The sequence below is a fragment of the Blennius ocellaris genome (genome assembly GCF_963422515.1).
Source record: "Blennius ocellaris genome assembly, chromosome: 15".
NCBI classification, from domain to species: domain Eukaryota; kingdom Metazoa; phylum Chordata; class Actinopteri; order Blenniiformes; family Blenniidae; genus Blennius; species Blennius ocellaris.
Window position 1 is genome coordinate 4,313,905 of NC_137664.1, and position 70,379 is coordinate 4,384,283.

The window sequence follows — 70,379 nt, forward strand, 5'->3', positions numbered from 1 at the left end:
ACTTTGCTGTGGGCGATAGCTCCACAGCAAATCAAGGAAAACTAAAGCACCAATGCTTGAAGGGGCATTCAAGGTTGAACTTGCATGCATCTGTGCTGTTCTCTTATGGCCTACAAGGCCACTTTTGAATGGAAAATAGACTTTTCTAAGTTTTTGACCAAATCCATACCAATATATTTACTATTAACCAAAGATGCATCTCTTTTGTTCATTTGCATTTTCAATTCCATTTGTCATTGTTTGACATGCAGAGATGACATTGAAACCTCACAGCCGTCAGTCCATAATACTAAAGGGCTGTGCAGCCCGTACACGATCTCCCTTAACTTTATTTATTCCTTTATCTTAAATTATGTCTCAGGCCTGGCAGAACTGAAGACGAGCTCCGCACACCAATATGTTCTTTGACATAGCTTGTGCCATCCATTGTCAGATAAAGAAAAGCAAATGCATTTGATTCACTGTGACAGAATGAAATGCACACCAGGAGGAAGGATTAGGCTGATCCGCACCAACAAGAAAATGTAATGATCACAGGCATGGAAATCAAATACAGAGTAGAAATCCCTTTTTTGCCCCCTCAAGGCAAAAACACACATTCACACACAACTAGAACCTACCGGCTTATGGGCCGTGATACGAGTGAATCTAGAGGAATAGCACACTGTAAGGAGAAAAGAGAGAAAGAGAGAGAGAGAGAGGGAGAGAAAGAGAGAGAGAGAGGAGGCCATTTTACTGCTGCCTGTTGGTCGTCTTTGCACTTTCAGCTCATCCTCCCCCAGACACGGTAGCCTTAATAACCTCTTAGATGCTATGTAACAGCTCCTCCCTTGAGAAATGGCTGCCAGTTCGACTTGTGTGTGTGTGTGTGTGTGTGTGTGTGTGGGGGGGAGAGTGGAAAGGCCAGTGAATGTGTTCAGAGCAGTGATGCACAGTACAGCAGACTCCTCTTTTGCAGAGAATATTCAAAGTAGCATCAGAATTGAGTTACATTATTGCATTATGTGTCTATTTCTCTCACTCACAGAGCTCAATTTTGAACCCCCCCCCAAAAAAACAAAAAAAACAAAACAACAACACCCAATCGAGCCATTACAGTTTGGGATACACATAATGATAGGGCCACACCACACTCCATCTAATGCACATACTTCACCACCACTTCCGACTTCAAAAAGAGCCGCTTCACACCCCCCCTGCAAACTCTCAATAATGGACCGGGGCCCCTTAAGTGATCTCTAATGGAAGCTCTTAAGGGAGGAGACATTCATTCATATTCCATATTTCAGCCTGCAATACCACCACTGTTGCAAATGGGTCAAAGAAAATGCCATTGCAGACAGGCTTTTGCCTCTCCAGGGAATTGCCATAGCCAGAGGGGATGAGTCTGCTCGTAATCCAGATTATATTGGGAGTCCCCCCCCCTCCTTTCCTAATCTTTATAAATCCTAATCAAGCACTGTGTGTGGTTTAAGATCACATCAGGCCATATGTTATTGACGTTGACACAAGATGAGAAAATCTAAATAGTTTGGACATCTGTAAATATGTTTCAATCGTACTTCATGTTCATTCATACTCTGTCACTCTGCCAACTTGAATCCATTCATCTGGTTGACTCAAAAAAAAAAAAGCTGTGTGCAGTTTGTGTATTATGCAAATGCTTGTTTTTTGCAACCTCCACTGTAATTTCTGATGGAATTAATCAATGTGGTTAGGGTGCAGTTAAGAACACCTCATAGAGAATTATGATGCTGGAATGAAAGATGGGGTGGGGGGCATGCTTTGCTAATTAGCCACCTGCAAACAGGCACGCTGATCATTGTGTTATCGTTTGTACAACGGTGCAACTTGTTTCCTCCATTAAACAGCGAGCTCAAACCTAATGCCTCATAATAAACAAAGCCATGGCGGCCGTTAGGCCAACACGAGTGCCGTTGCCAATGTCACAGGAATACAAAATATCAGAAAGGGAGACAGAGAGCGCATCAATATTTGATGTGCTTTATGACAACATCTGCTGTATGCCGTTTATGAAATATTCAGGGATACACACAGAGAAGGAAAAGATACATGGCGGTTTGTCATGGTCCGGGCGCTCCATATTTTACAGTATATGTGCTGAGCCGTGGAACGGAGCATGAACACGGGGAAAAAGGGAAAGAGAAATTAGAGAAGGCGGTCGGGAGTGTTGAAAATCCTCTCGTGGCGCAATGACGGCTTGGTTTCAGTAGTGAGTGAGAACGGAAACAAAAGCAGTAAACTGTCAGAGGCAATTTCAACCCGAAGAGTTGGCATTTCATCTGCACATTAATGCGACTATCCATCATCAAATCCAAGCATCCATCTTTCTCTCTATCCAAGCATCCCATGATTTGACTCCACCCTTTTCCACATTTCCTCCCCTCGCCCCCGTCTTCTCTCTCTCCTCCCTTCCCCTCAGAGTGTGTTCTGGGACTGACTAATTCAAAGACTGAGCGGCACCTCATATCTGCGATCAGTCGGGTTTAACCAAACTCCCTTAGCCTGTCGACACATCCCAAGTTCAAAGAAGACAAAAGGAAAAGTGGCTGCGGGAAGAGTAGCCCCCCCCTCGCCTTCCCATCCCTTCCCTCCCCCTTCCACTCCCATAAATCTTTTAATCATGACACTGACAGAAACTATTTCTTTCCCTTCTATCTCCCTTGATATGCCAGTATTTTCTGTTCCCCTTCCCTTTCTTCTCTGTATTTAACATCTCCCCTGTTCTCTTTCGCTTCCTCTCCTCCCGGCCATCTCACCAAATAGCCAATTCTTTTTTTCTCCCTCTCCCTCTCCATTTGACAGGACTCTCCCTTCCACTCCACCACACCCTCAACCCGCTTGTATAGTCTTAATGAGTACACTGGCAAGGTCTGTAAATTATTCAATAACTGGGAGAAGAATCTCAGAATCTTCCACCCCTCCCCCTTGTTATTCCAAGAATAGATTTTCTTATGTTGGCAGTGAATCATTCACGGCTATTAGAAATTGAGACGCTCATTGTTCAGCCTTGATGGAGTCTCCAGCGCCAGGTTTGACACGGTGTTGTGCAATATGGGGACGATTATGATTCTATTACTTTGAGCTTTGTCGGCGTCACTGCGTAATAAGATAAAGAAGTCATTTTATGCAAAGGATACAGACATGTTTTAGTACAACAATACATCAAGAGCAAAGATCACACGTTTGAGTATGTTTATAATTAATAAAACTTAAGTTGACAAGACAGCTGGACAGCTTTCATAACACGTTGTTGTACTAACACAATGCAGGTTGAATAATCACGGTAATCCCACCAACAGCCGATGGTGGCAGCCAGAATTCAAATTATGATATATTTTTAAAGACAGCAGCTTCTGAAGACCATCACATCCTTTGTCTGGTCCATTTAAGCTGTTTTGCTACAGGCCAAATGTTTGAGGTTGTACCATTGTAATGGAAGAGGCATTTAAACTCCTAAAATGTAATTCCACCACCAAGGTTTTGAACAAAATCAAGCCTGAAGAGTGTAAACGTTTTAAGTGAAAACGTATCGTTTTTGCATTTTTATTTCAGAAAAGTTTCGGGTTGAGAGGTGACTCAATTATAAAGTCATGCCACTCTGGACTCCGGCATTGTTGTTATTGTCGATCTGTGTAGAAGAACTATTTACTGTACTATGCCACATTTGCATGAGCTGTGTTTTCAAGAAGTTGTGTTTTCCACTGTCACAGAGAGCGAATTGGAGCATTTTCAAAAAGTTGCGGTGCTCATATTGTCGACGTTACAGTAGAAAATGAACGAGAGATCCCTAAATTCCCAGCACCATCACTATAAGATTAAGCTCCCCCATAGCACCCGAAAAAAAATAAAATCTGGCGTCATCAACTAATGGACGGGTCACCTGTCCCCACCCTGCCTTCGCCCATGTTCAGTAGGGTTCGCCTTGTGACCACAAGTTGGATGCAGTAAAGTGGGATAGAAGATGGATGGATGCTGCAAGTCTCTACACACCTTTTCCTTTTCCAGAGCTGAATTGCAGCAGTCCCTCTTTAAGAAGATTGAATTTCAGCTCACACGGGCATGCACATAACCTTGTTTGTAGCCAGGGCAACACTTGCTTTTATCCTCATTGGTAAACATATGAAACTGCAATCTTACTCAGTAATTATATGAACGCAATCATTTTAATTGGAATGATTTCAGCTTTAAAAATTTTGCTATTTACAATATTTATATCTTAAAGCTTATTCTGTACATTGCCCATTCCCGTGTGTTATGATCTCAGTTGAAAGCTTTGCAATGTCAGCTGAGCTATTCACTGCTCTGAAACTAATCAATATTGTCATCTAAACCCCATTTGAAATCCTTGGCAACGCATTAAGAGTGCAAGATATCCGACCTCTTTGTTTAATTAAAAAGCTAGCTGCAGAAACATTTGCGAGGAGTTCAATCATTTATCACTCAGGAAATGCTTCTTGTGCTTTAATTTGCAGGTACTGTCATGAAACCAAACACTGCTTCATACAAATTGAAATAAATTGCACCCACTATACTTGTAACTGACGTGCATAATGTGAAAGCAAAACCAAGCACAAGAGAACGAAGCAAGAGGTCAAAGCAAAAAGCTTCCTCTCCTCAGTTTGAAGATTACAAGCAAACACGAGGAACAGGCATAATTGCAAGGTCAGGGAACTAAGTTAAAAATAACATTGCAAAAATTAAAGTGCTATAAGGCTGGAATGTAATATACACTTTTGGATAAAATGAAGACATTCTAGTGGAGTAAAAAGGCAAAAGCTGGGGCTTGTTACTAATTACTGAAAGTGGATCGCGTTGGTGAGAACCAACAACTAGAACTTTCTAAGAACACTCTGGAATGCTGTGACTGTCCATGCGTAGTAAATAGTTCTTCTGCACATGTGCAAGTAGATGGACAACAATGTTTGCCTTCAGAGTGTCATGACTCGCTGTCCATATTCTCATTCTCTTTCAGTTTTAAGTTTTAAGTTCAAGTTTCACCCAGAATCGCAATCCAACTCTCTTGATTGTCCATACAAATGTCAGCGTCCTCACCATTGTTAAGGTTTGTACGGTAATGTTCTTTGTGCGCATGTGTGTGCGGTTCCTTTAGACACAGCCAACAGCACCACCCAGTGGCCTGGCATGCGAGCAATATCGTGTTCAGCATTTCTGTGTAAATTGACATTGTTTCCCATGTAAACACAAATTTGAAACAGCTTGTATGAAGGGAGCCTAAATTCAATTGGTCTGACAGCCACTCCATTTGGTTAAAGAGTGTGTGAAGCTTTGCGTCCAATTTAATGTCCCCGAACCAATTATTTTAGAGCCGGGAAAAAAAGTGTTGCCTCCTCAAACTTCAGTATTTTCTTTAGGATTTTGGTTAATCCTGCAGACGCTCACAACTATTCAACTGCTTTTCAATGCAAATTAGCTGAATGCATGATTAGCTGCCGATGCATTTTGGCAAGCGAATCATCTGAAAGGATGAAGATATGGAATTGTCTGAAAGGGAGAAAATATCCTGCAAGCTGCTCTTTTCAGGTCGGATTAGACTAACCAGATTGGTTTGAGATAATAAATAACCTTTAAATTAGATCCAACACGTGTCTTCTGCACAACAATGGGTGAGACTCAAAATGTTGCTTGATGAGTCTCAATATCTGCTGTGATTGCCGAACACACCAGTTCCGGTTGGCTGGAGCACATTTCTACTGAGTATAACGTCTGGCCACATTCATTTATGACCTGTATATGCATTTTCAGTTGCTGCTTTTAGCAAGACACACCATGCCACAAAGTTTGAATAATCTCAGGATTACAGTCTTAACATGAACATGGTGGTTGCATTCATTGGATTTCAACTGTAAAGAGCATGTTTTGAAAGTGTTGATTTGTGGATATGCTTTAAAAACACATCTGCAGTGATATCATCTTCACAGTTTGAATCTCTGATCCTTTGTTTGAAAAATGTGTCAGCTGCGCAGGCAGCTCTGTGGAAAAATGGGGAATCACTTGCTGGAAAATGCATCTAATGTTGTAGCCGTTGAAGTTTGAGTGAAGTAAATGAATTTGTAAGACAAAAAAAGCTATTAAAAGAAAATAACTAGGTGTTGTGCTGTAGTCTGTATTGCTAAAAACAGTAAGCTCAGAAGGTACTTCCTGTCTGTCCAGTCTGGTAAATCAGCAAATAGTCTGTCATCATAGAAACATAGCAGATTGAGTCGCAAACACGAGAAGGGCTGGAGATGCACATTTTAATGCACATTTTAATATCTGACAAAAGATCTCCTTGGCTCTGACAAAACTAGGGCAGTACGATAGATTATGTATTCAGCATCCGTGCGCAACCAGAATAGCTATAATCAGTAAAGATATATGAATTATTGTTAAGGAAAAAAATGAACTATTGCTTTTGATCTTGCAGGTTCAGTGCCAGCTTCACTGAAACTTTATGGGTGTACCGACAGTTAGTTGGACACCGCAGTTACCCAAACAATCTGGCATTTTCGGGTTGCAGACATGTCAGTAAATCAACTAAGAGGCTGGATTACATTAACATGTATGCTATAATGCTGCAGCTGTCCACTTGAAGGACCAATCCTTGACTGTGCAGCACGAATACATCAGTCAACGTCTCCAACTGAAATGCAACCTGCAGCCTGGGCTCTGATAATTGGCCTGAATCATTTTGAAAATTCGTGTATCAGAGTTTGGATTGTAAGATGCCACCCACTTTGCTAATTGCTTATTCAAATTATATATTTTTGCACTGTTTATATAAATGTATCCTGTTTTTAATTTTCTGTAATGACATCTCCTTAATTGCCAACTCCATGGATGAATTGTGATTTATTTTCAATGCATAAGAAAGGCTTTTTGAATATGTGCATAAGGTGTTCATGCATTAGACTACAGTATTTTAAAATATATATTATCCCTGCTGAAGTAACAGCAAGACTGCACAGTTCTGAAGAGAGCAAACAGTTGTTGAGTAATCCCTTTAATACAAAATAGAGAGGAGCTTCTTTTATGTCTATTTATAGCAGAGAAAAAAAACATTTTTTTTTGCCAGCTAGATCTTGTTTTGTAGATGAGTCGTATCACAACCCTTGACATGAGGTCATGACAAAGCTCCGAGGCAAAGCATTATTGACTTCAAATAATTTAACAAACATACTAATTTAACACAAAAAGCACATGGAGTGTTAAGATTATTAAAATGGGTGGGCTGGACGACGTGAGCGAGGGTGGTGATAGTGTGTCGGAGGAAAACAGGCTCATATAACCTTCTATACAGGTGAGGCCAATGTCGTGATCGAATAGGAGGAACCAAACAATCAGTGGGCAGAATGAGCCTGAAGCACATTTCCAATGAGAGGCAGAAAGAGACTGCAAGTAACCGCAAAAACAAACAGAAAACAAGCACATTACACATTCCCAAAAATAAATCCAAGAAACTGGTTGGTTGCCAACACTACGTCCAGTGATTTATTTTATTTTTTTAAAGAAAGTGTTTTCGACAATAAAATATACCTAATTTTCACTACAGTTTGCAGGTTTGTTGCATGTTTGTTTAAACATGATCAGTAACTCCGATGGAGCCATTAGGAAGTGAAAAGACAGTTGATGACATTTATACAGTGTTACTGAGGAAATCTTAATAAATGCGTGTCTATAAGCAACATATGTTGTAATTTTAAGAGTCACAAGGACTTGTGATTGCATTTTTGAAATACAAAAAAAAATGTTTGCATGTTCTTTGCTTGTTTTCGTATTGTTTTCCCAAGTTACTGTTTCTATTGCTTACAGTCCAAAGACATGCTTAGTGAGATTATTTTGTGACTTAGTCACAGATGTGAAAGAGAGTAGATGATGGTGTCTGTATGCAATAATAATAACAATAATAATAAGAATAATGAAACTGGTAGCATAATCACTCTGGAAAATAATAAAGTTGGTTTTAAGGCTCCGTTTACTCAACATTTTTAAGTGAAAATGCAAAACTTTACATGCACGACAATAATAACAATAGCAGCCTGTGTCATGACTCCCAGTCCATATTTTTTGGGGGGTGATAGTTTTATATTGCGTGTGGTTTCATTACAAAACAGAAAACATTAACGCACATTATTTTCTGTTTCCTGCCATTTCCATGTAAACAGACATCGTTTTCGAAATGTCATGCAAACATGACATTTTTCTGAAACAGATGCAAAAAAAATACTTTTTCAATTGAGACACTTGTGTCAACGGAGCTTTATGAAGGTCCAATTTCCCAGTTTGAATCGTCAACCTAACATAAGCAAATAAGCAACATGGCTGCCGCTGGCAGCGGCTCTTCATCGCTGTATAAGTGCACAGAAAAAAAGATAAACAAGCTTGTCAACAAGAAGGGAGATGACATAATGGAAGATATGTTACAATGTGTTTTCACACTACATCTAACATTTTTTGTACAGTGATTCATTTGTTTTGCTAACCCTGACAAAAAGATGTATGCCCATTTCTTAACATCACTACATTTTGCAATTGAAAGATTCTAGTTTTAACTCATTCACAGGTATTTTCTCTACTTTTCATCCCCCACTTGTGAATTAATTGCATTAAATTACCTTTTTTGTTCTAAAAGTAAAGTGCACTGTATTGCTCTGTGAAATTGACATCAGAGTTACTGTACAATAGTAAAATGTGAACAGTACCCTGCTGGTAAGAAGCTAAAGGTCATCACCATCAATGTGCTATTGTAAAAAGTCTTCTAAATGCAGCATGGGAACATGTATCTCAATTTGGTTTTAGGCAAAATGTTCTGTCATGGTTCCAAATCTAATATAGTCGTCACATTGTATGTATTCTACACTTCTTCCAATGGAAGTCTTCAGGGTTTTTTTTGTGTATGAAACAAACCATCACACTGTAAGGAAAAAAGAAATGCCTTCCAGAAATTCACGGCATTAAAGATCACTGAGAGAATTGACATTTGTAGTGGCTCAGCATTATCGTCCCAACCATCCAGTGGTTATTGTACGTACGTACATACACACACGTCGACAGAACAACCTCTCCCTGAACAAAACACTCCATCATACAAGGTGTCGGAGGAAGATCAAGAGATGATGAAACAGCTCTGTGTGCGGTATGAGACACTCTGCTTTGGAACAGATCGAATCCCCCACCCCCAACCCCGTCTCTCTCTCCCGCTGCTTCTCTCCTCTTTCTCAGTTGATATGGGGAGGAAATATGTGCTTCCCTGTAAATGAAATGGAACAAACAAATGAGACTGGGTGTGTTGACCTCACTTTGTAATCCACCCATGAAATATGACTTCTAATGCTGGTGGAGTGTTAAAATAGATCCACGCTGTGCACACAGAGTACTCTTTCTCACAGTTTATAAGAGAAGCAGTACCACTGCAGTCGGGGGGAAAGAGAGAAATTCATTATTCCGATTCATAAACCTGATTAATTAGTAGATATAGTTGAGAGCCCAGAGAAAGGAGATGGATATGTAAAAGTTCTAAAAGGAGCCAGTATGTGATCGTGAAGATTAATAAGGCTTGGATCCATGCATATGGTGAAACAGTACAGATCCTTTGTACATTTTACATGTATATTTGCACACCACAATGAAATATTACCCACTTCATCAAAGCAGCATGATCATTTACTTCCTAAATTGCATTTCCTCCCGTGTTACGGTGGATGATGCTTGTTGTTTCTCAAACAAAGGCTCTAAGAAGTTAGTCAACAAGGTGTTGTTGGTTTTGAGGATCTACTGATTTGTCAAAGACATTTTCAGTTTGAACAGTACTCAGCAGACTTATTTCGAGGTTGTAATCCAGAACAAAATGAGGCCATTTTTTTGTTTTTTTTATTACTACATCCACCTACCTATCAAGTTTTATTTCAACTGAGGTTTTGGAAAGCAGGTGCAGTAAATGCTCTAATGAGGTTTGTATAAACCCTCGAGCTTAAATCACATATACACACTATTTTCTATACAAATGAAAAGATACAGTACATTAAAATAAAGAACACAAGCCAGCTATAGCTTTGTTATGCAGTGAATAGACTACATTGTACAGCCCTTTGAGAACAAGGACTTCAAAACAATGTAAAGTTGCGTAAAATATTTCTATTGTGATGCGCGATCTATTCCAGCATCCATTTATTGCACACAATGGGTCCCTGAAAGGCTTGAAAACACAGTAAATCAGGCAGACGTCCAACTAAATATACAGCCATAACAGGTTTTGGACTGACATTAATCTCCACCTTCCTCATCAAAACATTAAATGTGGCAAAATATCATGTACAAAGGTTGTGTTCATCTGCCCATTACTTCAATGAAGCTCATTTGGCAGTGCATTGTGGTCCATCGCTTTACTGTGGTAATCTGACACCAGTCATCAGAAGCAGGAAAGGGATTATAGTGTGTTATATTTATCCATCTCTTATACCGGCTTCATCCACACTCAAGTTCACAAGGAGGTCATGGGTCAATCACAGGGCTAACGCAGAGAGACGGAAAATACACGCATTCACACCAAGAGTCACCAATTTTTTTAAGTACTTCACTAGTTCATGGAGAGCGTGCGAACACCTCACAGAAATGCTAAATGGACTTTAATTATACAGTACATTTTAGCGCTTGAGAAGCCTCGATGTTCTTTATAAATAATTTCACATTTATCCGTTTGCTCACACAGTTATGGGAGAAACTTCCCCAAGGACAGTCTTTAATGGCGGATCAAACTACCAACCCAGGGACTGGTTGACCTGGTTTAACATCTGAGCCACAGAGGCCCACACAATCATTGTCATCAAGCAAGTTTTGAATGGACCACATTTTCACCACTGCAGTCTCATTGAGCTTTAAACTGTAGAGTTTCCATGTAAGGTGCTTAGCAAGTCACTTTTCGTTTCAGGATACTCTGACATAAGGACAAAGTGAAATGGGGGATCGAACACACAGCCAGTCTAACCACTTTTCAGTCTTCATTCACTAAAAAAACTAATTTTGGATTAATTTTCCAATGCATTGTGTTTCATTGTGTCAAATGATGAATACATGTCTTCATAAATCTTAAAAAATCATCTAAACAATTAAACCCAAAACAAGACTCATAACCCCTTATAGTCAATCCATTAAGTCACTTTTGACAATATGAATATAAACTCTTTTTTTTAAATAACATTTCAGATCATTTACATGTATGGAATCTGCTTTAAAGGCTAAAAAGGAGCAAAAGCAGGCACATTTCAAAATTTAAAGAGGCAAAATCCTTAAATACCAACAATCTACTGTTTTATTTGGAAAAAAAATATACTCACCCTCTTATTGTTTAGTTTGGCTCCAGAGAGAACAAGTCAGAACAGAAGCTCATATGCATTTCCAATAAGCAAAAACCAAAGTTCCAAGAATCTAAATCCACAAGATCACAGGGGAAACACGAAGATATGCTGGTAAGTTGGAAAAAAATTAAATAAAAGGAGCTTAAGCACTATAGTCACACCAAAACACAAACAAAGCAGCAACCAGAGCACACAGACAAAGCCCAATATAATGCAAAGCCACCAGGTGAGGACAATCACACATTCAGGCACAGGTGAAAGACATCAGAACAGAAATCAAAATAACACAGGAAACTAAACATGAACTATGAGACTTATTCTCACGAGAGAAACAATGATATATTTTGCAATTGTATTGAATTCTTTGACACTTCAAGCGATACTCAATAAAAGCAAATGGGAAAAACAACAGTTTGTATGTGATTGCAAGAAATCTCAAGTGAACGTTTGCACTATTGAAGCTTCGACTGCCTCAAATTACTATACGTATCATGTATTCAAAATATTACTTTTAGTTCTGAAGAATTGTAAAGAAATATGATCAACTGGTTAAATATCAAATTTGAAACATTTGTTTACACTGAATGCCCCCCCGCCCCCCTGAACAAAAAAAGTCTCATAATTTACAGATCACATCTGTGTGATGGTCCAATTAAATCTGATGAGGCACATGGGGTTTTAGCTTGTGTTTAAGGCCACCATTAATAAGATTTGATCAAATCACACTTGAGTGGTTCCGATGAAGCACGCCAGCCGTATTTTTGATTAATATTTGACATCACGCATACATCTTTTAAAACCTTGCCACATATCTAACCATGAATGTTTAATATAATTGAGGGGGTAAAAAAACTCCTCAGACTACTTAAAGAGTGCTTTGATGAATAATTCCTCAGAATGTTTTTATTTTTGTTTATTAATTTTTTTTATCATTTAAATATCTTCTTAGACATTAGAATTCCTTTTGACATTTTAAAAATGGATTCCATTCATTTCCGGGGCTTTAAGGTCAAATGAGTGGAAATTGATGAAATCAACAAAAGACAAAAGTTTCTGTCTGTCAGTTCAAATAAATAACTTCTGTGGTATTTTCATTTTATTTTATCATCCTCTTTAATCGGCTTCACTCTGCACTGAAACAAAAAAAAATAAATAAAAAATTCTGACATTTATAACTTGCCAGGCTTTGATGAATTCCCCAGTAAAAAAATGTATTTTACATCCAAAGCTGTGTTTCACACTGCTGTGTCCCGGATGAGACGGGCAAATCAGTGTAACCGGTCATGTCCGGGTATTCCTTTTCTCTGTGCAAAGAAACAGAGACATTCCATTTTCAAACAGAAAACACGACCTTGTCTCGCCATCACTCGCTATTTGTCAGCTGCCTTGTGTATATATATATCATTATGCTGTTCGAGGTCCCTGCGTCACAAACCCCTGCTCTGATGTTGGAAGTGACAAGCATATGACTCCGCAGAGTAGAAGGCTCGATTTCTGCTACGGTGAGGATTCACCGTGACTCGTTGTAGGATATCAAAGCATTTCTTTCCACTCTGAAAGTGGGACGGAGTTTGAAACTGGATTCCAATCTGCTCCTCTCTTTCAGCTCCGAGAAATCTCACAATAAAAAGGCCAATTTAGATTATTCTCCTTATTAAGAATTTGCATACCGGAGCAAAGCTGATGTCTATTAATGGGAAGATGAAATGTTGATTTGGGGATTTATGAGCTGCTGATAAAAGCGGAGAGAATGAAAAGAGAGAAATGAAGCAAAGGCAGGAGAAACGGTGATTGTTCTACTTTGTGCGGATCCCCGATTGAGGCGAAAAAGAAAAGAGACTTTTCTTCATGATCTCATTGTTAGCCTGTGAATGTGATAAAAGAAACAGATCTTACAAGAGGGATGTTTTCATACCTGAGGATTCAAGTCAGGAAATATGCATGCGTCTGTGTTGTTCAAAGCTTACAACCCAACAGAAGGCATGGAAAATTAAATTAAAAAAATATAAATAAATAAAATAAAAAATGCAATTTCTTTACTTAAATAAAAAGTAAAACAGCAACAGTTAAGGTTCTTAAATGCACTCAAGTGCAAAAGTGAATGCATTTTTAAAGAAATACTCAACTATTTAATGCCATTGGGCTGATGCCAGCCCTCCATGTAATCTGATTGAAATTGATGCCAATACAAAGGCCAAACTGTTATTGAACTTTGAGGGTATTTATGCATGTTTTTTTTTTTTTTTCTTGATGAACCCGTTTCATGTCCTTCCTGGTCTTACACAGACAAAGACAGACGTAAAGTTTCCATACCTATCCTTATGTGTATTCCATCTATTTTCATTTTGTTTCACCTTCATTGTGAGTATGTTTTCAGAAGATCAGCTCCTCACAATTGGGATAGCGAGTCCTCTGTGTGGTACTCCTCTCTCTCAATTCTACAACACATCGGTCTTAACTTCATCTGCAATAAAAAAAATAAATAAAATAAAATAAAATATTTTGACTTTCTGTGCATCTAAATGTAAAAATAGCACACAGCAAACTCTCTTGCATGAAAGTGAACACATATAGGCAAGGCAAAATTGGAATGTTGAACCACCAACTTTTGCAAGTTTTTCACCCAATCAAGCCAAAGCCGACGCAACATTTTTATGTTTATTGAATTAGTTTTTTAAATGGATTCATGGATACATCTAAAAATACTGTTGAATACCAGAAAATGTAAAATAATAAACACATGCACACAAAATACACATTTAGTATTGCGTGGCTTTTTAAATCACTTGTTAGGAATATGTGTTCTCTTGATATGGATGAAACCAAAACACACCTCACAGCTTAAGGCTGTGGAAGTTGCCAATATCTATTAAAAACAGGAGATACAAAGTGTGCTTTTTTTTCCGGACCAAAAGTGTGTGTATATGGAAGCTTTAAAAAAGAAAAAGAAAAAAAGAAAGTGTTAGTGATCAAGTCTCACAGTAATTAGGCACTGTAGCAACGCACTGAGGAGACTCCGAGAGAGCAACGGTTAGTTGTTAGCAAGATGTCAAGCTGTGTCATGCAAAGTAGTCCCCTAAAGGGCAATTTGTTATTTCAGAATATGTAACAGGTTTCTTTAAATAATGAACTGTTTATACCAGGAGAAGAGGGTTATTAAAGCAGAAAAGGGGGCCTTTTATCACCAGGTGTTTGACTGAATGATGTGAGGTAAGAATCTAGTCCTGCATTCCAAGCAAATCATGCAGCAACATGGAGAATTTGTGAAAACATGCATAATGCAACAGCTATAGTAGACATTTTTAGGACGTTTCACCATATTTTGCCACAGAAGTTTTCATTAAAATTGGCTTTGAGTTGTGATTGTAATCATTTTCAGTAGTGACAGTTTGTTTTTGTGAAAATATAGTAATTTTCATCATATATACTCTGAGATGTAACAACGAAAAACTTTGAAGTTTATATATAAAGGTTATTATGGCAGTGTTTTACCAGTTTGGCTCACACGAGAGAAAATTGTGCTGCACGTAGAACCTAAACTAAAATGTGCTTGATACCCCTGATCGAGAGGGTGAGATATATGTGCAGTAAGTGAACAAGTGAAAAATACACATATAATTTGAGCATTTTTGATTAGGTTAAAATATCAACGGGGAGATTGTTGATTCAGAGCAGCTTTGTCGGATGTTTCCAGTCTTGTGTAATCCTTCATTTATTTTCTAATGTATAGCGTTTTCCAGTTCAGGGTGGCAGGGTGCTGAAATAAAAGCAGGTTTCACTCTGAATAAGTCGTTATTCCATCACAGGCCAAACACAGCGAAATAGACAGACACACTCACATTTATGCCTACGGGCATTTTTTTTTTTTTTTTTTTGCTTGGAGAGTGCCAACTACTATGGTGCTATGCTGCTGCCGTGTTCATTCTCTGTCAGAAGTAGTACCAGCAAAAAAAAAAAATACAAATAATACTGTTATTATACCATTCATTGAAAATATTTGATGTATTTAAAAAGAAAGTCAGCTTTCTTATGTTGGTAATTTTTTAGAATCAATACGGCAAGTGATGCTTATTGATTGTACATGGTAAGCGACAGCTGGTTTGATCTTCAAATCCAATGAAGAAATGCTCAGATTGCTGCAGAGGTCAGTGCTGCTTTTCATATAAAAGCATCAGAATACACATTTATTACATAATGGCCTCCACAACAATAATGAGGAAGTATTAATATGAAGGCTATGTATATATTTTGTAAAACTATAGCAAAGAAACAAAAGGAATCTTGGCGCTAACATAGTAATTAAAAGTAACCTCATACCACTCTTGCCATCCTTTTTCTTCTTTAAACAGAAAGGTCATGGCAGTGACAGCTCTCAGGGAACATTAGCGCCATCCCTCAACTTCCCATTAATTAAATCAGAATTAAAATGCAACGGCTGAGCGGGAGAGCAGAACAGGAAAGGAGGACATATGTTTTCATTTAACCAAGTATATAACAAAACCTCATTGTCATCCATTGAGGTCTGTTTCCTATCATGTAAAAAAAGTGGAAAATGACATTTTTGTGACAACATGCCGTGCGGGTGTCACTGTAGGTCTGTTGTGATATAGTGTTTGTATAGCGGGTGGCATCTGAATTTGCTCATTCCATGGAGAACATAAGCAATCAGATGGCGAGGGAGCTGGAAATCCTCCCCTCATAATCTGAAGCCAAGAACCAAAGCTGAAATCATTTCAGACCAATAGGACAATTGGGATTAACTAAACACAAAGGACGTTTTCTTTTCTTTTTTTTTCTCCTCTTCCACTGTCTTCCAGCCATATTTGGTGCGTGTGTGCCAACTCACGGGCTGTGTGCCAGATGAGTCTGCTCAGGCCAACGCAGGCACAACTCAGCAGTTTGCCCCAGTGCTTTTTTTGGGGCATGGCGAGTCCCTCCCGGTGGTTTCTGGGAGTTCTGCCTCACTAAAGTGAATTCCTAGCAAGCCGCGGATGATGACGTTTGTAGTTCCTCAGCAGCTATAAGACTTACCCTGCCTTTTATTGGTAGCTGCATTTACAGTGTATTACCCTATTACATTTTTACATTTGTCTTTTTTTTTTTTTTAGCTTCAGAGTGTGATCAAGTTTGGCTTAATTTTCTCTCTCTCTCTTTTTTTTTTTAATGTGGCCATATTTACAAACCTCCACAGAACAGATGGAGTCAAGGTTAATTTACAGGACAGTTTTTATAGAAATAGCCTCTCTCCCTTCCATTTGGCTGCTTTCATCGTTATCTCCTTGGGACAGTGAGGAAGTGACTATTAAAGCACGCTCAATCATTCAGGAAATTAATTAAAGGCAAATCCTTGTCTCTCCGGATTTGTACCTGGCACTCAACTGAAGACCAGCGCACAATCGCGACTATTGGAGAAACAAAAGGGGCCAGCTTCATTTGGTGTAACACACGGCCGGATGAAGCTGTGGGTCCTCCCTTTCGCTGTAATGCATACGTCGAATTACAGAACCTGACAATCACAATGAACAAGAGATTGGGGAGGGAGGAATCAAAATATGTAAATAGTTAAATATCCATGGATAAATGCAGCTTGTGAGAGGTGGATGATACATCATGTTGACTCGCCGTCATTGTGCCGTCAAATGAATTGACAAATGAGACAAGATTAAAGAGTTTTGGCAAAGACTTGTAGTAAACAGCTTTTACAAAGACCATAACGAAAGATTTTATTAATTGAAAGTTGGTAAATCCATTATATTAAGGTGACTTTGTCATTAGAGGAGTTATGATGGTTGCTTGCATCAGTCTATAAGATAATACATTTTGACTGGGGTCATCCATCTCCAGCTCAACTCGGGTCTCGCGGAGAGAGAACAAAAATGGAAAAGTTGCTTCCTTCTGTCATCATCGTTACAGTCCTTATCGGTTACAAGACTCACACAACTGAAAAGAAGTCATTATAAACTGAAAATCATCTATGCCCACAGTGGCAGTTGTCCTTGTTTTTGATGTCTATTTTGGCATGAAATTAGGGGATAATCCTTCAGAATATTACAGTGTATACTCAAGGAAGCTAAAGTGAATGGCTTTCCTTGAAAGGGTAAAGAGTTTTGCATTTCTCAAATTTCGTTCTTCGAAAGAGTGCTCCCTTCAGTTCGGTGGCCAATCAAGCCCCTGCTTGCATCCCCACATTCTGTTATTTAATTTGGAAAAGCTGATCATTCCGATCGGTCTAATTTCTCTGAACCTTTTTTTTTCTTTTTCGGATTATTTCTTTGATTACTTACAATAATTGACTCTTTATTTTCTGCTTTGGAACCGCTTCTGGAAAACAGCGTCAATGATTTTAAATGAGCCTTTAAAGAACATATTGCGTAGCAAAACATATAATAACGTGCAGCTGATAAAGCTGCTGATGGAATTTAAGTCTTTATTTACCGTTCTTTGTAAAAACACAATCCCTAATAAGCATTTCTGTCTAACAGAGTGCTATAGTTTTTAATAAATCGAGGGAAATATTGCTGGTAAATGTTAAATCGGTACCAATAAATGATTATTCAAATATTCACCATAGATCTGTGTTGGTCTGTAAGATATTCTTATTTTCTACTTGATTTATTTATTTATTTATTTATTTTGCCAAAACCAGAAGGAATGACTAACACTTCCAGGCGGTGGTTCAAGCTTGCTCAGCGTTTCCGACACAATATTGAACCTAATGTAATTGGCAGAACTTACATTGGATGCTGTGTCCTCTGGAGCGTGGCCTCGGTGGTCTCGTCACCGACACAGGCTGGAGAATTGAAAGCAACGGGAGAACGGTGGAGGGTTTTCATACACAGGCCCATCATTTGAGGAATAACAATGCATGGGCAATTGTCATTTTCAAAGAGCTTTCCGTTCTCCTGAGGCGGTGATTTACATTGATCATGATTACAGCGATGGATTTAGCACAAAAAAGAAAAGGAAAAAAAAAGAAAGAAATCATAGCAATTTAGAAACAGTTGGATTTCTGCAAGCATTAGATAAAAGGAGGATTTTCACTACAAGCCAGAGACTTCATTTTCACTGGCCGAGTGTCTTTGCTGGCAGACTTTATCAGTTTTTCTAAGCTGTTAGCCGCATGCACTCGTTTAGCTTAGACACTTGTTTGTTATAATCAAACATTGAAGTATGTTTTTTTTTTTGCAACAAGATTGAAGTATGAGGAGTAACTGATGTTATTGGCAAACGTCCTTTCAGCTGAGATGTATTGCTGCAATAATTAGCCTCCCGTTCCCTATTTGCCTTTGCAAAGCAGAGATTCATCTTTGCAATACAAAGTTGCGCACTCATGCTGAAAGTACTGACTTCCACTGACCCGCAGGGCCTCTCTCTTTTTTCCAGTAAACTTTTGCACGTCAGACATTCATGAGCTTTGGCAATATGAGCCAGCCATGACAGACCAGAAGGTGCAGTTGTGTCAGGAATTTATGAGTTTGATAGTGGCTTTCTCACAGAGGAAATGAAAGGGATGGTTGACATGGGAGGGTTTAGGGAGGCTGATGTCAAGTTAAGACAGCAGTTCTGGATGAAATGCGAGTGGCGACACAGAGTGCCAAGCCAGCGAGGAGTTATAGACCTGCACAGAGAGCCATTCTAAGTTACAGTATGGCTGCACATTGCTCTGCATTCAGACAGATAACCCCTTCATGCAAATGTATTATGCAAATCTGCAGTCACCAAGGATAGTGCAGGTATTATTGCTTAATTTTTGAAGCCATAAAAAATGGCTGTAAAGTGAAGAAAATTGAAATCGGGGACGAAAAGATAGGACTTATATCAAGACCTTTGCAAGTTCTTTGTATGAAATTGTTTTCCTAAACCAGGTGTCCTTTTAGATGATGTTATTACTGGACTTTAACAGTACTTTCAGAGCACTCCAATAAGATATTCGGTTGCTATAAATCATAAAAAGCGAATGTCCTTTAAAGGGTAACAGGTCGCCTTATTAGCTGCCTGGGAATTGTACTGCAGAATTAAAATGAAGGACACCATGACGAGTTGGGCACAGGGGCCACAGAGGAGCATGGGGAGCGGCGGTGGGGTGAAGGTGTTCCGGGGGGCAAAGTGGGGCAGATGAAGACGTAGACATTGAAAAGGATGACGGTGGAAAGAAAGGCGATAATACGTGTAAATATGTGTGGGGGTAAAAAAACTAAAAAAAAGTTGGAATCAGTGGATGAGAGAACAGGTGAGAGAGATGGCGAAGAAGCGAGAGACAGTGTGTGGGATGGATAGAGAGAGCCATCCTGGAGTAAACGATTGGAGCTGCGCTCCCCTGTTGTATGCAGCAGATGGTGTTCATTGATTATTCATTGCATGCGATGGATGTCACTGTCACCGCACACGGTTCTGCTCCATTCTGCTCTCTGCCTCAGTGCACCTGGGGGCAGAAATGGGTGGGAGGGTGGGTGGGGGGGGCTGGTGAGAGCTGTATAGGGCTGCAATAGGTAGTGTGTGCATGTTGCAGGGGTTAGGTTATGAAAATGCTTCAGAGATTTTTTATAAATGCAGCACAGACACACACACAATATCAGACAATCACGTGGAGACCCAAATCTTTGCATATGCATCCGCACAAATCTATGCACAGGGATCAGCAGGATTTAGACTTTAATGTGATATTGGCTTAAGATTATTTCGTGGTCAATACTGATTGCTGCGAAGGCATCACTGCAGGAACTATATGTACCATTCCCTGTGAGTAATTTCACATTTGTTCACTGTGCATAATGTACACTTTCAGGATGTCGGGATAAGGATTGATGGATTTATCATGGTTCAAAAGTAAAGCTGAGATTTAAACTCTACGTTTGGAGAGATTTAAAAGATGACGCCTGTCGTCTAACATGTGCACGAAATGTCACACGACCAACAGATGCCAAGGAGTTCGCTAACACTTGGGTGACTCCCTCGTAGGTCCTCAGCCAAGCTGCTCCGTTTTATCTCCCTGTGATGGAATTCGCGATTGCTCTGTCACTCCCAGTTTGCATGCTTGATGACTGAGGCACAGTCGGTGACAGATAAAATGTGGCAGGGAGTCGGGCATCTGAGACAAGTAACGTGATTACGAGCATCAGATAGATGACGAAGAACAGTGTGAGGAATTCGTACGCCCGGTGTAACCTTTTGAGGCGCTGGTCAGGGAACGTACATGGATGTAAGAGTCAAGCGCGTGATTATGGATTGACAATGCAGAGTGGCAAATTGCCTGGAGGTATTGATCTGGTTACATCTAATGCTGTTTTGACTGCTTTTGTTGAGACGTAAAGTGTCAGGTGAGAGCGAATAATCAGGCTGCGTCGACAGGACTCCTGCAGAGCTGCTGCCGAGTAAAATAGATGAACACCGGGCCAAATTAGTTTCCAAATTGAACAAATTTGACAATAGCTCAGACTGCCATGTAAGGAAGCCCCTCACGGCATTGAAGTAATTGTGATATTGACATCTTCTGGTGGAGTAGCACTCACAAAGCAAGAAATAAGAGGAAAACCCTCCCCTGCTGTAATGAGTCTCTTCACAGGTGAGACATCTCTGTGGCTCCATTTCAAGTCCCTTATCAGAAACAAGCGGTGATTGAAAAACTATGCGAGTCTGTGATAAGCCCTGAAACCTGCAAGGAAGGGAGAGTGTTCTCTGTCAATGCCACTCTTAAATTTCAATCACCCACATCATTCTGATTTCGTCCCTTGGTTTCATTCCAGGTGAACAGCTGATACTGAATAATTCATTGTTCTGAAACAGGCTGTCCTTCGAATCATTCTCGAAGCAAGGATTAGAAATGCCTGTAGTGAATCAGGAACCGTGAGTCACCGCTCGCTGGCTAATTTGAGGGCTCGTACCTCATCAGAGGCCTCGTCTAATGTCATCGGATATCCTGGTGACAAAATCGCAGTCACTGCTCATACTTGTCCATCATCAAAAGAAAAATATCAATGCGAGTTGCAGGCTTTACTTTCCCCTTCTTACACACAATAGCAGCGTTCTTTTGTTGAATTGGATACACTAAACAAACAAACTTTTATTCAACATGATTTATTTTTAAGTTTGGAAATGATCAATATTTCCAACAGACTTCGAAAAAAAATCTATCTATCTATCTATCTATCTATCTATCTATCTATCTATCTATCTATCTATCTATCTATCTATCTATCTATCTATATCTATATCTATATCTATATCTATATTTGAAAACCACTGTGCTGAACATGTGACTGACTAAACAGGCTGGAGCTTGTTGCTCTTTGCATCCCTGTGATGATTGGCCAGAGTCCCTGATGAGAATACTGGCGCAGCTCAAACACGAACAAGAGTGTGAAATCTCCCGTGTGCACAGATGGCACACATTTTGTCACCACAGCTTGTTAGTAATGCGTACCCTCATGCAACAAAAAAAAAATAAGACACACAGAACTACACATCGACACGCACGCATGCATAAGGCTTGACCCTTGGCAAAGGACCAGGCCGTACTGCGTACGGGCAAAATGCTACATGCAGCACTGCCACTGTAGGAAACGATGCTGCATGCTTTGTGAAGCGAGATTACCGTTAGGTACACATCTGAGGACACGAGCTCGGAGACTACATTTGCATATAGATATGTATATGCACACAAATCATGAACTCATAAATACACAAACATTTAGCTGTAAGCATTTTTGAAAAGTGCTTGGCTCAGTGGTCCTCAGATAAGGTATCAAGGTTATCAAGGGTTGAAGCAGATTGCATGTTCGATTTGTGTTGAGCGTGTTTAATGTTAACATTACGCACTGACCTACCAGTAATTCTTTCAATTTCAGGTCACGGGGGTGGGCTGGGGCCCATCAAATATGAGCCAAAACACCCTGCACAGGCCTAGAACATCACGGGGAAATCAGAGAAAATAATTGTGGCTCAAAACAGTAGAAAACCCACACATGCAGGGGGAACATGCAGAGTGTACAGAAAGCTCCCTCACATGGAAGGACTATATATATATATACTTATACATAAAAGGACTTATTTTAGCCAATGAAGCAAAAACTTGTAAACGAAGGATGTGTAATCTTGCTTCTTTGCACTGTGCAGGATTCCTGATGCTGTCTAAAAAGAAGGTATTGGTAGTCTTCTAAACATTTATACACCTTTTCCAAAGCTGCTTTATCATTTCACACAAGCACACACATTGAAAGTTAGAACTTTTTCTCCACCTCATTTACAGGCTCCACAGCAAAATAGCCACAGTTATATCATATTAAACTGGGTCTATTACCTGGTCTGAGGTCTTTGTTGAAGTGATGGTTGGAATACAATAACAGTTCGTGGGTTTAAAGGGTCTCGCTTGGCTTCGCAGCTCACCTGCAACTATTGACCCCACTCATTTCATGCAAACGGCAGGAAATATGTTTTTTAATGTTAAAGCTCACTTTCTCAAGTCTCCTGAGTCAAAGTCTCAACTTTGTATGCTTAAAGATTCACAGCCATCCTCCTCGCTGTGACAGTGAACATAATCTAGACAGCGTTTACGATTCCTGCAAAAAGGTTTTTGGGAAAGAATATTAAGCAGGGAACAATACTCTGATCTTGTACTCTTTAGGGAAAATTGGGCCTGGCTTTTGGTAGTGAGTGCTTATCTTCTGTACCATCGGCTCGTTGTGTACACGCAGGAATCCTTAAGAGAACATTTAATTTAAGTAAATGCTAATGAAGGACACATTTTGTTAGTGAGCAGGTGTTTGAATTGCTGACAAGGACACAATTGTCAACAAAAGCGGTGTGTGGTGAATCGCGGAAGGGGACATGTGAGCTCTTTTTAGTTTGCCTTTTTATTGCACCGTAATTAAAATGAATTGTCTTTATTGCTGTTGTTTTTCCTCTCTCACTTCTATTCTTTATGGTTCCATTGATTTATTATTGGCTGTTATTCCAATCCACGTCGGGTTTGTAATGGATTTCGTTCGGATATTTGTTCCCTGCTACTATGAAAACGTGAGACTGGGGCTGCGACGAATTGAAATGGAAAGATTTTGTGATGGAACAAAAAAAATAATAAAATGGAGTGCGTCTGGGAAGCTGTCACTGTGTCATCTAGCGTTTAATTTGAAAGGCCTCACAGTAATTGCTTGAGTGTGGGGCAAGTCTGGGGCCATGGAAATGTTATTACTGCTTTGGTTCTTATGACAGTTCAGGATTAATAAGGTTTTTATATCTTGAATGAAATCTTAACTCTTTGGTGGGTTGCAGAAGTTTAGCACACATGCAACTATTGCAGAATGATGTAATGAAACTATTTTCTTAATGCAATATTTTGACAGAAATTCAGCAATTTGCTTTTTTAATATCAAGTCAGACTGTTGACACAATCAGTATTAAGTATAAAGTAGAAGTAAAAACATTAAAAAGAAAAATTCTATACAACTTTAGACTGATTATAGAATGAATGTTTGATTAATGTAATACTAAAAGATGTCATTTATACTCAAACAGGTTGTTTGCCTGTTTTATGATGATTTAAAATCAGCTGAAGGTAAACAGTCTGATGAATGAGCCACTGAAGTCGGAGTGTGAACAAAGTGGCCGACGCCTGTCAGTCTGCTCACACAAGCTCAATTTACGAACAATCGCTCCTCTCTGTGTCACATTGTCAAGCGTCTTTTTAATATCATGTCATCGGATTTCAAAATATTTACCCGTCACACATTAACATAATTTGGCATCCCTTTGGGGATTTTTCTTTCAGCAACAGCAAAGTCATCCATTAGCAGTCTGTCAGCTCTCAAGGCTGCATAACTCATCCTTTAAATGTACTGAAATGACACCAGAGACAATTGGCTGGCGAGTACAAGGCTACATCATGTAATGTGACAACGGGGAGAATGTCTATAAACCTGTGCACCTTTTAAAATTTGGCTCAACAAAATAGGTTTGTGTTGCTCTGCAGCACTTTTGCGAGCCTCCCGTTGAGGCGGGCGCACGGTGGCTTTATATCGCTGATGAGTGGATTCGTCCTTGGGGAATGATGCACCTTACAGCTGGTCCAGGCAAGGTCAAACCTCTCACCGCGTTTGCCCTCAAACTCCCAGAAATGTTGCTGTAGTGGCAGTGGCATTCAAGAGGGCAAGGTAGGCACAATATAATTTATCCCACTTGCACCTTTTCGAGCGAGGAGTAAACAAGACGCTGGGGCGTAAAATGGAATGCAAGAGCCAATGTGTAATATGATGAAATGAAATGCAACTGTCAGGCGCATAGGCGTATTTGGTTTGGGGGGGGGGGGGGGGGGGGGGGTGACAAGAGAGTGCAACAACGTCTCTTGATGCACCAATCACTGCTTAGGCATGCAAATATATTCATCTCCTGAGTGACAGCTCGTCATGTCAAACGCTGCAAGACCTTCCACTGAGCATGTTTCTTTTCTGTCTGTCTTGGGACTTTTTTTTTTTTTTTTTTGCTTTTCTTTTTGGTCTGTCTATCTCCCAAGTCCTATCTCGAACTCTTTCTCGGGGAAAACAAAGCAGCTTGTATTGGCCAAGCACTCAGAGTGAAAATAGAAGCAATCATTTATTCATCGATTGAAACATCAGAGGTCTAAAAGGCAGTGGGGGAGCAACGATAGGTTGGCTGAGGGATGAGAAAAGAGAAGAACGATGATGGTGGGGGGGAAGTGAAGTGGTGTGGAGATCAAAGGGGGAGAACAAATATATGTCGAGTGCCCAAAAAGTGGACAGTTTTGCTTGAAAATGAGGCTTTCATATAAATAAGACACGCCAAGGGATTTTGATTTTGATTAGTTGACAGTGTCTTTAGACAGCGACGGCCTCTAAGCCTCTGAAGTATTTGATTTTTTTTTTTTAGCTTGTTGAGCTATAAAACTGTCATAGCTCCAAATCGTTGCATGGCTTTGTGTGTTCTTGTAATTTCAACATGTACCCATGAATCTTACTCCACTGCAGCTTCCGTACCATAGAGCAAAAAGATTAGCCTCTTAAAGTTAATACAATGACTATAGCATGAAAATGTTTTGCTTTAGTGTGTCTGAATTTCATCTGCCAAGGTAGGAGATCTTTGTTCAAAAGGTACAATGGCTGAGTCTACTCTTGAGAGGCGCAATGAATTAAGCAAATTGTCATGCTAATGTGGAAGAAGCGAGCTCCATTTAAGTCATGCAACATTTACAAAACAACAGCATCAAGCAAAAACGGAAAAGCTTCGTCGCGTTTTGCATGTCAGTTTACACCACAACATTTTTTAAACCAAGATGGAACTTTTTGAAAATGGTCTGACTCCTGTCTCCATGGAAATGGGAGTAAAACACACTTTTTTTTAAATGCTGCTACTCTGTACTACGGCTGTAATAAACAGTTCAGTCATCAACAAAAAATATTTCTGAAATGATGAGTTTTTACTTCAAACATTATTGTGTAATCAGAGCCTAGGTGCAACTGAAAGAAATGTAAAGCATGAAAGCCTGTTTCTTTGACCAAATCGTCTCCTCTGTTATAAAACAGAGAAATTTCATATTGTTTTTGGCTCCTTTATACATTTATTTTAAGTGTGCTTTCAGCGTGTGCTTTCAGCTGTTCAAGATATTAAAACATCCCACCACACGATATCATAAAACTTTAGAATTCTGTTTCTGCAGTTCATCTCTTTTCAACTAATGTTAAAATAAATGTCAGGGTGATTGTAATTTTTTTTTTTTTTTAAAGTCAATATTTTTTCCTGCTTCTATATAAACAGGTTAGTTAATATAAAACACAAGCTCCTCACCAGATAACAGTTCTTGTAAAAGCACTTTTCCCACAATGCAACAGTTTGCTCTGTGTAATCTTAATGGTGTATAACTCAAAAAAACAGAAAGTAAGAGCATGAGTTCTCATGAAAAAGAAAGAAAAAGAAAACTGATCTCCATAACGACTCGTCATGTGGCAACTTGTGGCTTCTGAAGGCAACAATCCGAGCATCAGATTTCTCTGTTTTATTGACACGAATCATTAACTATCTCATCTCAGATACAACACATGTCCAGCAAAGCGCAAAAAGAGTGAACAGCTTTTGTCCTCGGCAAGGGTATACATTTAAACAGCATAATCCTTCACTAGCAGTTTTGGGGGGGCACACACATGACATGAGACAGGATTTATCCTCTAAATAAAATTAAAAAAATGTCTCCCTACTAAAGACGATCTGAATTGAAGATTCGAGGACCAGATTCACGGGATATAATACTTGATACATTCTGCAGTTTTTTTTCTTTTTTTTCTTCAGAGAGATGTGCGCTCAATAGATTCCTCCCACGCAGTCCGAATAAACAAACACAGAGAGGCAAAACCGGTGCCAACAGTTACAGTGATACAAGAACATTAGAAAAGTAAAATGGTCGCAAAGAAATAGAAATGATCGAAACAAAACAGAAACTTGCAGGGAAAACGTAGACATCTTAGCAATTGCTTGAATCCAAAATGTATTCCACCTTGTTTTTCCCCCACCCTACCTCCCGCCTACTTTTTTTTGTTTTGTTTGTTTTTCCTTTTTGTATCATACAGCAAAAAGACATTCAGAAGAGCACACTGGAGTGATAGAAAACACTCATGCAAAGAAAGCCTTTTTTTACACAAAGTCACCAACACAGGAAAATCATCTCAAACAATAAGCGCTGTCAACAGTCAGTGCCTTCAGAGACCTGTACTATGGAGCTGGATTATCTCTTATCGAGGTGACTTCAAGGTTGACCCTGGGTTTTCTGTCCCACAACACGAGTTCACGTTCTACTGGGGTAAATCACCATGGTAACGTACGCTGATCGGCTCACCTTAGTATTCAAGCTCTGCCCCCTGACCAATCAGATCTCTTGGAAAATGACCTGCTCATTCTTAGAAGATCCTGATTGGTGCATGGATCGTGAGAGGACCGCTTAGAAGATAAAGTTTTCAGGGAAAGACGCAATTCTTTTGACATAATAAAAATATAACCTTGTTACTGAGCTTTTTGAAGTGTTTTGTTCTTGAATTGTTCCCAAGTTGGTTTAGCTCCACTAAGGTTGCATCTAAAATAATGACATTAATAATAAAGGTCACATATGGCTTAACTTCAGAATCATGAATTTACAAAACACACTCACACAAGAGGGGCGCCTCGATGTAAAAGAAGAACTCGATGTAAACTAGAAACTAAAGGAAGAGCACTGAAAAAGTGCTCTGCCTGTGTCGTAATAAAGTGAAATCGAGTGGTCACAGTGCTTTTTGCTTTTATTGTCTGATGAATTACGCATTAACAGTCGTCGAATTTCTGCCAGCATTCCGTCCTGGCTTCTGCTGCTGGATGATGTGTTTGAATTCTTCATATTTTCGAAGAATAAATTGCCTGCTCCCCCACCGTAAAAAGTAGGCTGCTCTGAAAAGGTTTTAATTTTTCTCCATGTTCGCTATTGGTCAGACCCTGCAAACATCACCCCTGATCAAGATTGTAAAATCCTTGCTTGATAACCAGCTTCGTAGTACCACTTATCAATTCTTTTAGTATGTTAATCCAGCTTCATAGTACAGGCCTCAGGTCTTTTAGTAGATGTTTGTTATTGTCATTTTCTGTCTCAACAGACTTTTTGATTTGCTACTTGATTAAAAACAATATGACAGACTGCATCCATTAGGCTTGCAGGTTTCCTGACGAGACTGACCTCCCACTTGTTTTATCTCTGTCCATGGGACCTGGGGATCCAAGAGTTTTTTTTTTTTTTTTAAACAACAGTCTTCATTTCAGGTTGAGGATCCCCAGTGACCAAAAAGAAAAGTTCAGCTGGGAGGAGATCTGCAGAAAATACTGGAGCCACAGGAATGAGCTTAGGTTGATATTCCGTTATATAAAAAAAAGGCGTGATGTTTCATCTTCTTTTTTTTGGCATCTGTTCTTATTGTTTTAAATCTGATATATTATTCTACTTGTACAATCATTTTCTATACAGCAAACAATTAAAGAGTTTCATTCCAAAAAAAAAAAAAAAAAGAACTTCTAACAAAATGATGGCAGCTATTAAAATAAAATCTACTGGTCGTAACTATGAAAGTAAGAAGTTTTATTTACAAAAGAGTTTTACTTTTATAACAATCATATTTTATTTGCTGATATTATTTGATAGAGCTCTTTTTTGTTTTAATAAAGATATCAAATTTTGGAATGAAACCCTTCAATTTTTAGATTATTTTTCTTATGCACATTCAATCCACGCTGCATTCAGTGCTGATGCAGTCTCTCAGAGGTTATCGGATGTCATAAATAAAATGGTCTTGCCATTATGTCTTCTCTTTCGCAAGATATATATATTTTTTCATATATAGTGAGCTTTTTCTACACAGACATTTATTATTTGATGTGTTAATCCATGTCCACGGTTACAGTTCCTCCGAGCGGATGACGTGGAACAGCGTTACGTTGTACAGGACTTGGTGGCCATTGTTCCAGGCATAGAGGGCACGGTCACGCGGGTTATAGTCCAGCATGGAGATATGCGAGTACTTATTCTGGAAAGCAATGTCAATGTACTCATAAGTAGAGGAGTTGGTTGAGTAAGCGTAATAGACCTTGGTGCCTCCTGAGTAGCCGTTAGTGACATAGAGCGTCCCGCAGATCATAAAAGACTCGCCAGCGCTCCTTTTGGGGTGATTGGTGGTCCAGCTCTTGATGATCTGCAGTGTGTTAGGGTTCAGCTTGCTGATCACAATATTCCCGGCATTCTGGTTGGTGGCATAGACCGCCCACAGGCCCCCCTCGTCCACCATCAGATCGATGTCCGAATGGCCACCCCAGGCATAGTGATACGCATTGTTGAAGCCGGCGTAGTCGAGCTGCCTGGACTTGCTGATGGAGGAGGTGCGGAAGTCAAACTTGATGATCACGTGGCTCTGGAACTTGTTGAAGTAGATGGAGCCGTTGTAAACCACCTGGCCCGTTCCTGACCACGGGTGGGGGAGCCGGTGGGACGTGAAGTTGTCCGACGTCATGAAGTCCTGCATAGACTTGTACTCCCGCACGAAACGGTTGTTGTGGTAGCCGTCCATGTACCAAACCTAAACCCGGAGATGGGAAGGAGAAAGAGAGATAAGAATACAACGCAGCGCTACTTCAAAGCTCAAAAGCCCCCCCCTATAATCATCCTTCTTCAGCGCGCCTTTGTGAATATCTGAATCTCACATGCTGATCACACGTGGAATAAATCAAATCACGGCGTCAACAAGCGTCCCAATTAAGTTAGTGCTGGGACTTCCTGGAGGTGCAGACGGAGCTGAGATCCGGCAGCTCCTGAGTACAAGCAGTCAGGATGATAGCCCCGGGGGTGGCGTGCGCCAGGCCCCGCGGGGATAATGCCCATCATTCCACATTAAAGCCCCACCTCGGCTGCTTCAACCCAGCTCCCTGCTGGATCCTGTGGTGGTGGGCAGAGAGCCTCATCGAGAGCCCAGAGGAGGCTCAAATACTTCCTCAGTCTCAGTGGGACGGATACACCTGAAGCCCTTTCCTTACCTGGATCAGTCTGTTCCTGTGATTGACTTAAAAAAAAAGAAAAAGATTCGCATAAAGGAAACCCGGTCTCTCTGGGACAAAAAAAAAACAAAAAAAACCGAAGCTAAGGAAAGCACGAGATGAAAAGAAGTGCAGCATGCCTGTCTGTTCCCATCAATTACACCCCTCCTTCTTTTCCCGCCCTTTGACAGCACAGCACATCTCTCATGTGTTCTGCTCAAACTGGATTAGCTTCAACCCTAACAAAAAAAAAAATGTGCCTTTACAGTATGCTAAGCATGATCTTAGTCAGCAGTATGCCTCACCTTCTGTGATGAGACACTTTCAATATATAAAAGATATACATCTGGTGTTGTCGGAGCGGCGAAGCCTTCAGGAGGCAAACTGTAGCTGTAAATTTACACAGCTGCTGTCCTGCATGCTGCTGATTCTCCTCAAGTTTTTTTTTTTTTTCCATCCCCTTTTTCTCCCCGCTGACATTGAGAGTTCTGTCTCTTATTAATGTATCTCATAAAGTCGGGCCAGAGAGAGCATGTTCACTCTTAGCGGACAAATAAACTTGCTTTATTTCCACCTCCCTCCGTTCCTTTTTCACTTGGCACCTCCCCATAAAAAAACCACAAAAAAAAAACGTATAGATTTATCTCTGGCATTTAATTTTAATGTGTTTCAGTAATGAAGGCAAGGCCCCCTTTGGGTGAGCCAACAGAATCGGTTGCAATCACCTGATAAAATAACAAGCAAGCAATTAACGCAGGCTCTCCCTAAAAGCAAGGTCAAACTTTAAAGTCGTGCAAATTTGTTGTGATGCAGATCGTCAGATACTCCGACTCTTTGAAGGACAATAGGAAGAGAGGGAATCAAGCATCTTTCTCCTCTAATGTGTATCATACATCAAACAGCGTGGGGTTAATTCCATCAAGCCAAGTTAGCATATTGAGATTACTATCACGACAAGAGAAGAGAACCAGGGATTTTTACATATTAAGACATAAATTACTATTGTTTAACAAACCCAGCAGTTTGAGACGGGTTAAGTAAAGCTAAGTGTGAAAGATGAAAACTCTTGTCTGACGCTTTTGGATTATTTTGACTGTGTACAGTCAGAGGCCATTACTGCAAGCCCTGACATTCACAGTATTAAACCAGCAGTGACTGACACTGCAGGCTCTTTGGAGTAGCAGTTTTCGCTCGTGGGAACAATGTGAGGGAGCCCAAAAAAAACGATAAACCCGCGGGCTGTAAAATGAAAAGAAAACAACTTCTTGAAAGACATCAAAACTCTCCGCTGAGACGAGAAGAACTGCAGAATCAGACGATTATTCTCCAATTGACCTGTTCAACACCACAAAAAAATCACTCCATCCCGTGTTAATTTGAATACTGACTACATGAGCTTTGGTACAGGGGTGGAGATTGTTTAACGTTTTCTTTTACACCAGTTTGCTCTCCCTTATTTTAATTTTCTATTCAAACAAGAAATTTCTGGATAAACTGATCTATTTGAGTAATGCATTTTGTCTTCTTGTCTGCATGAATTCCTTCCACTTGTTTGTGCTTTTTTAAGGTTTAACAATCAGGTTAAGGAGTTAAACTGTTATATTCTATTACTGATCAATGTGTCAGATAAAATTGTAGATATACATTCAGATAAAAGTAACAGCTGATCAAATTTTCTTCTGCAGCTTTAGTAAGAGTTGCAGATGTGACACATCGTCATTTTATCATACTGACTGAAATCGTATTGATTTAAACATTAGATTGCCTTGTTCAGATGAAAACTGAATAAATAGATACGATTGATGTGCAGGTTCATCAGCAGCAGGAATATCATCCAATTCAGTGAGTGGCTCAGTCCCATAATGCTTTGCACTTTGATGTTAGTCTTTTGGGACACATATGAGCCGATGTGTTGGAAACCTGCCAGTATTGGACATGGATTTCTTAACTTCACTGATCAATCTTCTTGTTTCTTTTTGCATTTCATTTGAAACTGCAAGACAGTACTTCATGTCCACTGAGCTTTTTAACTATTCCAAAGTATTTAAATAGCTGTATTTTACCGCTGTCATTTTATCTTTAAACACAAAGAGTGATGTGATGACATTACTGAACATAGATCCGAAAGTGGAAACCAATCAAATGTGCACTCGGATCATAAACAGGGCTTCACTACCTCATGCGACCTGGTGGTAATTTGGGGCTCGTCTAATCAAATAGAAATGTTTACATGATGTGCTTTTAATCGGATCAGCAATTAATCTCATTACTTGAATGGTCTGTGTAAGCACAGCTCCTGAGACTTGTCTGAAAGATCAGATCTGAAAGATCAGCCTGCTGTCTCATTGATAGCAGAGTGGCATTAGCATGAACTCCATGCTGTGATGGTGAATTTGTTAAAACATGATAAAGGCTTTTTGAGAAGTGACATGCTGGCGTCAGCGATAGATTGAAGGGGAACACTGCTGCAGGTGTGATTTCAGATCATTCAGTGAATTTGGAAAGAAACCATTAAGTGAAGATTTCATTGTATATTGCACCAGAAGATATTGTAATTGGATTCATTCTCTAAACTTGACCAAGCATGAATTTATTTATTAAATGTACACTGTACCAAACCAAAGGAAAACATTTGATGTATTTATAGGTGCTGATGCACCGATAAATCATACTGTTTGAAACCTTTCCATTAGTATACTGTAAAACCCCTGTTCTCGATCAAAGAATAGCCAAAGAGCATTAGAAATCAGATTCTTGGTGCTGTGAATACAGTGCAAAATGGTCTGACACCCTGCCTCACTCAATAATGAATATGGCGTCATATCCTCAGGAGATCCACGCCATGTGAACATGTGCAGTGTTACATACCCGCGTGTCTCCTTCGGGTGCCAGAGGGTCAGTCATCCACGAGCCAAAGCGGGACCCAGACGTCTTGATGGTGATGGGATCACTGATGCCTGTCAGCTTGCCACACGCTGCAAGGAGAGAAGTGAGATGGGAACATCGACAACGACACCGATTTGGGCATTTGAGCTGATTCAAAAATCTCTTGCAGGAGATTCACTTTACTTGAAAATCCACATAAATTGGCCTGAAGGATATCCAGCTTGCTGGTAAATTTTTGTTCAGTAATTTATTTTTTTTGTCTTTCTCTTTGCGTGATGTACTGTACAAGAGGTGCTTATTATTCACTTCACACATGCTGATGTCTTTTTTATTTTTATTTTTTTTAATTTTCTCTGTGTGGATGTGTGAGAAAATGAGAGGGAGAGAGAATAGGAAAGAAGGAGCCTGGGTGTATTCGGCTCCTGTGTGCTACATGTAAGCTGCTGCAGTGTTAATTAGTGTTGATTGAGGTGTTAATGTGAATTTGACAAAAAAAAAAAAAAAAAAAAAGAACTAACACTGGGCTCCGAATCCCTCCTGACTGAGATCTGATCAGACTAATGGACCCTTTCTAATGAGAACAGAATAGGATGAGAGACTAGATTCACCCAGAAAACAATACATGCAGCGCAACCGTTTTTGTTTGTGAAACGCGTCTTTAAAAAAAAGACAAAGGCCAATTAGATGATCTTGATGAGGTAATTTCGACACGCGAGTGCAATGAGTCATTCAGATACACCAATTTAAAGAGCCAGACTGTGACGGAGGCTCATCTTAGGTTATTAATAGCATCTTTCTTGTGAGCAAAAAGGGGGTTAATAGATGCGGCGTTTCACAAACTTCCTGTTTTCTCTTACTGTTGTGAAACATTTCAGACTTTATTTCTCATCTTCTATCCCATTTGCTTGACTTCGACAATAACACGGTTTTGCATACGTGTTGGGAGAGTTTGCTGCGTCTCTGTGCGCAGCATATGTCGTGCCTGCGAGAATGTGTGGGCATCACACCTCAGCGGCGTCGAGAGACAAACACATGGTCACATGAGCGGCATCCACTACATCTAGTCGGGGGGGTTGAGTCCCTTACGTAACCCACAGTGGGATTAGAGACAGCATTGGCCATTGATTTATTTATTTATTTTCTTTAATCATGCCTTTATCTTTAGGCAACACTACTATGGTGGTGGGGGTGGGGGGTCGGCGGCTGATGAATCTGCAGTCTGGAGATGCACTCGGGGTCTAATCCCCTTTTGCCCTGAATTTGCCTGGACTAAAGGAGGGCAGAGCAAATGGAAAACCTAATGGGGATCTGGAGCCAACAGGACAAAAATACGAGCAGTGTTTACATTATAAATTTAAAGATTTTGATCAGGGGGTGTCAAAACATGAGGATTCATGTTGCGATTGTAGTAATTTTTGGTCGTAATTGTTGGTTTTGAGAAAATATAGACATTTTCATAACGAATACTCTGCACTGCAACAAAAAAGAACTTCTAAAGTTTAAATTTGAGGTTATTATGAGTCTGAGGTTATGAATTTATTATGAGTTTGAGGTTATTTTACGAATCTGCATGTGACCCCTGAACTAAAAGTGTTTGACACCCCTGATTTAGTTCATGAACGAGCTCTGTGAGTCAGATCGATTTTTATGTTTTGCATTCAATACTTGAAGTCATTTCTATTCATCTCTAAGTTGTTCTTGCACTGGGCTCAGATGGGAAAATAAGGACTTATAATACAATTCTTCTGGTAGTCCATAGGGTTAAGTGTGGAAGATTCCAGTTCAAGTCCCGGTTGTGACAGGAATGTCATTCATCATACAAGCCTCAGGTGTAATTTACATCGACTATTTGGCTACTTCTTCGGTGGAGTCACAACAGTAAATCATTGCTCTCTGTGGTTTTAGGACCACCGGCGCAAAATTAATCTAATCAAACTTGATGCAACATTTGTTAGTGTTGCTTTATGACTGTTTGTATGCTTCCCTATTCCGATATGATGCGACATGGTGTCATCTTTTTTCTCACATATATTTCTGCAGATCACACTGCATTTCATCAGTCAGTGGGTATCAAAAGAAAAGCATCATCTAAAACCTGTTCACAAAGCGCTCAACCCTGAAGGGAGAACTATGTCTTAATGATACGACACCATCCCTCTGAGACGATCCATGGGTTACATGGATATGATGCTTTCTTTGGCTTAATACGTCATAAATGTTCAAAGTTGAAAATATTTTTTTGAAACTCACAAAATCAATCCTCCAAGGGCTTTGCAACTTATTGCTTTGTTTGTGTTGCCCCGGCTGCCTTCTTATGAGGTGTCACCACGTTCCCAGCAACTAGCATTTAGCTTGAGGGCTACAATGCAATTATTTCCTCTAGGAATTACAGCCCCAAAAATACAATACCACCCAATGTACAATAATAAACCACTTATTCTTCACATAAGATGTGGGAGAGGGAGATTTAAAGCAAAAGTAGAGGGTGAAGTTACTCATAATGAGAGAATTATTCAAAAGTTCTTCACTACAGATAAAATAAAAGGGCGGAAACAATAGAGGCAGAGCAGGTAGCAGAGAGGTTTCCCTGCCGGGGTGACCTTGCTGCTTCATTCATCAGTATTTTTGGTGTGAAAGGAGGCGGGATTTGCCTGGAGCCCTCTGTGACTCCACATTGCCGGGGCACAACACGGGGTGATTTATTTATTTGATTATCGCCCAGCAAGCTGGCATGTCCGCTTGATCGATGGCCATTGTGTCCCGGCTCCGGTCGGGGCTGTTAGTCTCCCCGGCACAAAACAGCTTGAAGGACAGGTCTGCGGGGACCCTAGTTACTCTCTTTCACTTTTCCTGCTCGCCTTCACTTTATCACTCTTTCTCCTTCCCTGATACCACCGTCTATCAGCCGCTACCACCTCTCTATCTCCAATCCTCGAATTGTTGCTGCCCTTTCTACTTTCCTTCAGTTCTTTATCTTTTTTTTTTTTAGGATGCAAATGTAGGAGGTGACCTTCACACTTCAGGGGACTTTCCTATTCTCTTATTTGATAGCGACTCAGAAAAGACTGGTATAGAAAGAGAGTAAAAAGAATGCAGCAATGCATCAAAACCGTTGGAGCATTTGCATCCATGTGGTATGCGTCCTAACCACTGAGCAATTCGGTCCCCCCCCCGCCCTGTCCTTGGAGAGTTTGATCTCAGTAGCAGGAACGTACTAGAGTGCATTTGTGTGCACTATGCATGAATGCCTTTGCGATTGTGTGAAGATGAAAGAAGTAGCCACCCTCTGTTCTGCCTGAGCCAGTCTCTCGCTGGGTTACCCTGCCTTTAGCTCCTCTGATCTTGCACACACACACACACTAAGTAACTCCCGCCGGTCCCCCCCCCCCCCCCCCCCCCCCACAACCCATGCTCGCCTATCTTGGCAGCATGACCGCTGAAATGAGGGGCGGTATATTTATTGAACTGAGAGGAAACAGTCAGAAAAACAAAACAAAAAAATCACCTGGTTCAGGTCGGGTGGGAAGAGAAGTAACCAGGAAAACAAGCAACAACAAAAAAAACCCTAACTGGCAAAAATAACAAGTGAGGTAGCATTTAGTGTCAAGATAGCCAATCTGACTGCAAGTGTGTCGACTGGCTGGCTGATGAGAACAGTGGGCATTGTAACCAAAAGCGCTCGCTCTCTCTCTCTCTCTCTCTCTCTCTCTCTCTCTCTCTCTCTCTCTCTCTCTCTCTCTCTCTCTCTCTCTCTCTCTCTCTCTCTCTCTCTCCCAATTTCTGTCATCTTGCACTGTGAATAATATGAAACAGGGACACAATATACCCGTGATGTGCTGCGTGTAAGTGTCTCTGCTCTCGTAATATATCTTAGTCACTGTGGCGTGGGTGTGCATCTATTAGCACTGTGGGCTGTGACAGAGGTGTGAAGAGACGGAGACAGGGGCTAAAAGCAAAGATAAGACTGTGATGAGAACGTGCAGGCTGCAACACGCATCACCCTCTGTGGCTCAGTTTATCTGCACGCCATCCACAGTTGCATGCTTGTGCTACATGAAACACCTCATATCTGACTACACGCTTTCCTGTGCTATATATTTCATGACATGTCCTGTTTTCAAGTGGAACGCTAATCAGATTCATTCAAGGTTTTTCATTTAACCCTAACCCAATGACTGTATTTCTAATTCCGGTTTATTGTGGATTTATAGGTCACTTTATAGGTCACAGTAACTTTGCATTTCTGGTCTAGAAACCAGGAGTTTAACTACATGCATATCAAATGCTGTATATTTATAGCTATCTATAGCTTCCCAAAATAAAGCTGATTTGGAAACGCTTTAAACACTCACACTAACGGCTGTTAGTTGTCTAAACTAAACAAGACTGACACTATACACATTAGTGGAGATTGGCTGAAATGAATTTGAACACTTGGCACATCTCAACTTTTTAAAGAGCTGTTGCATGGAAAGTAGATTTGTGGGTGAGGAATGTATTTGAACAGAATGTAATTCAACCACTTTTATGTTATTTTATCAATGATTTTAGCAAGGTGTGCATTGTTTCAGTGCAGAAAGGATGATGCAAAAGTGACCAAAGTTATTACCAGTTTTAAAGGAAGTGTGAACGCTTCACTTGAAAAATGCCTTAATTATTGTTATATTTCAATAAGGCACAGGTACCCCAATAACAAAGTCTATTAGAAATTCAAAACAAAAGAGTAAAACCATGTAGTTTGATTGTGATGGTGTATTTGGACTACTTTGCTGTGTTTTAGTATTTTCTTTTTTTATCCAAAAAAAATCCTGGTTGTTTTACCTGTTTGTTTGTAGTTTCTTTAAAATTATTTAACAATTTATTCTCAAGCTGAAATATGTGACTCTGGTAATTCTGTGTGTAATTACTAATAATGAAGTTGCTGCATCCATGCTCACAAACATAGTATGACAATAACATCAGAGACAATAGCATATGTATCCCCGTGTATGTGCATATGATCACCCACCACAAATATTAAGATTAAATATACTTTCAAATGGATTTTTGTGTCAACAAAACATTTTTACAGTACATTTCATAGTATGTGCTTTGTTACTGAATCTTACACAAAAAATCCAAACCTTCACTCGTGTCAAGAATCTGAATGTTTCCGCCAACTCTGGCTTCATTGTGTGAATGTGCCTGAGATTCTCTTTCTGTCCAGTCACAGTGTAAGTAAGTGTCAGTGTTGGTGCATGCACTGGTTTGAAGCAAAGTGTGTGCCAACAACTTTCTGTGCCTACCTAATTTTTGCATGCATGCTCGGAGTCTCTCCTCAAGATTTGACACTCTGTTGTGGAGCTCCTCGTAGTCATAGGCCCCCATCTCCTCCTGAAGTTCGCTTAGAACTGACGTCAGATTCTGGACCTCCTCCTTAAATTGCAATACCAATTTGGCATCGGCTTTGTACTCCTCCAACACTGGTATCAACGGTCTAAGCTCCTCCATTTTCGCTTTTATGGCCTGAAAGGATTAGAATAAGCTGGGTTGAGTGTCATGCGCGACAAAAGGAGACCCGCTGTCCGTTAAAGAAAAGAAAAAAGGAGGAAAACAAAAACAAAAAGGAAAAACACCTGTCTGAACCTGGCTACTCTGACTCTATCCTGCCTCTCTACTGATTTGTGTCGTGTGTTGCTGTGTGAGAAGCTGTGGAGTGTCTGTGCAGATGTGTGTAGGACAAACCCGGAGAATACTTTCCACCCGCCGGGCGACTCCATCCCGCCACTGACCGGCCGTTAAAAAGCAAGCCCTCGGTACACCGACAACAATTGGGAAAGCTCTTTATTGGTCATCATTGTTTAAAATGCAACATCGTATTAAGGGTTACATGCTTTTACATGTCACATACAACAAAGTGTCTCGAATTATTTAACGTCTAGAATTTTACGTATAGATTTGTTGAGTAACCAAATATGCATAGACAAAAGCCAAAAGGAAAATAAAATGAATAACAGCAATTAATAATAATAATAATAATAATAATAATAATAATAATAATAATAATAAATGTATTTACGTTGGAAAAAAGCTTTTAGATGGAAAACTTTGACAGTAGTAACATGCAGGAAGAGATCAGTGGTGGGTTGGTTTTGGGAGAGGGGTGGGGTTTCTTAGTCTTAATGGTGCTAAAAGGTAAAAATTAACTGTTTGACGCCCAAATGCTCTCAGTACTGTGGCCCAGTTCAGGGGAATCTGGAATTGACCTGCCTCTTCTTCCCTGTGGCTCTCTTTACATGTCTTAAAGTTAGCCCTGCAAGCAAGAAAATGACAAACTGTTGACAGGGTCTAGAACTTGCTGACCTATCTAACAGACATACAAACAAACGCACATACACTTTGTATATGTATATATATAAATATGTATATATGCACTTCAGACATGTTACAGAAGACTGGAGGCATGCAGTGGATGTGGCATCGGCAGCATGAGGTCTTGGAGCATGCGTTAAATGGCCACAAAGCACAGATGCGTGAATGCACGTTGGATGGCGTGAACACAGGGAGTGCAGGGACACTTTCTCAGACAAACAGTGTTAGACTGCGGCACATATTTGGTAATATTCAAAATTTGATCACAGAACTGACAAATTACTCAAAGTTTTCTAACTTTGTCGGTGAAAATATTTACTAATCTAATTGGATTTTTTTTTAGGATTTAAGAATTTCTTGAGGATATGTTTGTTAAATGTTGAGCTCAGACAAATAATTAGGCAAGCAATACAAACAATGGCTGTTTATTCATGCAATCAGACGTCAGAATTAAAAAAAAAAGAAAATCCAATGTTATTATTTTCTAAACCCAATATATATATATAAATATATATATATATATATATATATATATAAATGACAGAAAGGGTTCAATTTAGTTACTATACTGAAAGGAATCTGTGATTTAATAGCATAGTAAATCCTCAGGGATTATATTATCTCTGGTTTTTATTGATACTAGATGCGAGTAAGGAAATGTGTGCAATGCACCGGCACCTATGTACCAATGTACACATTCAACCATTACACAGTAATTGCATGGAACGTCCATACTTCCCTATTTGATTTAGGATGCCATCTTCATTATTTATGGCTTCACAGGACGAGAAATAGGGATACAAATGATTGCAGCTGAATTTATGTTGTCCATTTATGTTCCCTCTTTAATTATGCATGCATTATGGATTTCTTGGTGTGCAGTATGGTGGTTTAGGTCATTCTACACCCTCTCCGCAGTGAAAACACACAAACACTGAATGGGTGAGGCGTGGTTTTGTAATGAGCTACCGGAGCAGCTGTGAAAGGGATGGCGGTTGGGTCGGTGGCTCAGGAGCTGGCTCTGTACCTTGTATTGCTTGGCGATGTTCTGCTTGTGGTTCTCCTCCACCTGCCTGAACTTGGTCTCCAGTCCGCGGAGCTGAACCTCCATCTTCTCAACGTACTGCAGGTCCCTCTGGGTTCGCTGGTCCAGGACCTGGATGGATTGGGTCATGTTCTGGACCTGGGGTGCCAGAGGGTTACATTAATCCAGAGTTAGTAAATCAATTATTGTGGTATAATCATTTTAATAGATCTGGGGGAAACAATGCTACAAGCTTTCAGAATGTTGTTTTGGCTGGGTCATCTTCTTGCAGTGATTCACAAAATCTGACAACAGGCCAGAGACCTCAAACACATGGTGCAAATGTAGCATGCATACTGTTAAGACTTGCAAAGATTTGTTTTCTCCAGAACTGTTTCGGTCCAGAAACTCCACACACTTGGCTCGTCTTCTCTTTATTGGGGGGGGAGTCTGTTGATGTAGGCTCTCATACGTGACTCGAAATGTTTCATTTGTCATGAAATATGTTGCGTTGGATGTGTGGAGTACAATGGAAACTAACAGAAAGTCAGCATACGGCTGCCTCCCGTGATGCCTCAGGTTTCCAGGGAGCTCATTAGAGCATGATTTCTATTCTTGTCCAACAGGCGTGGAGGTGTTTTGGAAGACCACAAACACTGCTAAAGCGAGCGTGTGCACATGCCTCTGTGTGCCAATGAGGTACAAACGGAGTAGAGGCCGTTACTCCCGGGCCCCTGTGTGACTTTGATTGCTAAAGTGTTGCAAGGGGAGCGAACCCATGATTACCTTCTCCAACAGCTGCCTCAGTTGTTTGGTGCGGGCATCCCGCGAGCACATGGACTGCTGGGGCGCCACCACAGTGCAGACACACCTTCCCTCACTATCCTGGGCCGAACTGTACACCTGCCACGATTCTTCTGGGTTTGCTGGCAACACCTGCATCAAAACAGGAGCGGGTGAGCTGCGAGGACGGTGATGCAGGAGGAGAGGGAGACGGCGACAGAAATAAAAAAAGACCACAAAAAAGGTGACACGGTGTCTATAAAATGACAAAAGAGGGCACTTTATAGCCTTTTGCCCTTTGTGCTGGCTGGATGCTCAAGCTGTATCATATTGATCACCATCTGGACACCAAACACCATTAGGCTCCACCCATTCTGCACTATCATACTTTATACTTTAACACCACGCAAAGAAAAGAAGAAAAAAAAATCCATCCAATTGGAGGAGCTGCTGCTGTTATTCAGAAGGGAAGGGTGTAATGTGAAAGATCTGAAAATATTGTGCGATGACGTCAGGAACCCCCCCAAGAGACTAGGCTACTACCATTTACTGACATGCCGATCTGAAACTATAGAGGGAGGTGACTTTGAGGAAGATAGTGATCACTGCATCAGCTCTGAGGAAAAGTCATTGGACAGACATGCTGATGGATTCAATTAGCAAGAGAGAGAGAGAGAGAGAGAGACTGCTCCAAATCCAAAGGGAGCAAACCCGGGTACCATCAGTAAAAATGCAGATTTTGAGAAAAGAAAATGTGCTGACATAACAATGAAAATCAAAACCGGACACACACACACACACACACACACACACACACACACACACACACACACACACACACACACACACACACACACACACATATAAATGGAAAGAAGAAAAAAATCTGTCATGAATGTGTAAAACTGTTCCTAAAATGATAAGATAAATGCTGTAGAATGATTAGAAATGAGTATACATATATCATCTCACAGCAGCCATTAACTCACACACCTTCACTTCAAATTGCCCTCGGCACCTATTGTTCGCAGTTTGGTTGCTATTTTCCACTTAACAAAGCACTTAAAATATTACCCTGGCACCAAAAGTGCTCCCAATGTGCCAGGATACACTGACAGAGGAATAAAGAAAAGGCTCCACTTTGACTCTACCTTGGCTTTATCTCATGCACACATGCAGAGAATAGGAGGGACAAAAAGAGAGAGAGAATCCCGCTGTTTCAAGCAAGGGAGGGAAGATGTATGACTTATTTTCTCAGTTTTATATCAACCTTCTAATATTCCACCAAAGGCGCCTTATTTATACCACCATGAGGAGAATTAAAATAAAAGGACAAAGATAACTTTCCACTTAGTGCAAGGGTGCTTAATTCTGCAGCAGCAGCAGCAGCATATAGTGTCATCTGGAGCAGCATCAATCGCAACGTGAATCTATGATGCCTCTCCAAGTCTTTCACTTTTGTGCCTTGAGAGGATTTCTGCTCTTTAACTGAAGCGCAATCAAGGGAAGCGCATGTGTTGCTTTTTTTATTTTTTGGGGGGATGACTTTTTTATTGCAAGGTTCATTGAGAAAAAATGAAGAAAAAATGAGGGGGGAAAAGCCAACCAGTCGCAGTGGGAATGTGTAGAACTTACTCCAGTGCTCCGGTCTGGGTACCCTCCCTGCGCTGCCGTGAGCTTGGTGGTATTGAGCCCCACCAGAGAGGGGAGGGTCTGCGACATCCAGTTGGTGATCATCGCCATGGTGCTGAGCACGACGCCGATCTTCAGCAAAGGTACGGACATCTTTGCTCCTTGCTTGGACTTTTTTTTTATTTTATTTTTTTATTTTAAACTCAAGCCGTCTTCATTCTACAGACTCCGGAGAGAAAAGAGGGAGGCGCGTCATGGTGCCCAGAGCTGCTTGATGTTTCACCCGGGACTCCGGATCGGCGGCTCGTTTTTTGGACATCTCCAAAATAGAAAAGCGCTTCTTGGCGGCGACGAGCAAGTCGGACGCGGCAGGACACCGAAACGAAAAGGGTCGAGTTGGTGAGGGGAAAAAACGAGGAAAATGTAACTGCAACACTTGATCCAGTGATGAGGGAAAGATGCGTAAAAGCGCGAGCGGCTGCAGGATACGTCCTCCGGATAGCTCCTCTGCCGGCGTTGTCCCGCACACTGCTGCCTCTCCAGTTCACTGTTACTATTTCGTTCACGCCCGACGATCCGCCTCCTGCCTTGGTGCTGTGATTAAGTGCCACTGACAACACACGCAGGCGGCCCCAAATGGATGTGAGGAGGAAGGAGGAGGTACTACGGATCTATCTTTATCGCCAGACGCAATGATGTCAGCCAGCTTGAGGTTCGTTCATTTGTAATATCTTGGATTGTCCAGTCCCCCCCCCCCCCACGAAATGCTGGCTAACAATGGGGCTTGAGGGATTATTTATACATTTCTGACATTTCTTCCTCCACTTGCCCACCAGAAAGGAGAGAAGGGTTTCTGGCACAGGTGCGCACTTCTCTGGATTACGCATGGTAAAGCAAGCCCTATTTTCATTAGATTTTTTTTTTACCTGCGATCATCAGTTGCCCACATTGTCAAAAGAAGAGGAAAATAATATAAATGCCACACAACAACACACCCAGGGTGTCGCAATGCAATTGCACCGAAGTGGTTGGGCTGAGAAAATGTTTTATTGATGGGATACTGGATGCTTGCAATCCCACGGCGGGAAGAGGCTTCCATTTGTGAGGCTCTGGCGCCATCGTGTAGATGATTTTGGTATTGCTGATATCCAACGGTGAGGATTTTTGTAGTCCAAGCAGGTAAAGCGCAACCTCAGAAAATGTATTTTAAAATACACGCCCACCCCCGAAAAAAAAATCAAAGCGATTAAAAATGCATTTTAAAGTGCACTCTTTGCATAAAACATCCACCTTCTTCACAGAATGTGCTTTTTTTATGATTTAAAGCTTAATACTTGCATTTGCAGCCACAAATTAAAACACATCTCGCACACTAGACCTTGTCTTCCAGCAGTAAAGGCAGACATTAAAAATGAGAGGAAATTAACTTCCCCAAAGTCTGAGTCACGATCAACAGGCCTGTATGTATTTATGCTCCAGCCTATGAGCTAGATTGCCATACTGCATGATACATGAGGTCCCCAGAATAGCAAAGAAGGTCTCAGAGTCCACGGCTATTTCTGTAAGCTCCATAATGCATTTTTCTGGTAAACCAACAGATGGAAGGCAAGTTTGTGCTCACTGCCCCTCCATATCTCTCATATTTCCACCTTCTGTCTGTATGTATGTCTCTCTATTTTTCTCTCTGGCCTCTCTTATATCCTCCACTTCTTTGTGACCTTTGAGATGAGAGCTCGAGGGGAGGATAGCTTCACCGATTTCACTGATGTATTGGCAGGGGTCAGCGCACCACGCTGCACTGCTCTCTCCTCAAGTGCAGCCTCGTGCAATATGGTGTAATTCTGGAGAGCACAGCAGGGGTCTCTAATAGCAAAGCTTTGAAAAAGAAAGGTAACCTTTGAAGCTTCCTATATGTGCATCTTTTTATTTTATTCAAACACAGGTGACCAGATTAACTGAAAGTTCTGAAAGCTACGTTCAATCCCGAGATACATCACATCTTATTCCTCAACTAAACCAATCACTCACTTGCTTATTAGACAGGTAGACTACTTATAGAGAGATTTATACAGACTTTCGTAAGCCTGTGAGTAATAATGATAACAACAAGAATGAAAGTAATACATTTGCATAGTTACCTGATAATCCTACATAATTAAATCTGTCATGTCTAAACATTATGGCTTGTTTCATTGTTATTTTTACCTTAACATGGGAAAGAAATTCGGATTTGAGGTGAATGTGAATAAAGAAGCAGTTAGATTGTACAATAGAAGCAAATGAAAACAAAAAGAGAGTCGGAAATGACCAAGGAACATCTAAATATGGGTTATTACTTCAGTTTTTTGTTGATATTTCCCACCGGGCTGCTGCACTGTATTGCACTGAAGTAAACAGCTGATCATATTGTATGTAAACATGGGCATCAACAACACTGTCGCATTCAATGCCTAATGCGAAAAAAAGTGTTCACAAAGCAGCGAAAAATCACATTTCCAGCTTGAAAGTGCACTACAGAATGCACCGTACCTCCACCTACTCTTCTTCTGCTCTCCCTCTCCTCTCTCTCTCTCTCTCTCTCTCTCTCTATCCCTTGCTTTGTCACTCAGCCAGCCATACTGAATAATAAATAGCTTCAACCCCAGCTGCCAATCACACCACGCGTATTGCAATTCAGCTCAACTCTGTCTCAGTTTCACACATAAGACCACATTGATTTTTTTTAGGGCTTTTATATATATATAAAAAAATAATAATAAATCCTTAACTGTCTTAACAATGTTTCTTTTTAGTCTAGCAACACAGAGGTCGACATGCCGGCAAAGTTGTTTGTCTCATGCGAATTAGAAGGACCGTAACTGTTTTGACGCGAGTGCCTCCACCTTTGACATTAAAATAATTTCTCAATTAAGAACGCGTGGAAGCTCAACATGTGCAGGTGCCGTACGGTAACCTTTGAGTGACGCTATGTAGGTCGCTTGGCGTCAAAAAGGGAGGGCAATCACAGCGCCATCTGTTTCGTCAGGTGTCGGCGAGATGCTTGAGGATGTGGGCCTGCAGCCGTGGGGGAGCCACGAGGTGAAGAACAGATGCCACTCTGGGCTGCTTACTATTCTTCTCCGTGTGAACGCCAAGGCAGTCGGCGAATCTTTGGGCGGGAAGGAATAGAGGTGGATGAATGTGAGGGAGTGGGAAACGGAGGAGGAGAGGATGCCACTAATCAGTCATCTCCTTGCTCCTTCGGGCCAGATGTGAAGAAAAAAGCCACAGCTGCCCCTTGCACTCTGAAGCTGTGTGAGACTTTTGAAGCGAGATTACTAATGCGGTCATTACGAGGGCGATATTGTTCAGCCTCAGAGGTTGAGGCCATGCTGCTTGAGAAGCTTTTTTTTTTTTTTCGTGATGAGTAATCTGGCAATGAAAGTCTCTCTAAAACCTCTCACTTTTTATATATATATATATATATATAATATATATCTTCAAACAGATACGAGATGTAGGCAGGCCTGGCGTTGCTGGATTCTATTGCAAGGGCAATATAAATAGAGTCTGTCAGTGTACCTTGTCTTTCTCTTCTGGAAGGGAACAGACAGGCACGGCTGTGGACTAATATTGACTTACCTTCAAACAGACGACACACACACACACACACTCTCAGGGTCATCGCAGAAAGACTGTCACTGTTACATGGGCCCTGACCTGCCCGCCTGTAGGACTCGAACCGGCTGTCATGGAGCACAAAGCGAAAACCAGCCCGCCTGTCCACTCCCTCCCTGACTGATGGCTTCCATCAATCTGTGCAAATAGCCCCATTGTTCAAGCGTGTCAGCGTTTTCGTGCACTCTGTACATCCGATCCAGATTACAGGATCGGATGTACATTTAGAACTTGCTGCCTCCATACAAACACAGACGATAAAGTCACTCCGGTAATAACAGTGTGCAAGGCTATGGCTGCGAGAAAATTACAAATCAAACTCCACATGAATGTCAGAACAAAAGCTGTTGCTCTCCTAAATGAAATATGTTCCACTAACAGCCCAGTGACATTTCTCATAAATTTGTGGAAATCAATTGCCGGCATATTTCTGTCAAGGCAATATTACGCCAATATTGTTCTAACACATTGGTTATCAGGGCCAGGAGTGCTCGCAGCAACCTACTCCCAACACGTTATATTGAGTTTGTCACTTGGAGTATATTACTGATACTCTGGGAATGGATATTAATTTATTGATAGTATACCTCAGTGTCATGTTTGATTTTTTTTCCTCCCTCCTCTCCAATTACCAGCCACAATTGAATTCCCACAGCACACCAAATATGACTTATAGTGCTCAAGCAAGAGCAATTAAATCATCAAATTCTTTCAAGCTAGTGCTGGTGGGGGCCTGGCAGTAAATACACTCACTTCCTCCTCACTGCTCCCACCATCATGACAGCCTAATGTTTGTAATGGTTTCGAGAAGAAGAAGAAGAAGAAGAAGAAGAAAAAGAAGAAGAAGAAGGAAAAAATAGCAACCTTTTTGAATGGAACAGTAATGCAGTGAAAGACCTGGAACTGAGTCCCAGTAAACAACCACACACATGCATTTTATTGAGCTATTTTTGTTTTGGGGTTTGTTTGTTTTTTTGTTGACAACAACTGAGCTAAGTACATTGTTAGACTGAATGTCCTCTTCATACAAGCACAAGTCACACTGTGGTCATTGAGCATGCTCAAAACACCTTCTATGAGACACTGCATTTGATTGTTGGAGCCCTGATTTACACCACTAAAGAGCAGCAGCAGCAGCAGCAGCAGCAGCAGCACATCCCTCAGAAATGGCCTTTTCTCTCTTTCTTTCTTTCATTCCTTCATTTTTTTTTTGCAGAAAAGCTACAGGCAACACATTGTACCCGAGCAGCGATGCAGTTGATTAATCGGACCATTTGCTAATGAGGAAATTGACCGATCATGCAATCTTTCTGCACATATCAGCCCCGGTGGTGGGAGACAGAGTGAAAAAAAAAGGGGGTAGAAAGCTGAATCTATCCGCGCCCCTCAATCACAATGGATTCACAATCATGTAATCCCAACCGGTAATCTGTTTAAAGCGGGGGTAGAGAGGCTAATTCTCTCAACAGGATCTGAAACCAATTTAAGCTTTTCTTTAAAAAAAAAAATAAAAGTCATCATTTACAATATAAGAATGGCGTTGTTGTTGCTGGGTTTTTTTTTTTTTGTTGTTGTTGTTTTTTTTTTTTAATAAAAGAAAACCTACTTGGGTGAGTTCTGTGCCCATGAAGATGAGGAGAATCAGAGTCAGGAGCTTGCTCGCAGGCTGCATCTCTTGCCTCCGGTGTGTGTGGACCAGCGGTCTCACATGCAGATCGAGTCCCTTTGCTTTCCCCCCGCACAGCGGTCCTCTGCTCTCTCCTCCTCTCAATGCGCGCCGGCCGCCGAGTCGCTCGATTCCCTCTCCTCTTATTCTTTATTCTACAATTTAGGATGTTTGTTCCTGAGCAGCCCGCTCGCAGAAGGCGACAGAAGCGACGCGTTTCACGGAATCGTCTCTGTGCATATTCATTTCATATCGTTGGGCATCGGGGGAAGCCAATATCTCCGGCGCCTCTCCTCCCCTCCGCTTCGTGGCCGCACTTATTTATCGCTGCGACGCAACTGTGCTGGATGAACATCGGCGCGCAAAGACGCGCAAACACGTTGCGATAACGCGGCGATGCACCCGCACTCCGGTATTGCCCAAAAAAAAGTTTACCTCCCCGCCTCAAGCTGCCCGTATAAGCTTCTCGACGAGAGAGAGAAGAAGAAGGGAAAAAAATGAGAGTGACGGCGCTGTTCATGGTCCTGAAAACGGAAGTTACATCGCAGAGAGAGGGAGATTTAAATTGGCAGGCGCGCATGAAGGTAAACATCCCCTCCAAAGATGATTTAGTGCCAGGTATTACTGTGTCACCGACGAGGAACCGACGGCTTTATATTACACCAAGGGAAGCAGCGCTTATATACATTTAAAAGCCAAATTCAAACAAAAACATTAATCAAATTACATTTTATTGGGTTCATTTAAAAAAAAAATATTTTTTCATCATGGGCTTTAAATTTAAGTTTTTCTTTTTCGTGGAGCAGAGTATAATTTTTTTTAAAAAGCATGTATTTCCAAAACTAAACAATTACTTTGGAAACATAGTACAATATCAACATAAAGCCACTTTTATTAGTCGTCTGGCTCTCAATACGGTAAAATGCCCCAAAATGTTTTCCTACAGCAGTTTGCATTATGTTTTCTTTTTGTTTTCTTTTGTTTTTATAAACTCATCATGACAACATGGCTTTGAGTCTAGTTTGACAGCAACAACGTATATTTCTTTCATATCAGGCAGCACTCATGTCCCAGCTTGGGACTCAGTGTTGTGCTGTGTCTGCTATTCTAAACAAATGTGTAAAAATAACTAAATAAATACATGTTTTCTTAGTAATTTCTACAATTTGCTTGGTGGTTTGGCCAGACTGGAGCCTCTTGGACGTTTTGGTCCACAAGTGTCAAGTTTTATACCCCTACACTACAGGATCAATATAAAGAGACCTAGTTTATATAGTTGTTGTTTTAATGTTTTGTTTTGCTGGTGCATTTCTATTTTTTTTTTTAATCAAAAATTATATCTTTGTTTGTTAGTTTGTTTTTTCCAAAGATAATGATCATCATTACAGAACAGCAGCAGATCTAAACATTTAAAAAAAATGTTAGAAATGTCTCAAAGATTAAGTTTAAGGAATTAATTTCTGTTAATTGTAGCAAAATATATGAAATTACAGTCTTGTACATTAGTGATTGCATTTGTTTGAAAAAAGGATTGAATAAAAATGTCATATTTCAAGTGTGTTTTTGGTGAAATTACTACTAACTGGGAATCTGTTACCTGGAATACACGTCTATTAAATTGCAGTCATTTGTTCTGAGGGTGGACACTCAAAAGAGGTCTACTCAGTGATTACTCCAGAAATAGGATTTTTTTTTAATTCAAATTAATTTGTAGCAGTAATCAGTAAAATATTAAATATACATGAACTAAATTATGAAGAGCTAGTTGTAGTGAACCACATGGCTTGTTTTAAGTTAAATTCATGGTGGGTAAGCAGAGACAAGGTGGTAGATTTGAATGATGTGGGTATAAGAGTATGAAATACGTCGTGCTGCAGGAAATACTGTCAGCCTGATATCCGAAGAAACATAATACAGCAAAAATAAAAATCAAGCACATCATAATTCAGATTGAAGCGATGCATTCGTCACATACATGGTTGCACAGTACTCAATGTGATGTGATCGCAACAAGCTCCAGATTTGAAAGACACCTTTGGAAATAAATAATGCCTGGAATCATACATCGTATTGATTTAGTTAACAGGATCGAAATGTTAGATAATTTTGCACTTTGGTAAACAATGAATAACAAACTATACACATGAACTCTACTAATCAACCTTTGATGCAGTGAAAAAATCATTCTCAGTCATTTCTACACTCTCACACACTCATTTTGTTGCATATTTGTGATATGTAAACTGAAAAACTGCATAGTTTATTTTTTTGAGTTTATGGAATATGTTGCTTATTGAATATGTGATAACATTGTTTGATTTTTCCAATAACAAGACCCTCCTGTGGATGTGAATGGGTTCAATTGAAGTTTATCCATTTTAGTGATTTATTATAGTTTTAGTAAATACTGATTCTTTTAGAAATTGTTGATAATTTGGTTCACATTAACTGTTACTTTCAAATAATGGGTTGAAAAAAGATTAATCTCCCCGACGAGAAAAGAGAAAACAAATTTTATATCTTAAAAATTAACAGTTTGTCATTGTTATAGTTTTCATTTGTGTTAATGTTCTCGATATAGTTCTCTATAATAAATGCACTTTTCTAATTACATTTTTTGTATATTTTGAGATCACATTGGATATTTGCTGCAACCTTCTGGGCTTGCTCCTATGTATCATGTGATCTGCACGTTTAATTTGGCAAATTACACACCACATGACCTTCTTGATGCAGACTGGAGCAATTTGGATAAACGGCCTTGCTGAGAAGTTCACAGTGGAGGCTTGTTGCCAGTGGGATTTGAACTTCGGTGTGCAAGGTGGTGTCCCAGATTGTTAGGGAATGTTGAAATATGAAGTTAGTAGAAGAAAAAAAAAAGAAAGCATTTGAGTAGCTGTAAATGCACTGCTACTCCTTGGCTCTGCTACTTGTACCTCGGGTACTCACAGGTAATTAGAAAATGTTGTCTTATCATTCCTCGTGTCGTGCAGAATTTGCTTGATTGACACCTCCCTGACCCTCCCCTTAACACAGGGGCAGCCGTAATGGTGAGACAAACGAGACAAATTACACCTTCATAATCCTCCACGGAGTCCAGTAACCTCGGTTAATTTCCATTGTGCCTCATCTTCAGCAGCTGCAGGATTTGTAGAAGTTACATCGGCCAGGAAGCCTCCTGTGGTGGAGCGAGATGAATAATCGGCAGTGAGGTTATTTTGGTATAGTTTAATGCCAATTTATCACTATGACATGTGTCTCTGTGGTACAAGTGTGTTCTTGGGTGTGTGTGTATGCGTGTCAGGATACTTATATGTTCCTTTTCTGTGTGGGCAGTGTATTATTTACCCCACTGTAAATGTCCACAAAAGGCTCTTAATTGGGTGGTCGTGTGGTTCTGAAGCTGCTCTGTTTCTGCCTGCCTGTGACTGTCTGAACCACCTAATAGCTCAGTGCCCTGGAGGTAAAAAAAACAACAAAATAGCTTCTCTTCTTGTGGCATTAGGATGCTTAAATCTCTTCAGGAATGGTATTGAGGGAGGTTCATATCTATGTGCTATAGTGTGGATTCCTATCTGACTGCGAGCAGATTGTGGCTGTTCTGCCTGCAGGGAGCAATGCAAGGTCAGACTGAGTAGAGCTTTAAGTAAAAGGCCCTCGTCTGATTTATTTTTCAACACCAGGAAATTGATTTTTTTGATAATGAGTTAAAGTGTATGCCACCTGCTTCCCGTGCGGCTGCAAGTGATGCTCTTTATCTGATGTGCAAATGCTTTCTGCAAATGTATGCACACCATAACAATTTCGTTTTAGACCTATCTTGTCCAAATAGGGAGAAAACAGCAAACAATCAACTAATGTGGCAGTTTTGCTTCCTTTAAATGTTTGAATTATTACAAAACAGAATGGTAAAATGTCACCAAACACCTGCTATAATGACACTTTAAATTTCCATGAAATGAGAAGTTTCAAATTGGGTGCAAATGATTCATGGATGGCTAATGAATGGCAGGTGCAACATGTTTTATTTAAATATCTTGACTTTTAAGCTCCGTTATTCTCTTTGTCATTGAAGATTGTGGTGTCATTATGCCAAGATTTAAAGTGTCTGAACATTTTCCAATGAAGGATTTTAGGCGTCGTTCGATTTGAGTTTTAATTTTCATTGCAAAGTCATTTGGAAATAGGGAAGAAAAAAAAAAGCACTGTGAGAAATTTGTCTGCTATTTTTGTGGATCCATTATTCCCTATCCATTAATTCATCCATCTTCTCTACCAGTTCATCCGACTTAAGGCCACTGTGAAGGAGACAGTGGGTGAAGGGAGGGACAAAGAGACGCACAATGAAACACATTCACCTCGAATGCATACATCAATATTGCTGGGGGTTTATTTCCAACTCACACATTCACAAAGTAAACAAGAAAACTCGGCTCAGAAAGAACTCAAATCAAGAATCAAATGGGGAATATTGTCAATCTGAACCACCAGCGTTAACCGCTACATATCATTTTATTTAAATTTACAATGTCACACAAACAGAAATAAATTGCACCGACATGTTCTGTACAAAAACATTAAAGCAAAATAGAACATTCTGTATGTTTATATCATATATTCACTGCTGAAGTGGAGTTTATTAATGCAAAGAAGAGTTCCCGTACATTCATGCACAAATTTGTGTGTTTTTGTTTACAAGTGCAAGGACCTTCATGCTGATTCAGAGGAGGATTTTTTGTGAGGCAGGGGATTGCAGTCTGTGAGTAATGAAAAATGGAATACTCCAGGCATAAAAAGGAACATTTGCTTGTTGGCAGGAGCGCTTCCCTGCGTGGTGTTGCACTGCCCACACACTGGACAGCAGGAGACACATCTCTCTGGCATGTGGGCCAATATTTAACTTCGTCTCAGAAGCATGAAGCAGCCACAGCTGACAACATTAAGCCCCGCAGACCTTTTAATCTTGCCTGATGAAATGTTCGGCAATTACAACTTGAGAGAGGGAACATCAGCGACTCTGTATATTTTGTGTGTGATTGTCTTTCAGTGAGTAGATCTTGTTTGTGGGAGAAGACTCACAATTACAGGAATTAAGATGCAGCTGTTTGGGGCTTTTTGTTTTATCTCACTGTTTCTGCCGCTATAAATCCAATCATGGCAACAGGTTTGCTAGTTGGTGTGAGATGAGGACAGAAGAAAAAAAAAGTGTTTTCACACTTCTTTCTCAGTAGTAGCGGGAGGATCACGACGAGGACGGTGGTGAGAAAATGATGTACGGAGAAACAAAGATACTGAATGTCGACACGGGAAATAGGAGTTGATAAAGGAGCACTACGTTTCTGAAACGGTCCGACGGAGAAGCTGTTATAGACGGCAGAGCTGGATGGAGGTGTTGATTTACTGTTGCTCGCTTCTATGGATATTGCTCCTTTAGATTTATCTCCTGCCCATTGAGCTGAAAATGCAAATTGTCGAATTGTCTTGTTTGCATGCAGATATATGTAAAACATCTTCATCGCAGGTGCATTGGAGGGGAAGGCCATTTTCAGCACGTTTTCTTTTTGTGCCTTCAGAAATACCACAAAAAAAGCTTAAATTTGGCATTATACAACTTTGACCAGAGATTTGATTAACCTTCTAAAATGCGACCTTGTTCGAGAGTTTGCTAAATGGTTGAGGTTTCTTTTCTTCTTCACAGTTGAGTTCTGGTGTATGTGTTGTTGAAAGAGAGCGGGACCAAGAAGCAGTGGGAGTTAAAGAGCCCCAGTTTAAATTTAGATCCTAATACAATTTGTGTCTTTCCTCTTAGGCAAGCTGCCATTACTTCCCACTTTCATCACTTTCTCTCCTTTTGCTCTCCGCAGGGTTGATGCCTCAGTTAACTACTCAGAATATGTCCCGTGCTTCTGTTATGTCTCAGTAATGCTCCATTCATTCAGTGTGCTGACGACTCCAGTCAGGGCAGGTCCATGACCTTGGTCGGTTCGGCACTAACAGGGAGAGCTCTATAAAAGTATGATTTAACAGCCCCCTGTGTGTTGATCTCAAGTCAGTATTAATGCATTAGATAATCACTCTATCATTATTCAGCCCTCAGACCTTGGGAGGATAAAGGGTGTCTGAATGCTTTGCAGGGAACGAGATCGAAAGAGGGTGGAGGGGGCGGATGAAAAACTGAAAGCGAGTGTAAGACAATTGTAAGGAGGAAAACAGAAATGAAAAGGTCTCGGATTTGATTTGTCCAGACCAACGACAAGTGGCAGTTTTTGCCTTTCATAAGATATTTGACATTTATCCCTCCAAAGGTTGCATTTGAATAGAATCAAAACATAACTGACTTTCCAGCAATGGAAATCTTTTGCACGAGGTCCATTAAAAAAGAAAAGTGCAAATATCCAAGGCCTGTGCAAAAAAAAACATCGTATCTGCCAAAAACTCCTGCAACAGAGAAATGTGTCATCTGATGAATCATTCCTCACTCACTTATCTCCCTCCTTCAAGGTTTATGGTTCGGGTGGAAATCCACACACAAATAAAAGGTGGCCTTTGACGCCACGTGTCAGCTGCCAGATGTTAAATGGGCCTTGGTTCTGGAGTGATACAGATAGCCATCTTTTGCAAAACATTAGATCCGATGATTGCGCTACATGATTGCATACTAGCTGAGGTACATTAGAATGTGTTGACAGCACTGGCTGCACACGGTGAGGTAAATACCTTTCCCTCACGGTGCTCCCATCCTGCGGGATGATAATGTCATCAGACAAGCTGCTGGAGCCATTCAAGAGCAGTTTCATCGATGTTGTGATGGAGTCAAGCACATTACAAGGCTCCTCCAATCATCGCTCCCAAAAATCATTAAAGCTTTATGGGACATTTGGAATCACAGAAGATGAATGAGATTGTTAACATCTAACCTCTCTGACCTTTGCTCATTTATCAAACAAAAGGAGGTTGTTCTTCTTGGATGGTCTAATATAAACACACGCATGGGTCTGAATTTTTGCGGTTGTCTGTAGATTTCATCCTGTAGAATTGCCATCAGATTACCTATTGCGCTTTGTGTGGGTTGAGTCAGGAAGGTGGTGTATAGCAGAGGTGTTCAATTTCAATACTAGTGGGCTGAACCAGTAAAATCATGTCATAATAACCTTTAAGTCTTTACTTTTAAGTTTTTCTTTGTTGTGGTGCAGAGTATATGTGTTGAAAATGTCTATATTTTTGCAAAACCAAACAGAAAAGGACAACAATCTCGACATGAAGCCAATTTAAATGAAAAATTTCTGGTGCAAAATACAGCAAAAAAAAAAAAAAGTCTGTTGAAATATGGGTGTTTTTACAAACTCACCCTGACAGCATGGTGTTTGACAAACCTGATGTACAGGGCTTATTGGTGTCTTAACAATGGTACACGCACCTACCTGCCTATAGTATTGTTGCACTGCATTAGCAATACGGAAAGAAGAGATAATAACACTACTGTAAGATCGTTTGGGTCCAATCTATTGACGCACTGCAAAAAACATGATATTCCACATCACATGCCAGATGGACTTGAAGGACTTATCAAACATATCGGACCACTATAGCGAATAAACATTGTAACAAAATAATTAAATACAGGTTACGCATTGCGTCATCAGCAACACCAGTGTTTTCCGATGTGGTAAATCACATTATCGAGGTACATTTATCGATTTGCATAAACTCCTCCAAGTGCTTTGCACAGTGTGAATCACATGCCTGATATTCCATATTAATGAAAGTAAACAAACTAAATTTAAAGCAGAAGCGATTCTCATTGCCCTCATTAGTTGATCAGATTCCACATGTTTATGAATGTGATAGCACGTTCGCATTTTTTGTTCCTTTAAAAGTTTTGACAATTGGGGCCCAATCTCTGGTTGTATTTGGATGTCTAATTCCAGTTGGTTCTTTTGGGATATCTCTTCTGAGAGGTGACCAGGGGGCATCCAAACCAGATACCTGAACCAACTCACGCTAAAGAGGGATATCTATTTGTCTATGAACTATTTTTTTATCATGACCCATGTGATGACCATGGATCTGGACCAAAAGGTAAACAGAGAGCTCTGCGTGTGTTTTGGATTCCTTTTCACAAGTGGTTGTGGCACGGGAGGCAGAGGTTGAAATCTACTTGAAAGGTTTGTGGTTCAGACCCTGGCTCATCCAGATTTTTTCAGTGAAAACACAAATCTTTCATTGCGTTTTGGGTGTCTATTCAAAAGACAACATAATTTGGAGCCACTGAAAATGAAACCTTTCGAAAATGCTTCGCCAGAAATGCCACAGCACGAGCAGTACTAAATACTTCTTTTGAGTAGATGGACAATAACAACAATGGCAGCCTTGATAGTGTCATGACTCCTCCGTATTCTCCTGGGACTTGGTAGTTTTATAGTTGAGTCACCCGAAATAGCAATCCTACTTAATCCAATCCTACAAAAACGATGTATTTTCACATGAGACATAGTTTTGATCTTTCCAGCACTGGTAGCTGACCTAGATAATAACATATCTGCTCCAAGACTACACATCACTGCTGCTTTGATTTGATAATATGACTCGCTTTGAGATCGTTGCTGAGCATCAAACTGTTAAGTCAAAGAAATCAGATGATAAAGAATTGTAGTTGCACCCGAGCTAAATATTCCCTGAAGTGCAAAACCCTGATAATAATATATTTCTCCAATGTTTGGATCATTGGGGATTTCATACTCTGGTAAATAAAAGACATATAGGATTTTCATTTTGAAATAAACCAAGTGGACCCAGATTTTTCCGGCACGCTGACAGCAGTAATTAAATACCTTGCGAGCTTTGATAAAACATTCCAGCGACGGATGAAACTGACAGTTGCCAGCTGGAAATTAACAGCTTGTTTTTGTCTACGTTGGTGTGAAATTAAAGATACATTGTTTTGAAAAGCAATTTTGAGTAGGGTAGTGCATACTCTACATGCCAATCCAAAACAGTCATGGATTAAAAAGAAGCAAGGCTCACATACCAAATGTAACTCGGGTTTTCTTCCTCTCAATCCCTCTGTTACAGTCACATAATGAAGACATTCAAATGATAGTCTATTGTTTCTGTAGGTGGTGGAGGCTTATGCGAGGGTTGCTCATTCCACACAGTTTGCCAGGGTAAACAACAAGCAACTCTCCGCCCCTGGGTGGAGAACCCCACAGGCCAGCCCTCAGGCCCTGCCTTTGATTAACTGACTAAGCACTGTGATTTAACTAATGCAGGCATTTACAGCAACAGCGCAACGTAACTGACAAGTATTCTGCATCCTACGCATGCACCTTCTGTCATGAAGGCTCTCGTTTCCAAGAAGATCCAGACACGTTTGCTACGCGCCGTGCTGCTCTGTGGATGCTCTTTTTATTTGTATGTCCACTTGGATGAACCGACGCTATCCTGTATTCACAACCCCATTGTTAAACATCTTTACAGCTGAGTGGCCGTGTGCATGGTACTGTATTTGCTCATTTGTTTTCCACTCAGCCTGGACCCTTCTATTAAAGACAAAGTTTGTGCATTTCTCCCCTCATCTTTTAATTATCAATTCCATTTATCTATTTATTTTCTCCCTGCTCCATCCTGTCTCTGGGATATTATCATCCTCACTCAGCCTGTGCAGTGTTTTTTCTCCCCATGTTTCTCCGCCTCTGAATAGGCTGCAGTGCTGCTCTTGTGTGTTTTGGCTGGGGGGCTTATGTCAGCCAACGCCTGCTACTGCTCTGATTTATGCTTGTGCACGTGCATGTGAGCATGTGCATGCGCATGTGTGTGTCTGACATGGCAGTGCTTGCATGCCCGGAGGGGGAACCTCACCGCCACGGAGATCCATGCATCATAATGCATCAGCGATATACAAAATTGATGGCCAGAGGTTATGTGGGTCAGACCGGAGTGATGCAGCAGACATGCACAGAGGGACACTGAAAGACAGTGGACGGACGGGTTAGGATGAACAGACCGGGAAGCCAGAAGACGACACAAAACAAGCAGGGGAGAAATACAGCGAGAGCTGGTTTGATGGAGTGGAGAAAATATAGAGTGAGTAGAAGGACGAGGCAAGCTCTCAGTCATTTCTGATGTTAGTATTTTTGTCACACCGTACCGTCCTTTGTTTGCTCATCACACGCAGCATCTCTGTGTGGTTCTTGTATTCATGTCAGAGCTAATTACGGGACGATGCTGCCAGTTGCCAGATCAGTGGTTAGAGGACAGAGCAACGTCTCAGCAATGTGCTTTCCACCCAACTGGGTTGCCAGACTTGTGGATGTCTTAATTACAGGATATGAGCTCGCAGCAATGCCTCACCTTCTCTATGTCCTCAAATAATGGCATCATTAGTCTCCAGATTTCGTCACAGTGCTTGACTTGAAGGTCAACACTGTATGTTTTAGTGCTCATTTAAATGCTTGTTACTGTAGTTGTGTCGGGTACAGCTGGTGGAGTGTACACCACCGGTTTGAACCACTTGCTATTTCGGTTTTCAAGCACTGTAAACATTGTTTTGAGATTTCATCCGTCGTCTTTGGCGTTCAGTAACCTGCAAAATGCCCACTTCGGAGGAACCGAAACCAAAATACGATCAAAGGTAGTAAGAAGTACTACAAATCTAGCAATGGAAGTGTCCATATCCAGAATAGAGAGAACAAAATGCTTTTAAACTTTGTCAACCCCGTATTACTCTCTGCTCCACCTTGATGGATGGGCTGATACAGATTCTTTAACATTCATGAATGAATGTATTCAAAACTGCAGCTAGCCTGTTAATAGCAGCACATACTCAGGTTGAAGTGACAGGATATATTGATTTCCACTTAGTCTCTGAACAATTCAGTACATTAACCTATCCAACATGTCATTACGTCTAATTATAAGCAGTAAGGGGCTTATGTCATCTCTATGATGAAAATACCACATAAGATACTGTGCATTGTGCATGGTTGACTTTTGCAACCAACAGTACTTGGTCAAGTCACTTGGACCACAATCTCACCCTCTTTGAAATCTATTTGTCTTGCTTCCAATACCTAATGTGCTGTGTGACATAACCTATTTCACTATTGCTCTTCAGCTATGATTATTCTCCTTGAATTCGCCAATGTACAGATAACTCTTTCCTCAGTCAACATTTTCAGTGATCAAAATCATAGGGAGTTTGGTCATTGGGTAAAATAACATCCAAAAACAATGGATTTTATTTGAGGTATAGAATAGGAAAAGTGGTCAGCTATTCATCTCCTGCATGGTGACCTTAGAAACAAGAGAACAATGTTGGATGAGATCTTTGGATATCGAACAAAGCCAGTTAAAAAAAAAAAAAAGAAAACTCACGTGGTATATGCAATGAACTTCGTGATCATACCAGACCGACGAGCAGCTGCTGGATGATAACAAGTCAACCTTGGATGGCAGCACGAATGTCGATCATATGTAACGTGTCAAATATATTGAAGGCTGGTAATGTTGTCCCATTTCATGCCCTTAATAAATGTTCACAACAGCTGTTTGAGTCGATGTGGCTTAATTTTCTTTATTTTAGAAATTAAAACGATGAACAATTAAAACATACAGTCTGCACATTAAAAAAGGATTTCAAGTTTACAAGTTTTCAAAACCTGTAGACAGCATGGGAAAAAATAAACATATTATAGCCTGTGCATTTCAACAGTCATAATGTTGAGAACAAATAAGAAATATGACATTCAGTCGTTAAATAATATGTGGCATGAAACGAAACATGCATGATCATTTGAGGGAGAACAATGTGTGTGTGGGGTTTTTTTGTACAATAGTAACCTGACTTGTCATTCAATAGTTCAGACGACATTGAATTAGATTGAACATGCTCCCTCATCGGTTATGTTTCCACTTGTGTGGTAATTAGTTATAACACTCAGTATTTTTAGAACACTATTGAATCAAACGATTACGTCTTTGTGAATGGTGATGCTCTGTGTGTTAAATCCGTAGCAATTAACACTCAAATCTGCACTTTCCCACAGCCCAATTTAACACATTTCACATCTACGCGATGATACAACTTCTTTCCATTTGAATGACTGTATTTTTAGGTTTTCACAAGTATACTTCCACTGAATCTGTCAGACAAAGGTAGCAGCACAAAGCAGAGACTTTAGCGGTTCCATATTGGGAACATTTCAGGTTTATGTTGCTCAGTATCTACTTGAATAACACAACAAATAATGACGATAATGATGATTCAGTGTTAGGATTTTTTTCCCCCCATATGCATAGTTTCCAACAAAGCAGCAATAAATCAATTAATGACCTTTGATAGTAATGTGTGTGTGCATGCTTACGTGCATGCGTGAGTGTTTTTTGCTTGATCCTGTAGTGGCAGACAAGATTTGGTTGATCTCTCCAAGGAAGTTAAATCTCAACTAATTAATGTGTGGAAATTGGATTTGACAATGTGGAGCTGTTTCAGGCATAATTTGCTCAATTATACATCGCCAGTGAAATTGGTTGAACAGCACACGCACACAAGAAAATGAACGGCAAGATGAACAGACAAGAAAAGTGAGTTTGTATTCAAAGTTGGTCCGGGGGAAAACATCGTCAAGCTGCTTGCGGTGATTTATGGGTTTGAATATGTGTGATTTGTTCTTGAGAGCAGGAAAAAAAATAACACACACAAAAAAAAAACACTGCCCTCTCGGTTTAATAGCGATTTTAACGTGGCCCAGGAATTCCTGCATGAACATTATGTACTTGCACTACCGGAGATCAGTTAAACGCTATTTCAAAGCCCATCAAAGGGACCATTCAGATTATAGGGATGTATTTGCTGCTCGGAGACATCACAGTGTGAGTGTTACAACTTCAAAGTGGTGGCTGCAAGTTGCATTGGCTCCAACACTGGGGTGCCAGAGAAAAGACAAAAAAACCCAAAGAAAAAACATGCTTCTGTGTGGAAATAATGGCAGCCTATAAATCAGACACCATTGAACATGCTTTGCGATTGGTGTTAGGATAGTCTTACTAATGTCCAAAGGACATTTATCTTCATGGTCTTGTTCCTGTTGTGGACAAATGTCATTTGTACCTGTGGGTAGTATAAGTGAGAATCTTATGCACAACTCTACCATTTTGATGCATCTATGAATGCATGAAATTTCTCCATTATATTTTAGGCCAATTGGATCTTATGACACGTTGCAAAGCTTGAAAGTTGTCCATAGTATGTACTTTTTCCTGTAATTAATTTCAGACACTATGCATTAGAGTAATGTTCCTTCATTTAATATATATGGATACCCTTAATTCTGTATGTGTGACATAGTTTTCATGTTATTATGCTATACCTGGGGGGGTGCACAGGCAGTCGAATTCATCATCCTAATGCACCATGTATAAGCACTTGTTAAAAGCCTCACACTGCATTTTTGTTTCGATATTCATTATGCTTGTAATGTTTCTGCTTTGCCTGCCTAAGGCAACTTCGGCAGCCGGTCAAAGTGCATCACTGAAAAGCATGAAATCAAGCTCAATATCAAGTGCAATTCCTAGGATATGAAAGAGACGGCTGTTCAGGAATACCATACAAAAAACAAATTAAAAAAAATATATTCACAGTTGAATCAATGTAAAATCTATTCTCTGTAAGTAGAATGGATTGTACATTAATGCAGTGTTATGCACATGTGTTGACTCACTGCTGTCAGAAAACACATTATCTTGTCCATTCACTAATTCTGAGCAGGAGAAAACTAAACAACTATGCCCACACACACATTAACAAACCAGCAGCCTGCCTATCTAAATTTAATTTCCCTCCACGTTATTGCTTTTGCACCACACACAATCAGAAATGCCATACATACATTAAAAATGAAATGAGCCTACCGGCTCTGTGGATGATAATGATGCTGTTTAACTGTTTGCTTTGTCAATTTTACCCAGAGGCATTGCAGCCCTCTGGATTTATGTATAAGGGCTATTAAAACCCCTTAAATGTCATCCAGGAGCGCAAAACACCCTCAGTATTGCCTGATGGTGTGTTTTTTTTATGTTTTATAATATCTGATGGAACACTTGAGTCATCATGAGATGCCGCCTTTTTATTCATTTTTGTAATATGTGTGATATAACGACTTAAAACAAATTTTACTTCAACAGTATTACTACATTTACATTGAAGAAAATCCTTTACATACACTATTTTTGGATTAGATTTTTGTTTTCATTAATATGATTAGTCATAAATTGAAACTCAGATGTACATTTTAAGTCTTTTAAAAGAGGGTGCTTTTGGCCAACTGTCTAATTGCTTGAGGCAGTTTTTGGATGATGTTCTGAAAATTACAAAATGGAGAAAAAAAAATAAACATACCGCAGTGGCAAGGATTTATCTGAGAAAGGTGCTAGGATGTTATGTATTAGATCTAGGAATATAAGTCATGCTGACATAGTTTTTTTAAAGCCAACTTGGCAGCCTTCTTTAAGAAGTAATATTTGCAGACCGTATTATTATGAGTTATGCTCCAAATGGCACATGTGAATATATAGTTTCAGGGTTGTCGGGAAATACTCATTCTGAGGGCGCATCCAGTATTTTCCATGATATACAGTATGTTGTCACACATTTGTAGGGATACTTCCCTTCAGGATGCAGCACTCTGGCAGGTTCGGGGTTAATTTAAAAGGTGATTTTGAATGCAGACTATTTCCCAAATGACCAAAAATGACTCACCCAAAAGAATTAAAGAAAGAAAGGTACATCACACATCTATAGTAGGAACATAATTGTTAGGAACTTCAGGGGGGGAAAGTACTAAAATGGGTTGCACAACAGGTAACAGATGGACCAAGAAAGAACAGCAAACTTGTGAGGGACACAAGATGTGGCATGCAAGTCGGGTTTAATTAAGAAAGGGAGAGCACAAGACAACTTACACGAGTCAGAGGTATGACCTGAGATCTGGCAAACTGACAAGACCAAGGGCAAGTTCACAGAAGTGTGACAAGACATGACTGCTGAAAATAAAACAGGAAACACAAGGGAACGAGTAAAATCACCAGGGCACTTGGGGGAAAGAAAACAATGTGTGGATTAAACACGAAACATAGACCCAATGAAGGCCCCGATTACATGACAACGCAAAACTTTCATTGGGTTTTTGGTATCTTTTGACATTACAATGGTGCTTGGAGCCAAAAAATCTATGTAAACAGATATGGTTTTCAAAAAGTTGCCGTATAAACGCAAAAACCTTTCTGTAACAAAAACATGAAAACATAAAAACATGAAAACCAACATTGCCAACATTGTCACGTGAACAGGGTCGAAGACACAAGGTAAGACAACACAAAACTCATAGACTGTGACACCTCTATCATTGTTTATATCGTGATATATTCCAATGTTATAGGTCAAATGCTCACTTGTGACGACAGCCTTGGAGACATTCAAGATCCTAGGACGCACACCGTATTCTCTTCAACTTCCTCTTTGTCCTGAGTGTTTCTGCATCATTTCTCTGGTCTGACGTGGCCATAAATTGACATGCCAATCAAGCCAAATGTCAACATCTAATTTCATCGCTTTCAAATGAACAGTGTAGCCGTTTTGCGGCACCTCCGAACCTTTCATTTGGGGTTGAACTGACGCTGAGTAAAGACCTTTTGAAAGGAAAGATCGAGCCCCTACTGGCCAGTTCATCACTCAGCACCACATATTAATGTTGATTGCATGTGTCCAAAGATTCATGATCAGTTTCAGGCTGAAATCGATAACGGCTCCGTCTCTCTCAGCTCTTCCTCTTTAAATATTGGGCCCAGCAGGGGAAGAGATCAATGACCGCCCCGGAGGCAGGTGCATGATCTACTAATACCTCCACAGCAGCAAACATCCATCTTACTGGTTGACTCAAAGGGGCTTTAACCCTTCGAAAACCTCCCGCAAATGGTATGGCACGATGTGAGAGACCCCTAGTGATGTAGAACAGACGAGACACAATTACTCTCATCCACCCTTCCCCCCATCGCTCTCGGATACCACAGATGAGCAGTTGACCTCTATAAACGTATGCAAAGATACTAGCTGGCAGGCTAAAGTTTGTTCTTCTGCAGTGGTCTGTTAACCCAAGTCCACAAACTAAAAAACCTTTTTGATTCACAGCGTACACATCCAATAAAATGTATTAGCATCGTACAAGAACTTCCTATTTTACCAGCTAATGTCATTGGTGCTCTTTTTATATGCAAGGAATCAAGGCGATAGAATAGTAAAGGTGGTAAAAGTATACCTGATAATGAGAGCGGTATTGGAGATTTACAACTGTAATTTCCCTGATAAAAGTTAACTCTTTAGCTTTACCTCAGTAATTCAGTTTTATATTCTTTCACTTTGGCTTAAGTCACTTTGCCACCTGAATTATTAATACTAAATACGGAAATCAGAATGAGTTGACTTGAGGAATGTTTAATGAATTTCTCAGTGCATACAGTGTGGATTGTTAAACCTACAAATAAACATTTAAATTTAGTATTAATACAGCATGCTGGCTGATATTCCTGACTTCAGGCATCAAACAGTTATGATTACTCTATGAAGTCACTATGCCTCTTTATTATTTCAGGAGGCTGCACAGTGAGCGGAGTAAATCAACATAAGCCCGCAGAGCTGGCATCTGACAAGACATATTTTTTTCATTTTACAGGAGGAAGTTGTGGGTCTCTTAGTGACATCTCCATATATCAGCGCTGTCTTGGAACAGAGCGCTCGCTGGAGTTAGATTTGTGTTGACAGATGCACATCATGTTGCGGTGCGCTGATGTGTGGCCGGCTGGGAAGCAGAAAGATGTTTTCAGAATTGCTTCGACTGGACACCGAGTAAATGATTCTGACTTTATCCTCCCAAAGATGCTTGCTGTTTAGTTTTGCATGAAGTCCTGGCGTTTGTTGCCTCTCTGTGGGATCTGAATCAATTCTTCACTGCCTTGTTCAGTTTCGACATTCATACACACAACCCCACCCCAACCGGATGCTCAAAGTATGTAATATTAAACCGCAGCAATACTTGAATGAATCTGACACCGTGTGCTCAGCGTCTTCAGCTCTTTCCAAACTGGCAGGGGAGGCGAATTGTCGACATGATGATGAGCCGGCTGGGCGTTGAAGACTGCTCATTTCAAAATGGAATTTCAAATGGAATTTGAGCAAACATCCAGAGCCTTTGACGGGATTCATCGCTGTGTACGACTTTGTTGCTGTGCTGTAAGAAATGATATTGTGTTTGCAAATGAATCCGAGCCGAGAATCCATCCAAACATCATTAGGTCGGAGCGCTCCCCTCAATCTATCGCAGGCGAAGGCAGGCGGCAGCTATGAATGAGTCATTTGCATCACACTGGTCATCATTAGCAGCCTTTACGCATCTTTAGACAGTGAGCATGTTGCTGCGTTTTCTGATGAGACAAAAAGTCTTTCCTCTTGAACTCTGTGAACGAGAACAACAACCTCCTGGAACATCGAGACAATTTTTTTTCCCTCAAAGCTCTAATTTCTATTTGTGAAAAAAATTATTTCTGTACAGTAAACACTACTTGTAAAATTATATGCAATATGTAATCAACCTATGTTTGCTGGTCTTGCTCTCCCTCTTTAGTATTCCACTCTTGCGTGGCGTGTACAGGACACTGTGCTGATTTACCACTTGGGATCCAGACACTTTTCATAAATCACGGACATATGCAGGCCTCTCATTAGTAGCTGGTGATTGGCCTTTTTACTGGCTCAAACGCTGAGCAGCATGAGCAGATTTCAGCCGTAGCTAGGTAGCTAATTAACTTTTTCAGTTGACTCATGGAGTATTGACTCCATTAGTCAGATAAAAACTCAGTGTCTGGCTGAGTCATTGAAAACCAAGTGGTGTCGATGGACTTTTTAATATGCATGGGCTTCATACGTGATAGAAAATCTGGTGATGCGACCAAACGTTCCAGTCCAAAAGTCATTATATCGACAGTTAAAGAAGAGCAGTACGTCCATTTATCACATAATCTGTTTTGGCAAATTTAGAAGAAATTGGGAAGGCACACATTTCTATTGACACAATTACATGTATTTAATTTCCTTTATATATATATATATATATTTATATGACCTTTACTTAAACAGTCAAGACATTAAAATGTCTTATTTTAAATGCAGTAACCTTTGAGGGAGGAAAGGCAGGTGATTAAAAAAAGGGAACGCTAAGCTAAGATTATCAGCGCAAAAAAGTCAGTATTGAAAAAGTGAGTTAATCAAGTGCTTGATAGGCCCCAGTCCACTCCAAACCAACCAAAGAGTGACTTCCACAACAAGGGTTCAAATTAGAGTCACCAATTAGCCTCAGATGCATGTTTTTGGGCTGTGAGAGAAACTCTGTGAAGAAAATCCACAACTTGTTGTGTTTTGGAGTTTGTAAACGTTGCATCCCATTGGATGGATGGAGCTTTCCAGGTGAAGATGTTAACATGTGCTATAGTGCGCACAATGAGTTAAAGGTTAGCACAACACATGGTGTAGCACAGGCAAAGCATACATTAAATGGATATCTTTACATCTCTGACTTTGTTCATGCAGCTCAAAACTCATGGTGTCGTGACAATTATAACATAACCTGTTCTAACCAATAGCAGGGTGAACCAAATACTAATAGAAACACACAAACCTACAGGTTTAACTACAATAGAGAAAAAAGTCCCGGGAAGTAACATCCCACCACATCGAGAGAGAACGAATTAAAATGGAAACCCTTGAAAAAAAAATCTGAAAAAGACTTTGTATTGCATAGTACTTCAAGTGCCATCTATAAATATTACATTGGAAAATATATTGCCATATGCCAAAGCCAAAGATGGATAAATCAAATGTAGACTGGATGACTATTCTTTAGTGAAACAGTTTAGCAACTAATCAAACATATGTAATCATGTATCAAGACAAAGGGTATGGTATTAATAAACTGAGCACCATACAAAAATGTTCTAATCTTCTAAAAATGTTATATATATATACATATATATATATATATATCTGATATACACGATATGTTTCTTCATGAATATTAACCATTCTTCTTCAATCCTGTGGGGCCAAAAAACTGTATACACAAATAAGACACACTGACAAAGAAAAAGAAGGTAAAAGACATGAAGACATTCCTTTAACCGGACAATGTAGGATTCGACGAGAAGCGGCAGGGAGTGAGAGGACGAAAATTTGCCTGGAGTGACAGTGGACAAGCTTCTTTCCATTTCAAGGTAACTTAGAGATTCCCTTCTTTATTCTACTGTAGATGATGCAGCTTTTAGCCAAGTGGTCTGTGAAGCTGCGGGAAGATGTGCAGCCGTCATTACATTCTATTGTCTGCTCCTTCTGCTTTCAGCCAGCTCAAAGTCGTACGTGATGTTATGCGGTCTGCAAATCGTGCCTGGGTGATATAAAACTGTCATATACAAGCATAGTCCTTGTGCAAAAAGCATGGAGGCTCGGTCTTTTATGCCCACTGGCTGTGCATTATTGAACTGCTGTACCTGCATGCAGCTGGTGGAGCTGAAGTGCTTGTACATGAGTGGAAGATGATAGATCTGACATCAACACCCTCCGGGCCCGTCTGGTTTTCTCACCCACCGACAACAACAAGGAGAGGTAGTAAACAAAGGATGAGTTGTCTTTGTCTTGAGGGGGTGGGCGGGGTGGCAGCCTTGAATGTGTGAAAAGATAAACAGTGATGATGCAAAAATAACACCCCCAAAAAAACAAAACACCCAATTTGTGCTTCCTCGACAGCGCCTCATCACCCGTCGTACTTTTACCTTTTGACACCTTCTGAGCTGTAGTTTTCTACTTCTATCCACAAGTTCCCTAAGCCGACAGGAGCGCTTTCACTGCAAATCATGCTGAGGCAATTAGAGATCAATTCCTTCATAGCCCCCTCAAAACTTGTATAACTCTTGACACTGGATGGCGGCCAGGGCTTGGAAAGGATTCGGCCAAAAGTAAATGTGCTTCAATTTGTCCGCTGTGTGTGAAGGAGAGAGTGAGAGAGAGAGAGATGCTAAAGTAACACCTCAGAAAAGCCTCCACGAGTCCATCCACCATCCCCAGCTTATTCTCAGGGCTCAGCAAAGTATCTTCACAACATCAGCAGCTCAGGCAAGTTAACTTCTGAAACTCACAGACTAGCTTCTTTTTGAAATGTAGCTGCCATGCTATATCAAGGACACCCATTTTTATTGTAGCTCAGCTGATTGGTTTTTTTTTTCCACCTGTTTATTTAAAATGCACATAACCTGTCCACTTGGGTTCAACCATGAAGCTGCATTTCCAATTAGCCACAAAGTGTAACGCCTCATAAAAACATCTCCAACCACATGAAACTTATCTCCATTTCGCCCTGCAGTGCCTCTTTCTCTTTCACATCTCGATCTTTAATGATTAACATCGTGGCTGCTTGGATCTGGAAAAACCTGCTTCAGCTTACTTGGCCTTTCAGGGGGACAGAAAGGTACAACAGCGATGACTAACCGCACACAAACACACACTTGCACACCAACGACGAGAAGCGGCAGAAAGTCACAATGAGCGATTGAATATAAAAGAGAAGAGAGAGAGAGAGAGAAGATTGCAGGTCGGTATTAAAAAGAAATACAGATAGGGAAGGTAAACAAAGAATATGCAGTGCCAGGGGAGAGAGGTGGAGATTTAAATTCAGCGGAGCAATAAATGTTCACTGGAAGACAAAATAGAGGAGCCGCCACAAAGAGTGAGAGATGGAGGAGTGTACGGGAAGGGAGCGACTGCACATAGATAATGGGAAAGGGGAGATGAGTGACAGAGTCAATGGTGTCACCATGAACCTCGGCTCTATATTCCCCCCCTTCCCTGCCTCAACACTGGGTGGATAAACAGAAAATACATACAGTGCTACCTGCATGACAAAGTCAACGCACAGGAGGCGACTATCTCAGAGGAGAAAATAGAAACATAACATCCTCATTACGGAATATGTAAATAATAGATAATTTCTCTGTGTTTTACTTGTTCATGCGTTTTTCTTTCCATCTTAAGGGGCCAAATTGAATGTCAGTGTGCATTTTATTCTTGCGTGCTATTGGTTCCTGTTCAGGGAATGTTTCTGCTGAAGGGTTTCATTGGAAGGTTTGCCCCCATTATCCATTGAAACTCACGTGTTGTCTAGTTTTTCGGGCTTGGCATGAAACTGCAAAGGGCTAGCATTGAAAATGTGGCATGGAAGATTCACAAAACAATGCTATACGTTGCGAATAGCATTTGGCAATTCATATTTCAAAATATAATAAGCACAGAAATTCACATCTGTTAAATTTGGTACAGAGGAACTTTTCTTTAACATTTCTGTTTTTTGTAGATGGTCCCTAAAAATAAACAAATAAGCAACAAAAAAATAAACAATATTTATTTCTGTAATTTTCAGTAATTTTATGCTGCTTGTCATAAATAATAGGCTCTTTTATTTTAAAGGGTTAACACAAACCACAGTCAAGTGTGTTGTACCTGAGCTAGAATTAATGTTTCCTTGAATAAACTGAGTGCCAAATCTCTACGCATCATAAATGATGTATGAACGCACCAACCAAACACTGGATGTTACAGGAGCAAGAAGCGTGAACTTTCTGCTGCAGCTATTTGTTTATGTGTGTGACTTATAAGCCCCTGCTACTATTTTGCCATTTTATGCATTGATTAGCTCTTGGCGAGTTCTCGGCTGGTAAAAATACTGCCACTATAATCCCCCCAGTGCGTTTAGCCTGGTGCACAGCATTGTTATTCTGAGGTTCTGTCACATCAAATCCTTTGATAGGTTGTTTCTTTACATCATTCTGGCATATGTCAGAATAAACTATGTGAACTCAATGAAATCTTCGCTTTGGAATAGCAAGCTGCACCGCTAAGTGTGAACGTAGCCTCACATTCACATCGTCGGGGAATGGCATGCGGCATTCGCCCAGCTGGGTAGGAGTCAAACCTACTAATCTTTTTAGCCATGGTATCCGCCCTAGCCATTCAGCCGTAGGATTGAAAAATCTCCTGCTCCACTGCATGGAACTCAAAGCCTCTATGAGTCAATCTCACCCTCCTTTGCCCACTTTGCACCTTGTTATCAATGACTTTGTTAAATGCTGATTGCAAATTAAACAACTTGCCCACATTTGCGTATTGCAGAGCCCAAAAAACCCTCCAATGCAATCCCAAATGATAACACAAAGAACTTTTTTTCCTCTGGTCCCTGTGATGAATTACCCAGTGCAAATCATTTTTAATTTTCTGGGTACGTTAATGAAGTTCAATGAAGTACTGAAATGAAACTAATGGCTAGAAACAAATAGCTGCCTGGAAGGAATGGAATCAATCTGGAAAACATGGCTGGAC

At 40.4% G+C, this 70,379-nt stretch overlaps 1 protein-coding gene across 2 annotated transcripts; it reads right to left on the bottom strand.

Moving 5' to 3' along the window:
• Positions 1–28,786: 28,786 nt before the first annotated feature.
• Positions 28,787–47,920, bottom strand: olfm1b (olfactomedin 1b; the record flags this gene model as incomplete). Of its 2 annotated transcripts, none has more annotated exons than XM_080510676.1 (6): positions 28,787–29,461; positions 32,784–32,890; positions 38,087–38,306; positions 40,180–40,335; positions 40,963–41,112; positions 47,855–47,920. In XM_080510676.1, 6 exons carry the CDS (start codon positions 47,918–47,920, stop codon positions 28,787–28,789), a joined length of 1,374 nt encoding a protein of 457 aa, XP_080366802.1. The 2 variants fall into 2 exon arrangements, with proteins under 2 accessions (XP_080366802.1, XP_080366801.1); XM_080510675.1 differs by lacking the exon at positions 47,855–47,920 and adding an exon at positions 42,595–42,744.
• Positions 47,921–70,379: the final 22,459 nt, after the last annotated feature.